At 34.0% G+C, this 71,430-nt stretch overlaps 6 protein-coding genes and 1 long non-coding RNA gene across 12 annotated transcripts; 3 read left to right on the top strand and 4 right to left on the bottom strand.

Moving 5' to 3' along the window:
* Positions 1-12,672: 12,672 nt before the first annotated feature.
* LOC105773327 (uncharacterized) lies at positions 12,673-20,056 on the bottom strand. 4 transcript variants are annotated; one of them, XM_012595103.2, is made up of 7 exons: positions 19,916-20,056; positions 19,445-19,654; positions 17,525-17,611; positions 16,713-16,895; positions 16,535-16,621; positions 16,383-16,454; positions 12,673-15,070 (listed from the first exon to the last, which is right to left on the bottom strand). In XM_012595103.2, the coding sequence occupies exons 2-7, from the start codon at positions 19,631-19,633 to the stop codon at positions 13,121-13,123; spliced, it is 2,568 nt and encodes an 855-aa protein (XP_012450557.1). In that variant the 5' UTR covers positions 19,634-19,654; positions 19,916-20,056; the 3' UTR covers positions 12,673-13,120. The 4 variants fall into 4 exon arrangements, with proteins under 4 accessions (XP_012450557.1, XP_012450556.1, XP_012450558.1 ...); XM_012595102.2 differs by having other exon boundaries at positions 19,445-19,658; positions 19,916-20,054; XM_012595104.2 differs by having other exon boundaries at positions 16,713-16,892; positions 19,445-20,053.
* Positions 20,057-29,468: 9,412 nt separating this feature from the next.
* LOC128041835 (uncharacterized) lies at positions 29,469-32,459 on the bottom strand. 3 transcript variants are annotated; one of them, XR_008196724.1, is made up of 3 exons: positions 32,418-32,459; positions 30,658-30,745; positions 29,469-29,607 (listed from the first exon to the last, which is right to left on the bottom strand). It is a non-coding gene; the product is annotated as an uncharacterized LOC128041835 (long non-coding RNA). The 3 variants fall into 3 exon arrangements; XR_008196725.1 differs by lacking the exon at positions 32,418-32,459 and adding an exon at positions 31,538-31,579; XR_008196726.1 differs by lacking the exon at positions 32,418-32,459 and adding an exon at positions 31,010-31,051.
* A 3,626-nt stretch (positions 32,460-36,085) lies between these two features.
* On the top strand, positions 36,086-40,648 carry LOC128031939 (uncharacterized). The gene is made up of 4 exons (XM_052631962.1): positions 36,086-38,152; positions 38,237-39,469; positions 39,554-39,715; positions 39,794-40,648. Exons 2-4 carry the CDS (start codon positions 38,630-38,632, stop codon positions 40,646-40,648), a joined length of 1,857 nt encoding a protein of 618 aa, XP_052487922.1. The 5' UTR covers positions 36,086-38,152; positions 38,237-38,629.
* LOC105771720 (uncharacterized) lies at positions 36,302-38,553 on the top strand. The gene is made up of 3 exons (XM_012593123.2): positions 36,302-37,475; positions 37,700-38,152; positions 38,237-38,553. The coding sequence occupies exons 1-3, from the start codon at positions 36,302-36,304 to the stop codon at positions 38,551-38,553; spliced, it is 1,944 nt and encodes a 647-aa protein (XP_012448577.2).
* Positions 40,649-40,682: 34 nt separating the features above from the next.
* On the top strand, positions 40,683-42,943 carry LOC105773554 (uncharacterized). The gene is made up of 5 exons (XM_012595549.2): positions 40,683-40,799; positions 40,888-41,139; positions 41,365-41,616; positions 41,839-42,075; positions 42,649-42,943. The coding sequence occupies exons 1-5, from the start codon at positions 40,689-40,691 to the stop codon at positions 42,823-42,825; spliced, it is 1,029 nt and encodes a 342-aa protein (XP_012451003.1). The 5' UTR covers positions 40,683-40,688; the 3' UTR covers positions 42,826-42,943.
* Positions 42,930-46,372, bottom strand: LOC105773552 (uncharacterized). The gene is made up of 3 exons (XM_012595548.2): positions 45,559-46,372; positions 44,726-44,910; positions 42,930-43,693 (listed from the first exon to the last, which is right to left on the bottom strand). The coding sequence occupies exons 1-3, from the start codon at positions 46,079-46,081 to the stop codon at positions 43,160-43,162; spliced, it is 1,242 nt and encodes a 413-aa protein (XP_012451002.1). The 5' UTR covers positions 46,082-46,372; the 3' UTR covers positions 42,930-43,159.
* Positions 46,373-56,414: 10,042 nt separating this feature from the next.
* LOC105773555 (putative clathrin assembly protein At5g35200) lies at positions 56,415-62,339 on the bottom strand. Its single transcript, XM_012595550.2, has 16 exons — positions 62,177-62,339; positions 61,471-61,595; positions 61,319-61,388; positions 61,073-61,170; positions 60,084-60,225; positions 59,891-59,991; positions 59,363-59,446; positions 59,175-59,225; positions 59,012-59,077; positions 58,867-58,932; positions 58,693-58,773; positions 58,509-58,586; positions 57,867-58,010; positions 57,588-57,663; positions 57,231-57,346; positions 56,415-57,056 (listed from the first exon to the last, which is right to left on the bottom strand). Exons 2-16 carry the CDS (start codon positions 61,567-61,569, stop codon positions 56,685-56,687), a joined length of 1,644 nt encoding a protein of 547 aa, XP_012451004.1. The 5' UTR covers positions 61,570-61,595; positions 62,177-62,339; the 3' UTR covers positions 56,415-56,684.
* Positions 62,340-71,430: the final 9,091 nt, after the last annotated feature.

Here is a 71,430-nt window from a genome sequence, read left to right as displayed (position 1 = left end):
GGTTGTGTTTCCATTTATGCATTACATGAATCATAGGCTTGCTTGATATATGTTGAACACTTAAAATGACACATATTTGTCCCACATGCCCTAGCACATAGGCGTGTGCCTCACAAGAGTTGACCACACGCCCATATGGATACTAAAAGTTTTGTAATATTTGGATCACACAATCACAATTAGTTACATGACCTGGACACACGGTCGTTTGACATATGCACACACGGGCACGACTTAGCCACACAACCGTGTAACCCCTATTTTTATGTTTGCCATAATTTGTTACAAAAGTTTTAATTTGGTTCTCATTTAATCCCGAACTTATTTTAAGAGCTTTCGTAAACTCAATTAGGACTCGAATTAGTTTGTTAATAATGTTTAGCATAGATTATGAAATGATAAATTAATTTTTAAGTCAGAATTGCATGTGATGATCTCTATTTTCTGTGGTAGCATCCCGTAACTCGGGTTCAATGACCGGATCGAGTATGGCATGTTACACGATTACCTTACCACACTTCAAGCGAGACTTACTTTTATTTTCATTAGAATATTGTCCTACAGAGATATCAATTCTTATTGGAGTATTTTCAGCTCGTATATGAGATTTAGTAACTTTTTTTAGGTCAATAAATCATATGATAGTTGATCTGCAATATTTTGCAAATGTATTATCTTTAGAACTTTTAGTTCATATTGATTTGTTTGAGGATCTATACGAGATAATGACGATGCATTCCATTTAATTTCATTTATCAGCTTTTTATTTTCTCCCCCTAATGTTGGGAACATTGTTTCATCAACTGACAATCAAAAAATCATGTCGTAAATAGATTTCCTGTCATTTGTTCAAGACATTTAATTAAGGGTGAGCAAAACTCGATTTGACTCGAAAAAATCGAAAAAAATTTGAATTTCGAGTTAAACGAATCGAGTTATTCGAGTTAATCGAGTTATTCGAATCAACTCGAATTTTTTTTTCGAATTTCGAGTTCGAATCGATTTGAGTTTTCGAATTCGAATAACTCGAATAATTCGAATATCAAACTATAATATTTTACATTTTTACCCTAAACTCCCAAACCTTTTTACTTTTCCCTCAAAACTTTTACTCCTTCCCACTTTCCCCCAAAACTTTTACTCCTCCTCCCAACCCCAATCTACCCAAAATCCATTTCCACCAAAATTTTACTCTCCCAATTATTTTTTCTCAACATTTTACTCCCCAAAACCCTCAAAACCTTTTATTTTCCCCCAAAATTTTTACTCCCTCCCACTTTTTCCCTTCCCATCCCACCTCCCATTTATCCCAAACCCTCCCCCCTCCAATTTTTTTTTAATATTTTCCCTCAAAATTTTACTCCCCTATTTACTTTCCTCAAACTTTTATTCCCCAAAACTTTTATTTTTCCCTAAACTTTTACTTCTCACCCTTTACTCTCAAATAAAAATCAAAATTATCCAAAAAATCACTAAACATAAATAGTAATAATTTTATTTATATCTACTATTTATATTATTAAATTAAATTTCACATTTTATATTATTTATATTATTGAATTGTTTAGTCATATTGAATATTTATATTAAAATTGAATTATTAATTATGCCATAAAATATTCATGTTAAAATTTTATATTGGTATTAATTTCGCATTTTATTTTTAAAATAACTTTTATTAAAAATTCATATTTTTACATTTAATATATTTTTAATTCTAAAATACATAGTGACAAGAATCAAGATAATTGAAACAACTAAGCAAGCAAAGAAGCTAACCAATATATAAAAATTAATAAATAAATTATGAAGTGATGAAAGTTAATAAAAAATTTGATTAATGTGGACAAATTTTATTACGATGGGTGACAATGATTACAAGGACCCAAAATTATTTTTTTAAATTTAACTCGAACAAATATATTCGATTCGATTCGATTCGAATTCCATCTCACTCAACTCGATTCGAAAAAACTTCAAATAAAGTTAGGATGATAAAATGAGATTCGAAAACTCGATTAACTCGAAAATTTTTTATTCGATTCGATCGAATGCTCACCCCTACATTTAATTATAGAAGGGGATTTATAACCAATACATATTCCTAATCTTTGAAGGCCCATCTTTGTGCACTGTGGTTGAGCAATTGAGATATATAGCGCACATCCAAATATCCTAAGATGGGAAATGTTCGGCTCCTGACCAAAAACCAATTGCAATAGGGAGAATGAATGATAACTTGTTGGTCTGATACGTTCAAGTGTTGTAGCATGTAAAACAACATATCCACATGCTGAAACAAAAATTTTTATTCTCATAAGTAACGATCTAGCAATTAATTGGAGGCGCTTAATAAATGATTCTGCTAAACCATTTTGTGTATGAACATGAGCAACAGGACTTTCAATTATTATTCCAATTGACATACAATAGTTATTGAAAGCCTGAAAGGTAAACTCACCAACATTATCAAGATGAATTGTCTATATTGGATAATTTGGAAATTGTGCTCTTAATTTAATTACTTGCGCAAGTGATCTCGCAAACGTCAGGTTATGAGCTGATAATAAACACACATGTGACGATCTTATAGATGCATCTATCAAAACTATGAAATACTTAAATGACTCATATGGTGGGTGAATAGGCCCACATATATCTCCTTGAATGCATTCTAGAAATGTAGGTGATTCTAACCCAATTTTAACCGATGATGGTCTAGTAATTAATTTACCTTGAAAACAAGCAACACATGGGAATTCTTTAGGTTGGGGAATCTTTTGGTTTTTCAATGGATGACCATGTCAGTTCTAAATGATTTTTTTTATCATCAATAATCTAGGATGACCTAACCGGTCATGCCAAATAGTAAATGAACTTGGATCTATAAACTTTTGGTTTATTGTAACATGTGTTTCAATTGTCCTAATAGTTGTATAGTACAAACCAAAAGACAAGGCATGTAATTTTTCCAATATATATTTCTTTCCAAATACAATTATAATGATTTGCAAATACTTAATATTTTTCTCCCTTGTAGTCTCAATATGATATTCATTTCGACAAATATCTTTAAAGCTTAATACTTTTTTGAGACTTAAATGAAAACAATGCATTATGTATAACAAAATTTGTCCCTCGGGTAATAATATTGTAGCTCTTTTGACGCCTTCAATTAGATTGGCACTACTAGATATGATATTAACATTTGCGTCACTTTCTATTAATTGAGAAAAATATTTCCTATTTTTAAGTCTTGTATGTATTGTACTAGAGTCTGTAAGACATATATCTTCATTTTTATCTTGGGACCAACCAAAGAAATGGGGAAATTTATTTTCTTCATAGAAAATACACCATAAGTGATGTTCAAGAAAAAATACTTTATTCAAAAGAAAATATTAAAATGGAATAAAATGAAAATATATTTTTTCCTAAAACAATAAATCAAATGTTCTAGAATTGAATAACATGGAAATATAAATTTTCCTAAAAAATAATAAATCAAATGTTTAAATAGAAAATAATAATTCAAATGTTCTTTTCATCCCCAACTTTTTCACCGTTGTTCTCAAAAAATCTTCCCTATCCAAGTGGGTAAAATCGACAAGGCCTTTGAAATCATCATCATTATAAGCATATTTTGCTTTAGTATTATAATCGAGATTATCATCTTTGTGCGTAAAATGGGCCTCTAAATCATCAGTTTGATTTGTCAAACTTGTTTTAATATTCTTTCCATTCTTTTTTACGGAGGCTTGATATAAATTTGTAAGATGTTCAAGTGTACAACAAGTATGCAACCAATGTCCTTTATACCACATCAATAGCACAAAATTTTTGTACTTTTTGAAGGACTGATTAGACCACCTTTTTCTTTCTTTTTAATATTATTCTTCTTTTGATGGTCAATCTACCACCATGATCACGATAATTATTATGTCATCGACCACCTCCATAATTATGGCCACAACCGCGACCATGATCATAATTTCTTTCACTTTTAGAATTACTATGTAATGTCACATTTACTTCTAGGATGGAGCAAAACCAGTTGGACAACTTTCATGGTTTTTAATTAATAGTTCATTATTTTTCTCAGCCACCTAAAGGCATGAGATTAAGTCAGAGTAATTTTCAAAACCCTTTTTACGATATTACTGCTGCAGGAGAATATTAGATATGTGAAAGATTGAAAAAGTTTTCTCTAATAAGTGTGCATCAGTAATTTTCTCTCCACACAATTTTAGTTGAGAGTTTATCTTGAATAATGCAAAGTTATACTCACTTACTGATTTGAAACCTTACAACCTGAGGTGCATCTAATCATAACGAGCTTTAGGAAGGATTACTTTTTTTTATGGTCAAATATTTTTTTCAGATTATTCCACAATTCAAGCAGATCATTTACGGTCAAATATCTTTCTTTCAACCCTTCATGAAAATAATGACGGAGGAAAATTATAGCTTTGACTTTGTCTTGGTTAAATTCCTTATTGCCTTGCATAATTGTATTTTCAAGACTTTTAGCTAGTAGATTGATTTCAGCATCAAGTATCCATGACAAATAGTTTTTCTAGTTATATCAAGAACCACAAACTCGAGTTTTGTAACATTTGACATAATTATCACTAAAACAAAACAAAACAAAAATTAAAAGAATCTTTATAAGATAAAAAATGATAGCAATGAACCAATATATTTGATAATAGAAAGTTAAAAGAAACCTTAAAAAGATAGGTGACAATACATACCAAATACAAAAAACTAGTTATATATTTTTTGGCATATTTACTTAAGAACTCTTAAGTAGCCAAGTGGTAAGAAGGCAACAAAAGCTAAGAAAACGTGTGGGTTCAAATATTTATTTTGTTGAATTTTTGGCTTTCTTTTCTTCTTCAACAATAATGAGTTTTATAAATTTCCTAAGAGAATTTGAATTATGTTGGACAAATGGCTAAGGTTAGAAACAAGAGGTTCTGAGGGGTGTGTAGGTTTAAGACTTGACAAAAGTAAAAAATAAGAGAATTATTTTCGTGGAAGAAAAATCGTGAAAAAAATGGGAAGAGAATAACAAGGATTTTTTTTTTGAGCATTTTGAGAGTTATTTCACTTGAGTTATAAGAGTACGAATATTTTTTTCTTCTTTTTTTTTTTTGAAAAAAGATGGGGTTAAATGTCTAATTGATTTGTTGGTTTATGGATCTTTTTGACATTTTAATTCCATGCATTATAATTCCATACATAGACATAACTTTTAATCAATAATTCTTTTTTCTAGAGCCATACGAGGAGAAAACTTCTTATAAATTTCTAGGGAGTATTATTTAATTAAATTTATCCCAATGAGCTATTTATCGCATCGTTGTAATTGATACTCGATCCTGAAAAGAGGGAAGAGATCTTCAATAGTTGTTAACGGTCAAGTCAATCGAAAATGATTTTCATTTACGAAAGAGATCAATTGAATTTTTTTATTACTGAGGCCATTTTTTTTATCCTTTAGGTTTTTTTCCCATTTATTGGTTTCTACACAAAGGTTTAAACTTATAGTATTTTATTTACATGTCTCTCTAACAAACTATTTCATATCTCATTTCTCAAATAAATAAAATGAAATTGGGGGAAAAAACAACTAGAACTTCTCTTTTAATCAAAGTGATGGGGAAAGAAAGAAGTTTTTTTTTGTTAAAACATGTTATTTGTTATAGTATAAGGGTAAATTTGACCAAAATGATAAGAAGAAAAGAATGGTAAAATTGTTATGAAAGTAATATTCCAAAGATAGGTATATAGTTGAAATGTTACTTGAGGAATATATTAAAGAATTTGATAACTTATTTTATTAGTTTTCATTAGGGATAATGTAACTGTTGGCCCTTGAACTTGGCAAGTAGGTCCACATTGGTCCTTGAACTTTTTTTTATCCACTTAGACCTCTGAACTTAAAAATCGTTATTCATTTAAACCTATTCAATTAATGATTGTGAAAAAAGGGGATAATGTAACTTTTGACCCATGAACTTGACAACTAGGTTCACTTTGATACCTATATTTTTTTTTGGTCCATTTTGAACTTGACAACTAGGTCTATTTTTATCCCTAAACTTGAAAAATCTAAAAGTTTGGTGATATGAAACTCTAAGTTTGAAAAATAATTTTTTTAAATGATGATGTGGTGTAATCTCAGAGTGTCATATTCAGTGTTTTAATAATTGAACACACGGGTGAACAAGTTAGACCACCAGTTCAATTAGTTCGATCGTCAAACCAATAATAAATAAATCAAAATTAAATATAAAACCAGTTTTATTTGGTTTTTAAATTTTTATAAATTTTTAATTATTGTTGGTCTAACGGTCAAATTCGTTGAATCGAGAACTGGTGGTCTAACTTGTTCAACCATAGGTTCGGTTATTAGAACATTAAATATGACACTCTATGTCACACCTAGATTTCCTTTAAACCTGGAAACTAGGGACAATTTAGGGGTTAAATTGAAAGAAACAGTGAGTTGGCGGCTTCTATTGGAAAATCAAGAAAATTTAGTAACTGAAATTGGACAAGGTTGATATCCAAGTCTGGTTTGGTTGGATTAGAACCAGTAGATCCCTTAGCGGGGGAAAAAGTGATTTCAAATAGAATGTTTCTAAACGGTTGAAGACCGTGCGTGAGGGGCTATATAAGGGTTGAGAGGTGAATCCTCAGGTGGGTTCTTCTCAGTTCTGTTTCATTCTCTTTTTTTTCATCTTCATCATTGGTTTCTTAGAAGAAGAGAAGGTTAAAGGAAGCTCTACATGGAGTGGTAATCGTGAGGTTTAAATCAGAGAAGTAGAAAATCTAGTAAACTGGTAAGGTTCTTAGTCTCTCTAAAGCAATTAGATTAAGAAAACGAAGATAAGGATTTCTAAAAACCTTTTAAGGGATTTTGCATGATTTTGGAAAATCGAGTTTTTAAGCTGTGAATATTGATTTTTATTCATGACATTGGTTGTCATACTTAGCTGCTAGGAGGATGGAAGCTCCAACACTCGGAACAGCTAAGCTGATGAGACAAGGAAGTCTTAGATGAGTTTATGCACTCTAACTCTGAAATGCTAAGTATGTTGAAAATCTTCATGGGTCTATAAGTATTCATCATGCTAGTTCAGTAAGCATGAATTAACATGATTTCATGTTAGTTTATCTAAGAAATGCATATATTGCATGACTATCATAGCACCACATGGATGAGAATTATTGACGGGTTAGATAAAGTTAGGAATGGGAAAAAATGTGATTTTGTTAGATACCGCTATACGGAGTTGTTGAGTGCACCCATGATGAGCGAAGCTCTGGGCCTTGCAGAGGGAAAACTATGATGTTCGATCATCAAAGTTAGGAACAGTGAAATAGAGGAATGGAAGGAATGCAATGGGAGGGGTATATAAGAAAGATCATAGGTAAGCCATGGGTTTGGTCGGAGGTTATACGCCAAAATGAGTAAGACCATAACTGAAAGATGTTTATGAAATCATGATAAAGATGAGTAAGACCATAGCTAAAAGATGTTATGACATTGTAACACCCCTTACCCAAGACCATCGCCGGAATCGAGTACGAGATGTTATCCAACTTAACTTACCAATTCGGAGCAAAAAAATTTGCTTTTAAAATTAAATTCACTGTTCACAATAAAACTGTCCACCTGCGCGACTGTCACTAATTTAATTATATATTGAGTAAAAAAACTCAAAATTTAAATCCGTAAATTTTCTATGAAACTAGACACATATAGATTCATACCATAAAATTTTTAGAATTTTTGGTTTATCCAATTAGTACAGTTTATTCATTAAAGTCTCCCCTATTTCACTACTTGACAGTTCTGACCTCTTGGCACTAAAAATAAATTATCTCATTTTACAGAATTCATATAAGGTTATAATTTATTTATTTTGAAAATATACTCACTAAGGAATCTATACATATAAATTATGACCCATAATTATTTCTGTACAATTTATAATGATTTTCTAAAGTCAAAACAGTGGACTTCAAAAACCATTCTGACCTTGTCACACTAAAATTCAATTATCTCAAAATATAAAATTTCTTTGCCTACACCGTTTATTTTATGTAAAATAGACTTGATAAGATTTAATTCTATATATCATTAACTCTCTAATTCCATTTATACTATTTATGGTGATTTTCACATTCACATCACTGCTGCTGTTAAAGAAACTGCTTCTTTGTATTAACTACCATTTACACATATATAACACCAAAACATAATCTTTACTAACCATTTCAATAGCTAATCTTAGCCATATCATATGAACATACTCAAAATGATTAAGACTCTATACATGCCATAGTTTTAAACATTCTGAAAAACACATAATACCGAGATGGTTATGATAGTGTGATACGAGCTCCGATGATCCCCAATTCGAGCAAGCTTAAATCACTATAAAACGAAAGAAATGAGAAAATGTGTAAGCTACAAATAGCTTAGTAAGTTACATGTAAACAATAATTACTCATTTAATAATTAACACTTTTAACATATAACTAATCAAAACATTTCTTAGCAATTTCAATCACTTACACATGCACAATCTTACCAATTCACTTGCATATACATTTTCACACTTAACATTTATCACATATACTCAATTCTTTCAATTGTACCTGCACACACACACTTCATTTCATATTCACTTTAACTCATTATTAATCCCGTTGAACACTCGGAATATACACAGATACGTAGAGATTTAGCACATAAGTGCCACACTAATATGTAGCCGAAGCTACCACTGATCAATAACACTGGAAATGTCCACGGGCCTGCTCACACAAGCTGTCAGGTGTCTGCAACACATGCTAGATCACCTAGCACCCGGGACTCACTGTAACACTGTAACACTGATCTCTAGTGACATGTCACTTGTATCCACTTCTATTCCTAAGTTCAACCGGGGATTTACACTTAACACTTTATTTTCAACACTTTATCACTTGAATAATTCATGAACAATTTTCCTTCCAAATTCAATATTAATTCACATATCAAATATAATTCACAATTTATAAAAATATAACTATTATTTACACGTAACTTACCTCGGATGCAAAACGACTATTTTTGTAAATTAGTCGATAACCTTCTCTTTTCCCCGATCACTTCCACTATTTCTTCTTTCTTGATCTATATTAACACAATTTAATGCATTTTATCAATATTCCATTCAAATACAACTCATACACAATATTTTGACGAACTTACATTTTTTTCTCATAACTTTTCAAAAATTCCACTTTTGTCCCAAAGCTCGTAAAAATAAAATTCACTAAATTCTTAAATTTCAAACTTTACTAAATCATATTTCATGCTCATAACAGCCCCCAATTTCACAAAATCACAACTTCATGCGCACTTTACCATCTTTCACAATTTAGTCCTTTTTCAACATTTTCATTGAAATTCATCTAGTAAAACTTGTGATTAACACTTCAAACATTCATTATCTAACATCACTAATCAGTTTACAATTATATCATGAATGGGTCAATTTTTAAACTTTAATTTCATTTAAATTAAATGGTAGAAACATGAAATTCAAGCTTCAATAAGCATAAAAATACGAAAATAATTAAAAACGGGGCAAGAAATCACTTACAATTGAGCTTAGAAAAATCAAGAACCCTAGCTATGGTGACATGAATTTTTTTGGCAGCAATCGTCTGATTTTGAAGAAGATGGACACTTATTTTCACTTTATTTTGTCTTTTTCTCAATTTGGACAAAAATGCCCTTGACCCATTACTTAGATAGTTTTCTAGAATTACCCTTTTGTGTCCATATCACTAATTTATGGTCTAATTCCACATAAACACTTCCAATTTCATGCAATAATTCAATTAAGTCATTTAATCACTAATTAGACACACTTTGTATTTTTCTCAATTTAGTCCTAAAAATTCAATTAGGCACTAAATCATTAAAATTTCCTATCCATATTTTCACACAATATTTCAATCAATTGGAAATTAATAAAACTTTATAAAATTAAACTATTTCACTTCGGATTTGTGGTTACGAAACCACTATTCCGATTAGGCCCTATTTCGGGCTATCACAGACATCATGATAAAAGTTAGTAAGACCATAGCTGAAAGACACTATGACATCTTTCGATAGTCCACCGGGACAGTAAACACAAAATAGTCCACTAAGACAGTAAAAACAGGATAGTCCGCTGAGACACTAAACACGAGGATCCCAAGGTGTAAGGTCATAGTTAGACTATGGCAACTAGTGGAGTCCGCCAGGACATTAAACATGGGGGTGTACTGTGTAAGATCATGGCTCGACTATGGCAGTATAGAGAGTCCACTAGGACAATAAACATGGGTGGAAAATCAAGACAAAAATTGTGGGAAAATCCCACCACTAAGGAAAAAGGGTTGGAAAAATGGTAAGTAACGAAGACGATAGTGAGCCAGCAGACTATTGGAAAATCAGTTGAATAAGAAAATAGAAAAGTAGAAAGGGAAGCAGCCCGCTAAAACAATAGTCATAGAAGCTAGAAAGGCATAAGGAAGGTAACCGATGGGAACCAAACATGTGAATTTTTGAGACCATAGTGCTTGTTGTATAAGTAAGAGAAAGAGAAAGTAAATAGGGGATTGCAGTAAGGACCCGCCGTTAAGAACCGCTGAGAGATGCTCAGTGAAATTGGTGGGTTAGAGTCAATATCGTAAGCACCCCAGGTAAAAGGGTCATGGAACAAGAGGGCTTGGTTGGAGACCCAGGATAGAAGAGTACAATGAAGGATAACACTAGTGACAGGTATGACTGTTAAGACTATTCTTCTTTAAGGGGGAACCGTTAAAGAAGTGTCAGCCAAAAGGCTAGTTACATGGGGATGCTGTATGAAAAAGGAATCGTGAAACCAGATGGCCACTCCATGATAGTTGGTTGAGTACGATAGGTCATAGCGACTCATAACATGAGGGCGTGTTATGTTTCAAGGTAATTTAATACAACTAAAGCGAATTACAAAATACTAGTTTGACCAAGTTGGAAACTAAGCTGACCTTGATTCGCCAGAGTGGCGAGGGATTGCAATAAGTTATCTTGACAGTTGGGATGCCAGTAAGTCCTTCGAATTAAGGTAAGAGGAGGAGTCGCCTTGGGCTAAACAAGATTGAAATGGTCGCCCACGGGGGATATTTAAGGATTAGTAGAAGGATAGGCCAAAAAATAACCTTATAAGAATAAGGTGAAAGGAAGAACCCACAATAAGAATAAGTTGAAGAAAGAATTTAAGTAAAAGAAAGGATAGAGTCCGCAGAAACGACGAGACATTCAGAGGATTTATCAAGGTTGATCGAAGGTTGGTAGAATGGTCAGAAGGAAATCACTCAACAATCTATCCGTGAAAGGATAGGATCGGGAATAGTAAAAAATTCACTATGACAGTTTAAGAGAAATATCCCAAACGAGCAGGGAGTTGTATTAGTATTTAATTAAACCCCGACAAGGTAGGGTACATTTTGTGCAATGAAGAAACTCACTAAGTTCATTTGAACTTACAAGGGTTGACTTGTGATTGCAGGATTCGCTGACTAAGGAACTCAAGAAGGGACCAATCCAGATCGTGTGGAATCAAGGAAGGGGGGCACCTTTAGGAACTTCGCCATGGGGACAGATATAATGTAATCAAGCGGTTCCCTTAGAGTTTGAAATTAGAGATAGTAAGTCATATTTTCATTTAAGGTTTCAGTTGTAAGAATAATTATTGATGAGTAATGAAATTTGTTCTCCAAAAATAGTTAAGTAGGAAATTTGTAGTTAGGACCAGTCCAGTTCAATTGTGACACTCCATACCCGGATTCGGCGATCGAGTCAGGTGAGGGTGTTACTCTTTGAGATTGTATCATATCATCCTCTAAAAAAAAGTTATTTTTCAAACTCAGAGTGCTACATCATCAAACTTTTAGATTTTTCAAGTTCAGGGATCAAAATGGACCTAGTTGTCAAGTTTAAAATGGACAAAAAAAAAGCACATATACTAAAGTGAACCTAATTATCAAGTTCAGGGGCAATATGGACTTGCTTGCCAAGTTCAAGGGCCAAAAGTTATATTATCCTCTATTTTTCACTTCCATTAATAGGATGGACTTAAATACATTATTTTCAAGTTCACAGGTGAAAGGGGATAAAAAAAAAATTTAGAGGTCAATGTGGACCTACTTACCAAATTCAGGAGCCAAAAATTATATTACCTCTTATCATTATTGTTTCGTTTTAGTTTAAGTAAAATGAATTAACTTCACTAGAGATGGGATAATATTGAAAAGAAAAAAAAAACATTACCAAGAAAATGTAAGACTGTCGAAATAAATAGTATCGAAATTACCTCTATATTCCAAAATCTTGACGTAGTTAGCAAGATAAAAGTACCGATTCAAAATAATATTTGTCTTCCGCAAAATCTCACATTGTCTTGTAACCAAACCCACCTTAATTATATTCCCCTTTCATAATATAATAAATGGTTACTGCGAAGGATTATAGTTGGAATTTGGAAGATATATGTAAGAGTCGTATCGCAGAACATACCCGTCCACAGATTGAATTAATTGTCAAGTCCAGAAATTAATCCAACATCGCGAGTGTTCAGACATGGAAAATGAGTATTTGAATTCTAAAATGATTACAGGGTATTACATATATGAAGAATTAAGAAAATTGGAAGGCAAAGCAATAACCCGTTTTGAATGAATGACTCAGGATTTCAAATCCAAAATGAACAAAAATCTATGCCGTTTAAATCTCTCTATTCTTCAAATACCAGAGGGGATTAGCCACTAGAACACAATATAAGCCTGAATTGGAACTACTACATAATCTCAAATTCACAGGTGGAAAATCAGCCCCACCACTGAAAAATGAACCCTAGATGTGGAAATTTTAAAAGGGAGAAGAAAAAGCCAAAAAACTTATTATCTGAATTTGAACTATATTATATATGATACAAATCCTCTAAAAGGATTGATGATCTATCTGGCTAACTACCGTGTGGTGGTCCACTCCCGGTCAAATTTGTAACCACCCACACAACAATTAAGAGGATTTATTCAACTGTAGACTGCTGGGAAGGAATCTGACGTGACTACAATGTTTTAACTTGGGCAGAGCTTCTTGTGACTTACCGAGCATGAGATCGACGTAAATTGCAGTCATAGTGGCTTTGCTGCTGTTTGGTACCAGGGACAATGCTTGTGTCACAAAATGGTGGGCCCGCTCAAGTTCACCTTGTATTGCAGACACAGCGGCAAGATTAGTGTAAAGGGTTCCACGTGCCTCTTCTGGCTTCAGAAACATGAATTCCTGCAAGCCCTCATGAGAAGGATTCTTGGCAGCTGCTGCTCCTCCAATTGGTTCTTCGCAATCAACAGGTTTTTCTACTCGCCACTGCTCAAAGTCCTCTTGACTAAACGGCAATTCAATGTTATTGCCCCCAGACAAATAAATGGCCAAATGCTCCGCAGCTTCCTTAGGTTTGTTCAGTAAGCAAAGAGCCTCTGCTGCATAGACGTGACCAAGAAAGATATAAATTCTTGAACAACCTGGTAGTTCTAACAGCAATAGTGCAGCAGAGAGGGCCTTCAAAGGATTATCTAGTTCTAACTCTACATATGCCAGATTAGCAAGAAGAGCTTGCTTAATCATCTGATTTTCTCTTCTGCGAATATCTTCATAATAGGAGATGGAGTTCTGAACAATCTCCTGATTAGCTCCCCCCTTTGACTCTTTCAAATCTCCATTTGAGTTAACTAGACCAACTAACATGGTTGAAGCCCTGGATTCGATGACAGGTAACTTCTTATGGATTAGGTTCTTGGAAGATGCACCATCACTTGATTCACTCTCCTCCACGAATGAATTGGAGGGTAAAACAGATTTAGAATTACTCCACTCAGAACGGTTCAGCAAGTGCAATGCATTATAGAGACACTGCCTAGCAAGGGATAATGAAAGTTTAGGCTGCCCATCACCACCTAAAGCCCAACCATTCTTTTCAACAGAATCTACATGTCCATTTCTTGAAACCCCATATTCTATTAGAAGTTTCCTCCACCTACCCTTGCCAATAACATTGGCTCTAATTTCTGATTTGTCTGATGGAGTTTGATTTCCTTTTACAAGTCCTTTTTCTACAGCCATTAGACAACATTCAGCAAGCCGAAGCCACAGGTGGGGTCTTTTGTAGAAAATTGAACTTGCCTTCTGGAAACAGCGAGCAGCAAGTATCGGTTTCCCACATGCCAAGTACTGCAACCCACAGTTATATGTTATGAGCAGAGATTTGTCCTGTGAGAATGTTAATAGCTTTAGAGGCTTCTCCTTCCGAAGAGATGAACAAATACTGAGTGCCTTGGAAAAGAAAACTGCAGATGTATGATACTTCCCAAGCTTATAGTAAATGCAGCCTAGATTGTTGTTGAACATGCTTGAAGTTGCTGCATCTGTCCGATTACTTGATGCCATCAACAACTTGATGGCTTTTCGATGGTTTCCACGAGCATACTCAAGCTGGGCCTTCAAAAGGAGAGCCATAGATGAATCTCTCCCTCGAGCAATGTTCATAGCATGCTTCACTTCGCGTTTTGCTAGCTTTACATTTCTAGTGAGCAGCAAAAACCGAACCTTGTAAAGTTGCAACATCAGCTTTAAATCAACACCAGAGATTGATCTATCAACCGTGATCCGGGCATGATCATTTGCAGATGTAAGATCAGTAGGCCGTGGTAAGTTCTGTCCACCAATATCCAGGGTCGAAAACATTTCATCCAGTCGGTCTTCTGATAAAGTTCTAGATAGAGGATTCTCAGAGGCATTTACACTAGCAGCTAAGTCTGAACTAGACGCATCTGAGACGAAAGAGCTGCTAGGAACAGAGGAAGATTTTCCAACTAGATTCGTGGATTGCAGGGTAGTGGTCATGTTACCATTTTCCCCTTGGCTCACATTGCCAACACCAAATGCTTTTTCCAAATAATTTAAAACATCCTGCACATAACTAAAGCTGCTTAGTGTCAAGTGTATAAGATACGAACATTAATTTTAAACAAAACATTAACATGGTAAAACCTCCCATAACATCTAGACCAACAGTGGATGCCGTAAACGATAGTTTTCAAAAGATCAGCAAAGATGCTAGAAATTATCTCCTATTTACATCTTCAAACCAAGTATGACCTACAAGATGTTAAACCATCTTGTCACCAATTTATTACAAAGTACTTTCAAACAATAAGCAACATAAGGTGTATTACATAAGAACTGAACAGAGTACAAACCGGGTTTATAATAATCCAAACTCTGAACAGAGTTAGATAGCTATGCTGAAATGGAAACCTAAAATATGAAAGAAATCCAAAAGCCAATACCATATAATAAAAATTTAGCCCCAAACTATCTAAATAACCAATGAAAAGCAGTACAGCTATAGAATCCTAAATTCACAACCAGAAAAGACTAAGCATTTTTCATGGGACAAGGAAGTTTAAGATAAATCACTCCATTTCTCTAGGGACATTTAAGCAGGATTGAGGGAAAGGGAAACGCTGAGCAGAAATAGTTCTTTGCTAAGATATAAATGTGACAATTGCAAGAAGTGAGGGCTAACAGTAGCATCAAAAGTATGCAATAACATAAGAGCGTTCTGTATATTATTTAAGACATGCTAATACAAACATAAAAAAAAATTACAAAAGAAATAATAACAATAATAACAATAAAGGCTTATCTAATTAATTGTTATTTGTGACAAACTGACAATTCAAGCTAGCCTTATCACAGGACACAGACCACTTTGAAATACCATTAATTACAGAGGCATTTGTGGACAGTGTTGGGTGGTCAGAAAGAAAATGCTGACATCCTATACATAAAATGCAAGATGGAAATAGCAATAAGAACAATGAGCACAAAATAGTAAGGACAAGAAACTGAATGAACATTTACTCTAAAAACGTGCTTATCAAATTTGTAAGGCAGACAAACCACAAATCACAGTATGCAAGCTCCTTTTAATCATATTTTTCTTTCCCCAACCTCCAAGCACAAGGCCAGCAATTAGTCATAGCCATCTTACCATGATCATTCTTAACAATAAAGCACTTCGATGTCATCTTAAAATGTGCTTATCAAAATTGTAAGTAGACAAATTTGCACATCACTATACACAAGCTAGTTTTTTATCATCTTTTACTTTCCTCAACCCCCAAGTACAAGGTAAATTGGTCCAATAGATATTAGCAAGGAATTTTCAATTTGGAAGGAATTCCAAGCAACAACACTACAAATATTTAGAACTTACAGCAGCTTTCGAAGCATCACGGCAAGCTAACACAACATCCAGCAGCAATAAGCAGATATGAAGGGCTGTTGTCTGCATATAAATAAAAAGGGAAGCAATTAAAACAAACCAACAAATGTTTAAACAAAATGACAATAAAAAAAAATAAATACCTCATCTATTGGTTCAATGTTTTGATACAGAGGTTCAAGAACTGATAATGCCTTTGAGTATTCATGAAGGTGGAACCAAATGACTGCCTATATTAAATCAATTCACAACAAACATGTTACTGCAAGCCATTGATGAAAAGATATCCTGAGCTCTTGAAAGTACAAAAAGAGGGCATACTATGTTTAGTGCAGCCACAGAGGCATCAGATTCAACTGTGTAAATAACACTGGCGCTATCTGAAGAAGAGAACTGCTGAATAGTTGTACCACTGCCTTTTGAGCCCGAAGTAAATTTATTACCACCATTGCTACCAGACTCCGCCTGTTCCCTAGATGCATGAACAAGCTCCTCACTTCTCTTCTGAATCAGCAGAAATGAGAGAAAGATGTAAAAAAATATTGCAGGAGTAGATTAAATTAAAATAAATTATGGACATAGCAATGCAAATCTCTATCCAACTAGCAATAAATCTCCTACTCAAAATTGTTTTTTCCTATTTAGAGCGACTGGGAGAAATAAAATGAATTCATCACAAGACTCAACTACAGGAGCCTCAGGCCCAAATCAAATGTGATCAAATACATAAATGTCATAGCAAATCTCCTAGTGTAAATACTAACTAGTGGTGATTTCATAATGGTAATCACAGTTCATATTGCTGAAAGTCTAACCCAATTGTGATAGCAATTGAAAAACAACCTATAAACAACTTTCATTTAAGCATAGGAGAATTGCTTCACAAAAAATATTTCAATCAAGTAGAAGATGAAAATAAGTTTTTCATATTTGTTTAAAATTTTGCTATAGTATCTGCAGCAGTAGATGTCCACTCACCTTCCATTTCAACTGGGGAAAACATGACTTCAATGTTATTTAATAGACGGGCCAAGACAATCATTCTTTACAGAAGGTACATAACTTGATTAATAATGAGAAAATTCGTGGGAGAGCACAGCCAAGGAAACCAGGAGGTAAAAAATCATGTGTACCTTGACATCGTTAAGGACTTCAAGCAACTTCTTTGGATCTGAGCAACCATCCCGAAATATTTCCGCAATTGCAATATTATGAAGAACCTGTTGAACAATCGATTGGATCAAAATACTTTTAACGGCACCCACAGAGAGGGAAAACTTAAAAAAGAAGTAAAAAGCTACTCAAGTGAAGTTATTGATTAATGTATTCATGCTTACAAATCCTGCCGCAGCTGAACTTATTCATGCTGACAAATTTGATAAAATAAAAATCCATTCTGATCAAATAAATACTCAATTTTACTACAGCATGTTATAAGTACTAGTTAGCACTACAAAAACTATTTCGACATGCTACCAAAAGTTCCATCCCAGATATATTTAGATAATTTCTTCACTACATTGAGTAGAATCTGAAAGTTGTATAACAATAATTTCAGCCTTGAAGCCGTCAAATCTTGAATGATAGAACCACTAGCACTTTTTTTTTTTTTTTGAATCAATTTATTATCCATTCTTTTACTTGGTTCATTTTTGAATTAAGACACTTTCTTGTTTTGGCTTGGATAAAATTAACATAATCTTTAAAATAGCCTAAAATGGAAAATTAATTTAAAGCTGTTTTAAAATTTTAAAAATTGCATTTTGAAAATCATTAATTTTATTTTAATAGTAATATAGAATTTTTTCTAAATTAATATATAGCCAGCCAGAGTAGCCTAAAAAGTTTTAAAAGAAAAAAGCATCTCAATTTAATATAATATACATTCAGCAAAAACTAGTTGCCAGTTAACATTCTCACACTCATTTCATTGAATTTTTTATTTAGTTGACCCAATACGAGTAACTAAACATTGAAATTTATGATATCAACAATTTAGGAGGTCATGAAACATCATTGTACTCAGAAACTACTTAAAAATTAGAGGAACTGGAAATGCTCTTAGTCGACTCCAGCTCAACATTATTTCTTTTGATGCATTACAAAAAGTATCCGTAACATGCTAGTATTTACTAAAACTCTCTGATAACTTGAGAATAAAATATTAACCATTTCCTTGCTGAAAGAGAGAGCCCATAATATTTTGTAACATATCATAGCACATGACACAAATGTCAGTGTATAGTTCTCCAGCCTAACAATAAAACGATGATAGCACTGTAACCAACTCTGAATTTCATCTTTGATAACTACCCTCTAGTCCAACTTGACATATATTGACTAGGTTTTACTCAATTAAGCACCACAGGATAAATTGCATTTGAAATTCAATTAAACTAAATCATAACTCAAACATCCATATCATTCATTAGCAGGAGCCTAGGAGGAATTGCAATGGAATACACTATTTGGTAGTATGCTTAACATAAAAGAATCTACTGTCTCCATGAAAAAAAAAAGGACTATTCAGTGCACCACTGGGAAGCTAAAATCTCCACATGGGACACTACTAATCTGCTACATGCTTATTAAGTACACGATTACTATCCTATATGAAAGTTCAAAAACGCCCCAAGCAAGTTAACTGACAGCCATGAATGCCTTTAAGTGTAGATAATAAAATCGACAATGGAATTAATGAGTTAAATATATATAGTGAAAACACAATACAGCAATAGTAAGAATAGTTATGGGGTTTCTAAAATCCACGGTAACGTAAATGATGATAATCATTAACTATACAAAAAAGAAGTGAACATTAGAGTATTAAGCTTAATTCGTTTAAGAAATTCAGCAACCGTAATCAGCTGATAATCAAGTTTTAGCGAGTCGGAAAATTACACAACAAAACGCGATAAAATAAAGTTAAAATTCCAACTTAAGGAATAAACAAATAAAAAAAAGATAAGAGATAAGAAATGAATCGGGTCAATCGCATCTACTAACGAAACTAATACGTGCATGTGCGAAATAATTTGAAAAAAGAAAAATACCTTTGGATCGCCTTCCTTTTTCACCTTTAGCTGATCCAACACATCGACGCACTCGGAGAAATTTCTAGACTGGAAGTGAAGAGCGGCTTCTTTAGCGAGTGCAGCAGTAACGGGAAGGACGCCATCGTCTTCGCCGGCGGAACTATCTCGATTTGGAGCCGGCGACGATGATGAATCTCGCGAATCCATGACCAGATCAGACCAATCAAACTGGCTAAGAAAATTGAAATTAAAATTTAATAAAAAAAAAGAATCTCAGGCGTAGCGAATAAAAAAACCCTAGCTAAGAATGTGGTATAGCATTTTTTTTTAAAAAAATCATTTGGGGATTTTTGCTAGTAGAGAGTCCTGAAAAGGTTTAGGAGAAATTGCAAAAGAGGACAATGGGCGAGCGTTATTTTGGGATGGGTGTCTCCTGATTTGCAGAAATGAAGAAATGAGGGATAAATGTAAGAGACGGTAAAAACCTACGCCGACCCAATTCGGGGAGAGATAGACTCCAGGAGGGGGAATGAGAGATTTTGCCTTCCTTTTTTTTTCTTTTCTCTTTTCTCTTTTCCTTTGTTTTTTTTTCTTTGAAGTCCAAAATGAGTTGAAGTATTAAACTACGGAAGGGTATGGAATTCTTTTATCTTATAAAGATTCCAACTTAGAGTCTTTGCGATTAGTGTAATAATAATAAGAATGGCGAAATTAGAGATAAACCACCATCTTGGAGATAAACCTCACTCAAAGAGCCTTAAAATTTTCTTTTCTTTTTTAAATATTTAAAATGAAATTTCGAGATTTACTAATTTTTAAATTATTTAATATTTTAAGAGATAAAAAAATCTATATTACCAGTAAGAAATTTAATGATTTTATAATATTTCTAATTTACGTTGTAAAAGTCCTAATAATTTACTGTATTTTATAATAGTGTAAGAAATTCAATAATTTTGTGAGAAATTTAGTGAATTTGTAAAATAAAAAATAGTAATCCTGTAAGAAATTCAGTAATTCCGTATGATATTTAGTAAATTACAAAATTGTAATAATTTAGGTAAACATTAACATCGTATGAAATTATGTTATTTACTAAAATCATCACAAAGTTGTAAGAAATTCAATAATTTTATAAAAAAAAACACAAAGTTATATAAAATTGGGTATTTACTAAAATCATTACAAATACCACTGAAAATATTACAATTTGGTAAGAAATCCAATTATTTAAAAATAAAATACTTTTTTTTAAAATGAGTGGCCAAAAAGAAAAATTACTAAAGTTGGGGTGCCTAAAATGAGCGTATGTAGAGACAAACTAATGGCGGATGACTAAAATGATAAAATTATGAAATGAAAGTTACTAAAATGATAAAATTATATAATAACAATGGCCATATTGCAAACTTTTTATTTTCGGTGACCAAAGTAAAATTTGAAAATTAGGTGATTTACTTTTAAACTTTTCACCGAAATTAACAATTGGTTTGAGTGTTTAAAGTAAGGTGAAGATTCAAAATAATTTGCCTCACTCAAAATATTCATAAACTTTTGAAAAATTTTATGTATTTTTATTTTTAAAATCAGGATTAAATTAGATAATTTATAACTGTTGAGGGTTAAATTTATTATTATACCAATTTTGAATTGCAACCTCATCCGTTATAAAGTTAATGACGGTAAATAGAGTTATTTTGTAAGTTTTATAGTTAAAAGAAAAAAATTACTCAATATATATATGTAAGGAAGTCAATTAAAATGTCAAAAACAAATATAATTTATTATACAGGATATTCAAAATTTTTAAAATCAAGCATAGCAAATTATGTTTAGGACAAAAATGTTTTTATACTTTTTTGTTAGTGGTTTTAGCTTTAATATATGTATGAGATTTTGAAATTGGTGTAAATTGATATTTGTGTACATCTTTCATTATTTTGAAATTTTTAAAATAAAACAAAATTTCCTATGATTTTTCAATATAAAATCTTGTATTTTAAAATTTTAAATAAGTAAAATATTTAAGAATGTAGGTTTAACGTATGGCCTAAATTTTTTTTCATTTTAGATTTTTTGTCAAAAGTAACACCTAAATTATATTTAATTTAACCATTAATCAAACCGTTAAGTCTATTTTTTTATAGAATAAGTTTAATTCACAAATTGGTATCTAAAGTATGTTATTTTTCCTATTTTGGTACAATCATTTTTTTGCCACAAGGAGTACCTAAATTATTATTTTAATTCAATTATTAGTCATACCGTTAAATTTATTTAAAAATGATAACCATTAAAATTTTCATGTGTAAAAAAAAGACAAAAATCTTATTTTTATATATTTTTACTTAATCAAGGTTTTCGAATTGGACTAATGGTCAAATCGATATCACCAATTTCTTGTTTGATTAATTTGTTCTTTCTGATCAAATAAATTATTTAAAAAAATCATAAAAATAAAAAAATATTTAAAAATAGAGAAAATCAATTCAACAATCTTTTGTAGCTCGAATCATTCGGTCTGTACCAACTCGCAATTCAATTGATTTCAACAACTATCTTTGAACTAACACCCAGTTTAGTTTTCGGTCCAACCGACCCAACCGACCTATCCAGTTGTAAAAGAACTAGTTTTGATTGATGAAAGAACTGTTTTTTTATACTGTTGGTCGAACAAGCAAACGATAAAATTTGAAAATATAATTTGTACGGGCCCATTTTGACCTACCCAACTGACCAAACCCAACACTAGCCCAATCAGCCCAATAACCAACCCAAATCCAACAAACCAAATACAACAGGCCCAAAATCACAAACCTAATAAAAAATTCAGTCCAAATCAGAAAACAAAAAAAAAAAGAGAGAAGGGTAACCCTAACCCTAGGTGCGGCACACCTAGGGTCTTCCTCTACTGCTGCCGCCTCTGTCACCACCAACTCTGCCACCACCGCTCCACTGCTTGCACCAAGACCGCCTCCACTTGCACTGCCATCTACAAGAAGAAAAGACAACAAATAATATAAAAAATGTATTAGGGCTATATAAAGCCATTCAAACCAATGTAAAGGGGGGATTTTTCTGTTTTGAAATCGGTATAAAAAAACCGATTGAAACCATTGTAACGGAGGGCTTCTTTTTAAAAAAAACAGAAAATAAAAAAGGACACCTTCAAGTTTCTATCTCGATTTTTAGGTATTTATCTAGATATTTACTTTTATTTTTATTTTATTATATATATATATACGAAAACAAAAAAAAAAGAGAAAAATAAAAAAAAGACTCACTGGGGAAGGAACTTCGAACGCCTCTCCAGCGCTTCGTCGGCCGTCGGAGGCAGTGGCGGTGTGGCGAGCAAAGCGGCGGCGCAACAGGGGCCTTAGAACCCCAAAGGGCCGGACCTCTTGAGAGGAAAAAAGGGTTTTTTTTATTTTATTTTTTAAGAGAGGTGTTTGAAATGTTTTTGTGAAGCAAAAATGGGTTTAAATACCCTGTAAAACGGCGCCGTTTTTGAATCTAGGGTTCAAAGACCAAAACGGCGTCGTTTTGGTCTCTCGACCATGCATGGTGACCCGACCGTGGGGAAAGATCCGCGCGTTTTGCTTTCAGGGGATATTTGCGCCATAGGTCCCCCCTCCTTTGTGGCGTGTTCGATGCGATCCTTTTATTTTTTTGATTTTGGCCACATAGAATTTTCTTCTGTTTTAATATGGTCCAGAGACCATGCGCACGGGTCTACCAGAACGGTGCCGTTCCATCGACAGGGAATATTGCCTTTCAAGTCCCCTTCCTGTTGCGCGTGTCGCGATTTAATCCGTTTTTTATTTTTGATTTCGCCCCTTAAGATTTTGTTTATTTTCAATTTAATCCTTTTTGTTTTAGCTATTTTACTGTTAAACTAACTATTTTTAATCTTGTTATTACTATTATATTATACCATTAGCCTTATATTATTATTGTTATATTTTTATTTTTCACTTATTTAAATTTAAATAAACTTGTCCTATTATATTACTATTATATAACTATTTATATATCTTTACGCCTTATTTTATATATATGTTTATATTTTCTTATATATCTATACTCTTTTATATATGTATTTATATATATATGTTTTCTATACCTTATATATACATATATATTTATATACATATTCTTAATTTTCATATATATAGACACGTAATTCTATACTTTTTATATACTCTTTAATTTATATATATACATACTTTCATATATACATGTTTTATATATTTCCATTATTTTTATAATTCATATATATATCTTTATTTATTTTCTTCATGTACATATCCGCTATTGTTATTTTATCTTGCTTAGGTTTGTCTGTTTGGTATTTTTATATATTGTTCTCATTATTTATTTATATTTTGTTTTGCTCGTGATTATTTTACATACATTATCATCATTGTTTCATTACACCCATTTTTATTTAGATTTCAAAAAGAACTTTTAAAATATAAGTAATATTCGGTATTTTAGATCTTGAGAGAATCGAGCCCTAACGTATTGGGTTCGATTTTTTCGTTGAATCTAAATAATCGGGATTACTCTTTTAAAAATGATAAAAGCTCGTTATCAAGAATTCAATATGTTGTGTCCTAACGCATTGGATGTGACACGTTGTTTTCTCGAAACGAGGATTTTTCGAAATAAATGTAATATTCAATGTTTAATATTTTGATAAATTGTGCCCTAACGTATTGGGTTGCGATTTCTTCATTTGATTTAAAAAATTGAATATTCTTTTAAACTTTATTACACGATTTTTTTAAACTCAAGTTTTAAACGATATCGGGAATTAAAAAATGATCGTGTCCTAACTTACTGGTCGTGATCCCTTTTTTAAATCCAAGATAATTAAATATCTTTTAAATAAGCTTTTTTATTCGCGTATCGGGAATTCGAGACATTGTGTCCTAACTTACTGGATATGATTCTCTTTCTCGAATAACGTGAAATATCCCCTTTTACTTGAAAATTTTCAACGTTTTAATAAAATGATCGTATTTTTAAAATTCTCCAAAGTTCTCAATTTTCGACATTAAGACATTAAGTAATCAACTAGGTACCAATTTTGGGCGTATCGAGGGTGCTAATCCTTCCTCGTGCGTAACCGACTCCCGAACCCATTTTTCTGAATTTCGTGGACCAAAACTGTTGTTTTAATAAAATCAAATCGTTTATTAAAAACAACCACTTTTCAAGGTGACCCAATCACACCTTATCAAAAAGGATTAGTGGCGACTCCCGTTTTCATTTTCATTTTCAAAACCCAAGTCGACCCCGTTTTCATCCAAAAAAATGGTGTCAACAGCTTGGCGACTCCGCTGGGGACTTTAAATAAGAGAGTCAAGCCACGAGTTGATTATTTCATGTCTTTTTGTCGAAAGTTGAAAATTTGATTTAAATATACGATCCTCTCATTGCATTTCATTTGTTTTGAGTTATAGTTTTCATCATGCTTTGTATTTTAAATTTTTATATCTTTCTGCATTGCATTGCATGACCGTTGGTCACACCTTTTTAAGTGGGAGTGAGAAAGCTAGTCCTTCGTGAGGTTTTCACCTCCATGCAAGATAGTGGATCACTTTCGTGATACATCCGTACCTATGTCTTCGTGAGATTTTCATCTCCGTGCAGCCATAGGGAAATGTATTCCCCTGAACCGAACTCGGTCCATATGAACCTATAGTGGATGAAGATCGAGGAATTTGCTGGTTCGGGTACCATTATTTTAGAAACAAACCACATGTAGTGAACCTTAGGAGCCCACCCTAGATAGAACTACTTCGAACCCCTAGTATTCACCCGAAAAGATATTATATTTATTCATGTTTGCTTCTGTGTTGTACTAACCTATTTTCTTTTATTTTGTTATGGTTGCATTGCATTTTCATCATAAAGAGGTGTTGATTCAGGTTCGGTTGTTAAATAGAGAGCTTGTCATAAGGAAATGTGTCTTTTGATAAAGTGGAAAATAATACGGTGGCCCGAATATGTTCTGAGAAAACACAACAAGAGAAAGATGATAACTTAATAGAGGACAACACAACTATTGCTCTGTTGCCCAAGGATTCAAGGTGACAAAGATTATTCGAGAGCCGCTGAACTTTCTTAAAGAGAAGCCAATGAGCATCATGAGGATGAGCGAGCAACGAGTCAATGCCTGGATCAAGCAAAAAGGAGATAAAAGAGATGTCCCTTTTGAAGAGTTCGTGAGATTCATCTTAACGCACGAGTGAAGAAAAGGATCGTTGTCTTGGAATATAAAGGCAAAGCCGTCTATATATATTCGCTTTATGTAAAGAGATTTGTTTTCTAGTAAAGTTCATCTAATAGAATTGAACCAAGAATCAACGTCTCTTTTTTGCATTCATTTCATGCATTTGCATTACATAACATCATGTGCATTAAAGCCCATTAAAAGCTAATTGAGTAAAATTACTTCAGCTAATTTGGAAAATCAACATTCTTGTGGTACCCGAAGAAAAACATGGACCAAAGATTAAAAAACTTGAACGATTCCAAAGGGGGAGGCAAGACCAACTACAACTGCAAATACAAGAGCAGTAACTTAAGGTCCAGCAAGATAGAGTTTTGTGAAGGGGTCAAAAAATGTTCATATCAATGTCATACATGAAGACAACTGAAAATGGACCTTATTAGATGTTCGCCCTTATAAACTTGGGAGTGTTCTAAAGAAACCCCTGTAGTATTTAGAGCTTACTCAGAGTAATACTCAAAACACACTTGTTGCTTTTAGCCTAGAGGCAACAAGAAGTCTTTTGTGAAATAGGCTCATGTTTGAACATATTTATTTTAATGGAAATGCGTCTTTGCGATCTTTTTTTGAACCAATATTATTTTATTTCTTATGAATGATTATTTTTATTCTTTTATTCTTTCATCCAAATCATTCTTTCATTCATTCATAATCATACTGCGCAGATAATTATTCTTAAATTCATACATTTTTTGTATATTCTCTTGTACCAAAATAGGTCCCTGAATATCAACGACATGAATGACACTACTACAGACTTAGAACCTTCTTTTGAGCGAGACATGTGTTTAGAGGGATCTCACAACTTTGAAGATGACATAGATTGTAGCTTATCTCCGGACTTGTTGAGGATGGTAGAACAAGAGGATAAACAGATCCTACCTCTCAAGGAATCATTAGAAATTGTGAGCTTGGTGAATACTAGAATTGATCTGACCACAGAGACGAAGCAAGACCTTGTTGAGTTACCTCTAGAGTTCAAAGATGTCTTTGTATGATCATACCAGGGTATGTCTCGATTCTTGTCTTTGCCGGGGCAATGCCTTTCTCGTTGAGTCAGCATAGCTTTGCCCATTTGAAGTCGACTTTCCATCCTTTCAAGATGTTGTTGGATTTTATCCTGATTAAAGAGAAAGATCCAAAGTTTTCTGTCGTAGTTGCGTCCCAAAAGGGCTCTATGAAAGAAATCTGGTACCAAAGAAGGTTTTTCACATACAAGATAAAAGTGGAAGATCTTATGTGGAAGACTTTAGAATAACATTGATTCTGGTCGAAAAGCATGACCAGGACTGGCCTGATCTCGTGAGTTCAGACAAAAAAAAACAAAAAAAAACAAAAATCAAAAATAAAAAAATAAAAAAAATCAAAGTCAAAAATTTAAAAAAAAGGAGAGGTCAAGGCGAAAACCTGCAAAGGGCACTTTGACTAAAGGTGGATCTGAGTTGAAAACCCGAAAAAGGGCGACTCAAATTTTGAGCAAAATGGGGCGTGGACATCACCATTATCGAAGACTTCTAATGGGCATTGCTTCATTTTGAGAGGCTACTTCACGGATCAAGGTCATCCTATATCGATACAGAATTTCAGAGAGGATGGTATTGGAAAATGCATTGAACTTAAATGATAGCACGATAACTGAGGTCTGAAATCAATTTAGAAGCAGAGACCACGTTTTGTCACCGAATTACCTAGAGGTGAACAGGGACTGGCATGAGAAATTACCATTTGCCCTCATTGTTTGTCGAACATCTGTACTGGGGCAACACCTCTTTTTTTGGTTTACAGGATTGAGGTAGTTTTACCTATTAAAATCCCCTCACTGATTATTGGAGGGATCCAATCGCGATGTGATCAGTTGGCCTTAGGAAAAGGGTTAAAAGCTGTTCATCAGGGTCGGATGTACCATAAATAAATAATATGAGCCCATAATAAATAGGCTCGTCTTAGAGAATTCTACGAGAGGGCTGGATGTTGAAAAAGATTCTTCCTTAACGAAAGGATTCTAAAGGGAAATGAATGCCAAACCAGGAATGTCCATATGTTGTAAAGAAAACCATTTTCAGAGGAGCATTGATCCTGAGTGAGATTGTCAATCCTATAAAATCGGATCCAATTAAGAAACACTTCGTTTAAAGAAGAAGGAAGGACCAATGTGAAAACCTGCAAAATGCACTTTGAGTCAAACAAAAAATATATATAAAAAAATGAATGAAAGAAAAAATGAAAAATGATAAAAATGAAAAAGTAAAAATGGAGAGGCTAAGGGGAAAACCCATAAAGGGTACCTTAGGCCAAAGGGGATTTAAGTTGAAAACTCGAAGGGCGGCTCAAATATTGATCAGAATGGGGCATGAAGTGATCAAATTGAGGCATGTGGTGATCTTGCTATACCTGAAAGGGTAAGGCGACATCTTGGGGCATCGACAGAGTCCTGTAGATCTCCTAAAACATGTCAAACTCAGGAAAGTCTTCAGAAAGTTTGTACAGAGAAGTTCAAGCTGCGATATCTGGGGCACCTAACCTTCATACTATTTATATATTGAATTTGTTGTTGTTCTTGGAATACTTCATTCTTTTTCAAGATACGTGTTCCAATCAATTCCTCTTTTATTCTTGCTACCCTTGATAATTCATTCATTTCGAGCTTGCTCTCAAATCAATTCTATTTCATCCATCGTTATATTCTTTTTTGCAAACATGTTGCATTGGAATAATGATTAATGGACTAATAAAACTTTCAGAAAGGAAGTTTTGCATATTACTCTAAAAAGTTTCTAAATAATATAGGAACCTGAAACAGGATTATTGTTTAGAAAACACCAAGTTTAAAGGGTGAAATATCAAAGAAGGAAGAGTCTAAGTTAAAGGCTATCTTTTCAGATTTTGTTGTCCAAACATTGATTGAACAAAATAACAAGATGTCGTATTGGTGACAAAGCTTCAATGAACAAACAGGCAATGATCACCGAGTGATAAGAAAAGGTTTTCTCGGAGAAGAAAATTTTACGATTGTGCATGAGCATTTGGTATGACACCTTGGGAATGGGGTAAAAGAACCAAAAAAACTTCACATTTTGTATCCTTGAATTGCGATAGGAGAAGATTGAGAAAAGCCATATCTTTCTACCCTTAGGTTATAGTGAGAGATTGATGGTACAAATTTTATGTCCCAGTGGATTGAACTTTGACGTTCACAGTGGGGGGCAATCAGATTAAGTGTTTCTTTGGATATGCCAGCTGAGTAAGAAGGCGTTGTAGCACGTCAGTGATAAAGCTTTAATAAGCTTTTGCGTGATGATAACCTAAGCATTAAGGAATCATTTTCATAACATTTTGCATTCATTCAAATGTCATTCATACACATCTAATTAGGGGCATTTGATTCATTCAGATCATGTCATCCTAATCACTAAGCATAATTAGGTTCATAAAATAGAACATACAGGTCATGTTCCTCAGAGAACAGATCAATGAAGTTGCAGATCTTGCCTTCCTGCATTGAAAGCGAAGCAGGTCGAAGACACAAACCTTGTCTCTCTCGATTGTGATGGAGCTGGCTGAAGACAAAAGATCTTGCCTTTCTGTATTGACAGCGAAGCAGGTCGAAGACACAAACCTTGCCTCTCTCGATTGTGATGGAGCTGGTTGAAGACAAAAGATCTTGCCTTTCTGTATTGACAGCGAAGCAGGTCGAAGACACAAACCTTGCCTCTCTCGATTGTGATGGAGCTGGCTGAAGACAAAAGATCTTGCCTTTCTGTATTGACAGCGAAGCAAGTCGAAGACACAAACCTTGCCTCTCTCGGTTGTGATGGAGCTGGTTGAAGACAAAAGATCTTGCCTTCCTGTATTGACAGCGAAGCAGGTCGAAGACACAAACCTTGCCTCTCTCGGTTGTGATGGAGCTGGTTGAAGACAAAAGATTTTGCCTTTCTGTATTGACAGCAAATCAGGTCAAACACACAAACCTTGCCTCTCTCGGTTGTGATGGAGCTGGTTGAAGATAAAATATCTTACCTTTCTGTATTGACAGCGAATCAGGTCGAAGACACAAACCTTGCCTCTCTCGGTTATGATGGAGTTGGTTGAAGACAAAAGATCTTGCCTTCCTGCATTGACAGCGAAGCAGGTCGAAGACATAAACCTTGCCTCTCTCGGTTGTGATGGAGCTGGTTGAAAACAAAAGATCTTGCCTTTCTGTATTGACAGCGAAGCAGGTCGAAGACACAAACCTTGCCTCTCTCGATTGTAATGGAGCTGGTTGAAAACAAAAGATCTTGCCTTCCTGTATTGACAGCGAAGCAGGTCGAAGACACAAACCTTGCCTCTCTCGATTGTGATGGAACTGGTTGAAGACAAAAGATCTTACCTTTCTGTATTGACAGCGAAGCAGGTCAAACACACAAACCTTGCCTCTCTCGGTTGTGATGGAGCTGGTTGAAGACAAAAGATCTTACCTTCCTACATTGACAGCGAAGCAGGTCGAAGACACAAACCTTGCCTCTCTCGATTGTGATGGAACTGGTTGAAGACAAAAGATCTTGCCTTTCTGTATTGATAGCGAAGCAGATCGAAGACACAAACCTTACCTCTCTCGATTGTGATGGACCTGGTTGAAGACAAAAGATCTTGTCTTTCTGTATTGACAGCGAAGCAGGTCGAAGACACAAACCTTGCCTCTCTCGATTGTGATGGAGCTGGTTGAAGACAAAAGATCTTGCCTTTCTGTAGCGAAGCAGGTCGAAGACACAAACCTTACCTCTCTCGGTTGTGATGGAGCTGGTTGAAGATAAAAGATCTTGCCTTCTTGCATTGACAGCGAAGCAAGTCGAAGACACAAACCTTGTCTCTCTCGGTTGTGATGGAGCTGGTTGAAGACAAAAGATCTTGCCTTTCTGTATTGACAGCGAAGCAGGTCGAAGACACAAACCTTGCCTCTCTCGGTTGTGATGGAGCTGGTTGAAGACAAAAGATCTTGCCTTCCTGTATTGACAGCGAAGCAGGTCGAAGACACAAACCTTGCCTCTCTCGGCTGTGATGGAGCTGGTTGAAGACAAAAGATCTTACCTTTCTGTATTGACAGCGAATCAGGTCGAAGACACAAACCTTGCCTCTCTCGGTTGTGATGGAGCTGGTTGAAGACAAAAGATCTTGCCTTCCTGCATTGACAGCGAAGCAGATCGAAGACACAAACCTTGCCTCCCTCGGTTGTGGTGGAGTTGGTTGAAGACAATAGATCTTGCCTTTCTGTATTGACAGCGAAGCAGGTCGAAGACACAAACCTTGCCTCTCTCGGTTGTGATGGAGCTGGTTGAAGACAAAAGATTTTGCCTTTCTGTATTGACAGCAAATCAGGTCAAACACACAAACCTTGCCTCTCTCGGTTGTGATGGAGCTGGTTGAAGATAAAATATCTTACCTTTCTGTATTGACAGCGAATCAGGTCGAAGACACAAACCTTGCCTCTCTCGGTTATGATGGAGTTGGTTGAAGAGAAAAGATCTTGCCTTCCTGCATTGACAGCGAAGCAGGTCGAAGACATAAACCTTGCCTCTCTCGGTTGTGATGGAGCTGGTTGAAAACAAAAGATCTTGCCTTTCTGTATTGACAGCGAAGCAGGTCGAAGACACAAACCTTGCCTCTTTCGATTGCGATGGAGCTGGTTGAAGACAAAAGATCTTGCCTTCCTGTATTGACAGCGAAGCAGGTCGAAGACACAAACCTTGCCTCTCTCGATTGTGATGGAACTGGTTGAAGACAAAAGATCTTGCCTTTCTGTATTGACAGCGAAGCAGGTCGAAGACACAAACCTTGCCTCTCTCGGTTGTGATGGAGCTGGTTGAAGACAAAAGATCTTGCCTTCCTACATTGACAGCGAAGCAGGTCGAAGACACAAACCTTGCCTCTCTCGATTGTGATGGAGCTGGTTGAAGACAAAAGATCTTGCCTTTCTGTATTGACAGCGAAGCAGGTCGAAGACACAAACCTTGCCTCTCTCGATTGTGATGGAGCTGGTTGAAGACAAAAGATCTTGTCTTTCTGTATTGACAGCGAAGCAGGTCGAAGACACAAACCTTGCCTCTCTCGATTGTGATGGAGCTGGTTGAAGACAAAAGATCTTGCCTTTCTGTATTGACAGCGAAGCAGGTCGAAGACACAAACCTTACCTCTCTCGGTTGTGATGGAGCTGGTTGAAGACAAAAGATCTTGCCTTCCTGCATTGATAGCGAAGCAGGTCGAAGACACAAACCTTGTCTCTCTCGGTTGTGATGGAGCTGGTTGAAGACAAAAGATCTTGCCTTCCTGTACTGACAGCGAAGCAGGTCGAAGACACAAACCTTGCCTCTCTCGGTTGTGATGGAGCTGGTTGAAGACAAAAGATCTTGCCTTCCTGTATTGACAGCGAAGCAGGTCAAAGACACAAACCTTGCCTCTCTCGGCTGTGATGGAGCTGGTTGAAGACAAAAGATCTTGCCTTTCTGTATTGACAGCGAATCAGGTCGAAGACACAAACCTTGCCTCTCTCGGTTGTGATGGAGCTGGTTGAAGACAAAAGATCTTGCCTTCCTGCATTGACAGCGAAGCAGATCGAAGACACAAACCTTGCCTCCCTCGGTTGTGGTGGAGTTGGTTGAAGACAATAGATCTTGCCTTTCTGTATTGACAGCGAAGCAGGTCGAAGACACAAACCTTGCCTCTCTCGGTTGTGATGGAGCTGGTTGAAGACAAAAGATCTTGCCTTCCTGTAATGACAGCGAAACAGATCGAGGAAACCATAGATTGCAATTTAAAAGATTGAAGCCACAATGGCGAATCTTACTTTTCTAGCGTTGCAGTGGAACAGATTGAAGCTACAACAGCGGATCTTGCTTCCCCGGCAGTTAAAAAGATTGAAGCTACAACAGCGAATCTTGCTTCCCTGGCAGTTAAAAAGATTGAAGCTACAACAGCGGATCTTATATTCCTAGTGTTGCAGTGGAACAGATTGAAGCTACAACAGCGGATCTTGCTTCCCCGGCAGTTAAAAAGATTGAAGCTACAACAGCGGATCTTACTTTCCTAGCGTTGTAGTGGAACAGATTGAAGCTACAACAGCGGATCTTACTTCCCTGACATTGCAATTAAAAAGATTGAAGCTACAACAGCAGATCTCACCCCCTAAAGTTACAACAGAGTGGATTGAAGCTACAAGTCTCATCTTTTTGAAGTTACAGCGGACTGGAGTGAAGCTACTTGAAGAAAGAAAAGCACCAGAACAAGTCAAGAATCGGCGAGGCCGGGCAAAATGGGCCTTTCTTAGTCTTTGCTCTGTTATCATTACACGACAACGACCAAAGAGGGGCAGCTGTACGGGCCCATTTTGACCTACCCAACTGACCAAACCCAACACTAGCCCAATCAACCCAATAACCAACCTAAACCCAACAAACCAAATACAACAGGCCCAAAATCACAAACCCAATAAAAAATTCAGCCCAAATAAGAAAACAAAAAAAAAGAGAGAAGGGTAACCCTAACCCTAGGTGCGGCGTACCTAGGGTTTTCTTTTACTGCTGCCGCCTCTGTCACCACCAACTCTGCCACCACCGCTCCACATTGCTGCCAGCCAAGACCCCTCCACTTGCACTGCCATCTACAAGAAGAAAAGACAACAAATAATATAAAAAATGTATTAGGGCTATATAAAGCCATTCAAACCAATGTAAAGGGGGATTTTTCTGTTTTGAAATCGGTATAAAAAAACCGATTGAAACCATTGTAACGGAGGGCTTCTTTTTAAAAACAGAAAATAAAAAGGACACCTTCAAGTTTCTATCTCGATTTTTAGGTATTTATCTAGATATTTACTCTTATTTTTATTTTATTTTATATATATACGAAAACAAAAAAAAAGAGAAAAATAAAAAAAAGACTCACTGGGGAAGGAACTTCGAACGCCTCTCTAGCGCTTCATCGGCCGTCGGAGGCGGTGGCAGTGTGGCGAGCAGAGCGGCGGCGTAACAGGGGCCTTAGAACCCCAAAGGGCAGGACCTCTTGAGAGGAAAAAAGGGTTTTTTTTATTTTATTTTTTAAGAGAGGTGTCTGAAATGTTTTTGTGAAGCAAAATGGGTTTAAATACCTCAGTAAACGCAGCGCTGTTTTTGAATCTAGGGTTCAAAGACCAAAACGGCGTCGTTTTGGTCTCTGACTCGCGCGGTGACCCGACCTAGGGGGAAGGATCCGCGCGTTTTGCTTTCAGGGGATATTTGCGCCATAGGTCCCCCCTCCTTTGTGGCGTGTTCGATGCGATCCTTTTATTTTTTTTATTTTGGCCACATAGAATTTTCTTCTGTTTTAATATGGTCCAGAGACCATGCGCACGGGTCTACCAGAACGGTGTCGTTCCATCGACAGAGAATATTGCCTTTCAAGTCCCCTTCCTGTTACGCGCGTCGCGATTTAATCCGTTTTTTATTTTTGATTTCGCCCCTTAAGATTTTGTTTATTTTCAATTTAATCCTTTTTGTTTTAGCTATTTTACTGTTAAACTAACTATTTTTAATCTTGTTATTACTATTATATTATACCATTAGCCTTATATTATTATTGTTATATTTTTATTTCTCACTTATTTAAATTTAAATAAACTTGTCCTATTATATTACTATTATATAACTATTTATATATCTTTACGCCTTATTTTATATATATGTTTATATTTTCTTATATATCTATACTCCTTTATATATGTATTTTTATATATATGTTTTCTATACCTTATATATACATATATATTTATATACATATTCTTAATTTTCATATATATAGACACGTAATTCTATACTTTTTATATACTCTTTAATTTATATATATACATACTTTCATATATACATGTTTTATATATTTCCATTATTTTTATAATTCATATATATATCTTTATTTATTTTCTTCATGTACATATCCGCTATTGTTATTTTATCTTGCTTAGGTTTGTCTGTTTGGTATTTTTATATATTGTTCTCATTATTTATTTATATTTTATTTTGCTCGTGATTATTTTACATACATTATCATCATTGTTTCATTACACCCATTTTTATTTAGATTTCAAAAAGAACTTTTAAAATATAAGTAATATTCGTATTTTAGATCTTCGAGAGAATCGAGCCCTAACGTATTGGGTTCCGATTTTTTTCGTTGAATCTAAATAATCGGGATTACTCTTTTAAAAATGATAAAAAGCTCGTTATCAAGAATTCAATATGTTGTGTCCTAACGCATTGGATGTGACACGTTGTTTTCTCGAAACGAGGATTTTTCGAAATAAATGTAATATTCAATGTTTAATATTTTGATAAATTGTGCCCTAACGTATTGGGTTGCGATTTCTTCATTTGATTTAAACAATTGAATATTCTTTTAAACTTTATTACACGATTTTTTTAACTCAAGTTTTAAACGATATCGGGAATTAAAAAAGGATCGTGTCCTAACTTACTGGTCGTGATCCCTTTTTTAAATCCAAGATAATTAAATATCTTTTAAATAAGCTTTTTTTTATTCGCGTATCGGGAATTCGAGACATTGTGTCCTAACTTACTGGATATGAGTCTCTTTCTCGAATAACGTGAAATATCCCATTTTACTTGAAAATTTTCAACGTTTTAATAAAATGGTCGTATTTTTAAAATTCTCCAAAGTTCTCAATTTTCGACATTAAGACATTAAGTAATCAACTAGGTACCAATTTTGGGCGTATCGAGGGTGCTAATCCTTCCTCGTGCATAACCGACTCCCGAACCCATTTTTCTGAATTTCGTGGACCAAAACTGTTGTTTTAATAAAATCAAATCGTTTATTAAAAATAACCACTTTTCAAGGTGACCCAATCACACCTTATCAAAAAGGATTGGTGGCGACTCCCGTTTTCATTTTCATTTTCAAAACCCAAGTCGACCCCGTTTTCATCCAAAAAAATAGTGTCAACATAATTAAACACTAGCATCTGAACCTCGAGAGGAAGGGAGAATTTTAAATATTGCTAGTATTGTCAAACCCTATAAAGAAAAAGAAAGGAAAAAATATGATTTTAAAAAAAAGTTTTATATGATATGATTGTCTATTATTAGCTCGAATTTTTAAATAAAATGCACGATTAAATTAACAGATATATCAACTTAAGTAAAATATAAAATAGTTAATACTACACCGATAAACGCACTGTACTTCTAATTGAAATCAGTATGTATTATTTTGAATTTCCCACTATTTTTAAAAGTATTTAATATACTAAATAAATTTCAAATATAAATTATAAGATTAGATTTAAAGCCGAAGCTTTCCCTCCTATTTTCTCACCAAACAAACAGATTCTGAAAGGAAACGGATAGCTACAACCAATTAAAAGAACCCCAAAAAGAAAAACCCTGCATGAACCCCATTTTCTTGTCAAGTTAAAGCTTCTTTTTTCTTTACATATCCCAAGAAACAGTCCTTCTACAAATGTTAACTTAAATACGTCAACGTAAAACCTCGCCAAAACCCAAAACGAAGGAACAAGAACCCACCACGTCATCGTCTTCTTCAACCCATCGATGGCGGAACCTGGGATCACCCTAGAGCACCGCGGTAAACATTCATGTCTTGCCAAATGGACAGTCCCTTACAACCCAGAACTTCAGCCCGAGAAAATGATTTGCAGTCCTTGGTTTGAAATGGGTGACTTTGAATTCCGCTCCGTGATAGTCCCAGGAAGCGATGCCCTTGCCCTTGCCCTTGCCCTAGGCCCTGACGCTTTCTTTTCACTTCAAGTTAGAATCAACTCTCCAAGTTACTCTTTCAGATTCGGTCCCTTGGCGTCTTATAAACTAAGCATTTTGAACCATGAAGATGAGTCAAAGTCTTTGACCAAAGCGTTTAAGTTTACTTTGTTTACCAGGAATACAAATATTCCTACCGGCGGTAGCTTACAACTTGCTAGTTCTGTTTTTGGTCCAAGATCAGGGTTTTTCAAGAACGGTTCTTTGCATTGTTCTATTGAAATTTCCATTTTGGATGAGTCATTTTCATTTTCATTTTCAAGGGACGGTAACAATGACACTGAGATGGTCGACTATTCAGCGCATTCTTTAAGTTGTGACACTATTGTTTTGGCCGGGAAATTTAAATGGAAGATTAAAAATTTTAGTTTCTTTAAGGAAATGATCGAGACCCGCCAGCAGATGAGTAGCGCTGTTTTTCTTCTTGGGCGAGGTTTTGCTCATATTAGTGCCTCTACAACCAAGGTTAATGGAGTTGAGTGTCTGTCTTTGTTTTTGGAAGCTAATGAGATGCACACATGTCCTAAATGCATGGGTCATAATAAGCCTTCTTGGTGCTTGTTTCGTATATCTGTTTTGAGTCAAAAGGCATGGCGGAGTCATATGCATAAGGACTCGTATGGGAGATTAAATAAAACAACTCCAGCTCTAGGTTGGACTGATTATATGAAGATATCCGATTTGATTGGACCCAATAATGGATTTGTTATGAACAATACGGTGGAGTTCACGGTATCTTTCAAAGCAATCAAAGATTCTGCTGCTGTCCTTACATCTGGCTTTAAAAAATTTGGTGCCTTCAACAAAAGTGGCAGTTGTACCTGGAAGATTGAAAATTTTACAAGGTTGAAGGATATTCTGAAGAATGAAAAGATGATAGGAGTGTCTGTTGAGAGCAGTAAGTTTCAGGTTGAGGATCACGAATTTCGCTTGATTGTTTTTCCCAGAGGTAACCAATGTGAAGCATTACTTTGAAGTTTTCTTTCTTACATTCATGTCTACATTTTTGCTTTCTGAGTTGTTAATGGAAAAAGATGATGGTCATGCAAGTTTGAAGAATAAATGAGAAAGTAGCTAAACAACGCTTAATCCATATACATGTACAGTTGTACTATTCATACTTACACCTGTTGGAGAATGAAGGACAGAACTGATAGAATTGTTTGACACCAGGGCAATATCAAAAACCGATCTACCTTTCGATGATTATTGAAGCTTCGGGTCCTCAAGATGCCACCCAGGATTGGAGTTGTTTTGCCCGTTGTCGGCTATCCGTTGTGAATAAGAAGAATAAAGACAATTCTATTTTTACGGAAACACAGGGGCGTTTCTCAGAAGCTGCAAAAAGATGGGGGTGGCCTGAATTTTTGACTCTTGCAACTCTCTTTAATAAGGGTTCAGGGTATTTGGTTGAGGATACTGTTATGTTTAATGCAGATATTCTTATATTGAAGGAGAGTTTAGAAATTCAGGATGTCCTAGAGTCGAGCAATAAAGATGGAGAAAAGGGAAGGTGCACAATCACTTGGGAAATGAAAAATTTCGTAGCCTTCCAGCAAACATCATCGATGATTAACGATATATGCAGCAAATATTTCCAGGTTGATAAACTAAAGCTCCGAATAGGTAAGACAGTATGTAACTTTTTGTTGTTTTTCTGTTCCTTTTGCCAGTAGATAGTTTGGTAATTTTCTAATTTATAATATGCAGGGGTATGTGTATTATCTGACAACCTATGTGCATACCTGGAGTGTGATCCATCAGATTTGGTTGAGAATCTTTATGTTAGATACAAGATGACTGTGGTTAATAAAAAGCACCCTGCCAAAAGTATCTCCAAGGGGTCCTGTCTACGTACAGACACTAGTGATAGTCATGGGCGACTGCTGTTCATGGAACTATCTGATATGCTGAAATCCAGTGCTGGGTTTGTTACCGGTGAGATGGCTACTTTTGTTTGCGAGATCCTTGATTACTGTCCGTTGTTGGATCTTTCAAAAGTAAGGGTTAACAAGCTTTTGATTTGAGTTTGTTTGGATCTTCGTTCTGTAACTTTTACCTGTTATTTGATGCTATGTTTGTCCAATTATAGCTGAATGTTTCATGCAGGTTCCAAGTGATGTTAAATCACATGAGCTTCAAGAAAATGGAGATAATGAGGACAAGACCGGGAAGATTCTTGCAATGGAAGGAGATCACTTTATTATTCTGAAAAAAGAATTTAGAAATGATCTTTTCATAATGGCTGGAATTTTGATTGGAATGCGGCTTTACCACAACCCTGTAAAACCAAATAATATTTTTCGCAGAATATTTGGATGCATTGATACAGGGCAGATAGATGTTGGTCCAGATAAATTCATGTCCAAGTTAGTTGCTTCAACCACCGGTGTTGAGTCCCTACATCAGCAAATTGAGAATGCACTTTTAGATGTGATGGTTGACTGTTGCCAGCGATTACAAGGAACATCCGGTGAGGATGCAACTGATACAAATGCAGAATCATGTCAAGATACCAATGAAGTTAGCTCTCAAACTAAATTAAATAGGCAAAGTAGTTTAGCAAATACTGTTCGATCATTAATACGTGAGACATTCTTTGGTACTGGAAAGTGTATGGACAATTGTAGTAATACTTCGGGGGAAGCTATTCTTGGACAGCATGATTCTACTTCTGAGTCAGCTGAGGAGACCTTAAGGCTTATTGTAAAGTCATTAAAGGCTCTAAATGATGAAGTTACACAAGTTACCTTAGAGCAAAGCCAAGAGTGTCACTTTGTGCAGAAAGTTTTAGCAGTACTACGAGAAGCTCCCAAGCATCTGCTACCAGATCTTGTTTCTTTATTGCCAAAATTAGCATGTCAGTTTGATCATAATGTTGTTGGTTCTGCTATTTTATGTCAGCTAAAAGAGACAGACGCAGACTCTTCAATGCGACTACTTGTGAGACCTCTTCATCTGTTTTCACCTGATGATCTTATAATACTTAGTTTGCTGGAGTTTAGAATCAAACATTTTGTTTTTCAGGTTCTTGAGGCCATGTGTCAATTGAAGTTGGCTATGGATGTTTGGAAAAGTGTATTTCTTCAAGCCTCTAATGTTGTGGATGATTTAAACGGTGAAGCACTTGGAGCTGCAATCGCCTTATTATTTAAAGCTGCATCTCAGTGTCAGGATATCCCTTTAGCAGTGAGAATTAGAACATAGTTTTTATTTATTTCCCTTAGAAACCCCTCTTTGAATGTGTTTATCTTTTCTTCTTTGTAGGTAAGTATTGTCCGTCAAAAGTTACAGCATTTAGGAGCTGATGTTTCACCTTTTGTGCTGGATCGCCTTGCAAAATCTTTGAATAGTTCTGATGACCTTGCAGTAACCATGTTACAAAAAATTGATTCCGTCTTTTCAGTTGACCAAGAACGCCTGTCATCTGGTGAACATGGGCCGGCAACTGAGAGTTTGAATGCAGGAGGTCACCATTTTTCTGATATCTTTATGTTGTTAAAGATGCTGGCCATACCCTCTATTGCTAATCAAACTATGCGGGCTTTTGAGAAAGGTATTGCAAATGGATTCATCACACATCATTTGGCAGAGATGGAAAAATGGGGTTCTTCATATACTGAAAGAGCTTTTATTTTGGTTTTTGGTATTGCTGATAAGTTGCTCCAATCTAGACGTCCTCCAGTGCTTGAGTTTCTGAGAAAGTTTTATTCAATATTGTTTAAACTGTCTAATGATGAGAATTATCAGAAGAAGATGCTGAGAAAATTGGTTGACCATGCAATGAGTGCGGCTAATAATTGCTTCGAAACTAGTCTGGATGTGTTGGTTTTCTTGGTGCACAAGGAATGTAAAGTTGCTGAACTAGTTGTAAGCATGGCCAGAGATGATTTTCAACTAGCTAATTCTAACCTCTCAGCCCTTCAGAGCAAGTTAGATACTAGAAATGATGAATATAGGCGTGTTGAGGAAGACCTCAAAACTGACCTTGAAAGAAGGAAGATAGAGGAATCAATTTTCTTACAATGTCTTCGTGAGGCTGAAGTTACTTCTCTTCACCATATGGTACTTAAATATAATTTCTTACCAATTCGAATAGTGAAAAACAAACTTGCTTTTTAACTAATTTTTTCTTTGACGACAGACTGAAATGAGCCTTGAAATGGATAGATCTACTCTGGAAAACAAGAAACTTTCTGAAAAGCTTCAAGTAATTCAAGATACTTTGTCTAAACAGAAAGATAAGTTCGTGAAGCTCTCCAATGAGAAAAAGGTTTTTTTGAACAAAGCCTTTAATTTCTGTAAAAATGTTTGCATTGGCCCTTTGTTTAGCGTACTGAGGAAAAACTTAAATGATGCAGGAAGTAATTCAAGAGAAGAATGATCTTGCTAAAAAGCTGAGGACCACCGAAGCTGATAAGAACAGCCTCGTTGAAGAATTGAGAACAGAAGTTGAAGCTCAAAACGCAGAACAACAGTCACTTTCAAATGAAGTCCAGATGTTGAAGCAAGAACTTAAGCAGATCAAAAGAGAGAAACAGGAGAAGGAAGAGGAAATTGGACGCTGTAAGAACTATAATGATGAGCTGGAAGTGAAGTTAAATAGTTTGCAGGTTTGTTTCTTCTTACTTTCTCTGGGTCCTAGTTATGTTAATGGTTCTTTCTACCGTAAATCTAAAACTTCACATTCAGTTCAATTTTGTTTTGCATCTGACCTGGTTGTCCTTGCTAGATTATCCTCGCAGAAGGACAAAAGCCTCTATTGGCTGTAAAATGTTTCCAAGTGCCCTTTGCCTTTGAGGAGTCATCTTACTGTGGTGAAAACTTAAATGATGCAGGAAGTAGCTCAAGAGAAGAATGATCTTGCTAAAAAGCTGAGGAAGACTGAAGCTGATAAGAACAGATTCGTTGAAGAATTGAGAACAGAAGTTGGAGCTCAAAAAGCAGAACAACAGTCACTTTCAAATGAAGTCCAGACGTTGAAGCAAGAACTTAGGCAGATCAAAAGAGAGAAACAGGAGAAGGAAGAGGAAATTGGACGCTGTAAGAACTATAATAATGAGCTGGAAGTGAAGTTGAATAGTTTGCAGGTTTGTCTCTTACTTTCTCTGGGTCTCAGTTATGATAATGGTTCTTTCTACCATAAATCTAAAACTTCACATTCAGTTCAATTTTGTTTTGCATCTGACCTGGTTGTCCTTGCTAGAGTATCTTCGCAGAAGGACAAAAGCCTCTATTGGCTGTAAAATGTTTCCAAGTGCCCTTTGCCTTTGAGGAGTCATCTTACTGTGGTGAAAACTTAAATGATGCAGGCAGTAGCTCAAGAGAAGAATGATCTTGCTGAAAAGCTGAGGACTGCAGAAGCTGAGAAGAAAAACTTGGCCAAACAATCAAGAAGATTGACTTCACAGAATGAAGCTAAAGAAGCAGCACGACGGCCACTTTTAGATGAATTCCATAGGTTGAGACAGGAGAAACAAAAGGAAGAAGAAATTGAATACTACAAGACCCATAATTATGAGCTGAAACAGCGGTTGGATATATCGATGGTTTGTTTCTTCTTACTTTCTCTTCATGAAACCTTTCTGGTTTGGATAATCTATATGTAAACTGGCTTCTCCGCTCTTCCTTCTTCCCCAATCACAACCTATGTTGTCCCACTACAACCTATGTTGCTCCGACCTTTTATTTTTTTGAAGCACCTATGCCTGGCACCTATGTTTTAACACATTCCTGGGCATGGTTAGAGGGATATAATCCGCATATACTCGTGCTAGATACATCCATATCTACCAATCAAAGATTACAATGGTGCCAAATTCATGCCAATGTGATGGAATGTCTCTTCCTCTACGACATTCGCACTTGGTTTTCTTTGCCCTACATTTGCCTGTGTCCGGTCCATCACTTGTTTTTGCTATTACATTCTAGTACACATGCTTTAGGACCCACAAATTCTTGATTAGGTTCCATGCTTAAATTTAATGATGATTTAAGGGTACATTGGAAAGTAACAGACTAACCTCTCCAACATGGTGATTTAGTTGTATGCCTTGCTGTATTTTGAATTTCTTTATATGGAGATCAAATCCTAAAAATTGGTGTCTAAAAATTTTGTGCAGGGGAAGATCCAATCCCTTGAGAATTCACTGCATGAAGAAAGGCAAAAAATTACCAGCCTCATGGGATTTGTCCAGGAAAATCTGCCAATGGAGCAACTGCAAGCACTGCTAAACATCCATGAAAATTGCTTACGAATATTCCAAGCTACCCAACAACTTCGGAGAAACTTTCTGTGATGAAACCGCAATGAGATTACTCAGTCATGTACACCTGTCTTCCTAATGTAAAGCTGTAACTGAAACAATCACTTAAGAAAATTATACATAATCAACCATCACAATGAGGGAAAAACAATATGAACCAATAAATAAAACAACCAACGCAATGAGTTGGCAGCTGCAATTTACAAACCAATGTATCAAATATTATATACAAATTTTACCAGTAACAGGATTAAAGTTGACCGCTTTTACTTTATTAAAACACAATTATGTGATGGTCTGATTCCCACAAGTACAGAAGTTCTACAGGTAGAAAAGGGTTTGTGAAACTTTAGAGTGAATCAGAAATTCATTTCCCTCTTACCACGTCGACGAAATCATCATCAGTGAGCCAGTCATTTGACTCCTCACCTTCAGAATCTTTATCTCGACAACTTGTTTGGCCTGCTTTCTGCAAAGCACCACGAGTTTCTAGTCTCTTGTTCAGCTGAACCCAGTCATTGGATCCACTGGATGGAAGAGCTTTGTCATGCTGTGTTGACTTACGCACTGATGCTCTATTAGAAGTATCGGTATCATCGTCTTCCAGATCACTGAATGAAACATCTTCTTCATGTTCCAGGTTTTTCTTGATGCTCAGGGAACTTCCACTGGAAAATTCTGCTTCTTCTAACCATTGCTCAGTGTTGTCCTCGCTGGAGGTAATCTCTAATCCTTCTGCCACATTTACGATTTCACTGACCTTTTCCTCAGATACAAAAGTTTCTCGTTTTGTCTCACTAAAATTGCCACTCTGTTGAGATGCATCTGGACTACTATTTTCAACCTGTACATTCTTATTCTTTTGCAGCTTCTGCAAAAGTGCGTCTCTAGTTTCAATAACCTGCAACATAAGTACAACCTTCATTAAAATGGTTTTGATTGCTTAAAACATCCATATAAAGTAGTTAAAATGGAGTGCACAAGAAAAAACACATGCATATCATTGGAGATAAAAGAGAATATACTGAAGGAGAAAATGTTAATTATATATTTTCTAAACGCCCATAGTGGATTTGATTAAATTCCTTTCTCTAGATTTTGGTGGATTTGCTACTGGTAAGTCCCTACCAACTTAGTGAACCAACTTAGTCATTGCTTTGCAGATTAAAGATAGTAAACATGTTCTCGGGATTCACAACATTTCTATACCAGAAAAGAAGGGAACTCCATACAAAATTTAAAATCCTAACCTCAATGCTCTCCCCCATTTGAAAATATTCAGTATGTCTAGACCATTGCTTGTTTCACCACTAAGGTCCAGCCAAGAATGCTTATTCCTTTGTTTGCAATCTTTCAACCAAATCCAAAATCAGCTCCAGTAGCTGATGCCTCAAATATTATAAATTTTCCACTCCAAAATGGAGAGCAACATAAAGGAGAAGCATTTCTTAGGGAAATGAAGAATAGAATGAAGTTGAGGGTGTGATTTTTTGCTCCATAAGTTGCAGATCATGGATTCAGAAGATAGTGGGCCCATTTCATGGAGTTTTCAGCAGGGCACTCTAGTAGTTGCAAAGATGACCACAAAACTTTCAAAAGTAGTAGCAAGTATATGTATACTATAGACATTATTTACATAAATACAAATTGAGCATAATTACTACACAACGACTGCAGTGTTCATGCACCGACAATGTATACAGGAATATGTAATTGAACAAACAGCATCAGGCTATTAGCTCTTCCAGAAACAAGAACATGTTTCTCAAACAAAGCATAATGTTGGATGAACTAAGTTGAAAAGCAATATAACATGCGTCTATATTAGTCCTACATCTCCCATACCAGAGGTGTGTGTTTTGTGGCAGAAAGGATGATAAACGGAAAACAAGTACAATTGAACAAAACAATATAAATATATTAGATCTCTTACCTCAGGGCTTGATAGAACCTCAAAATCATGCTCATTCAGTCTTGGAAGCAACAATATGAAATATATCATCCAAAACCTTTCGTCTCCCAAGTTATGCTGAAGGCCAACTCTAAGTGCTTCAAAACTTGGGACTAGGTGTTCGACATTTTCAGCATGTTCTATCTGATCCTCAGACATTTTGAAATCTGCAGTAATAAGCCAATACCTTGTTACCCATAAATTTCCATTAGCTTTCGTGGAAGAACTGGAAAAGAGAAAAGAAGCTAAAGGGTAAGTTCTCCCCAAATACCCTTATATAATATGCTCCTATGACGTGAAGACTATGGTCCAAAGTAGTGGAGCCTTAATCTCATCACAGCGCACAAATCAGAACTTCCCACTTGAATGCCAGCCATAAGCAAGCCAATTCAACCAAACAAGACTAACAACGCCCCCTTGATAATATTGCATTCAATGCATAAGTCACGCTGGCCTTATGCACATTTTACTCTAATGGCGAATTAAGCAACACCAGAAACAGTGCATAGGAAATCCCTTCTAATGATGAAAATAACTAATCTAATGTTCCACAATTGTAGAAAAGGTCAAGTACTGCAAATAATGGAGGAAGCTGCCTCAAATAACAAAACAAATAAGCCTAGTCTATTCTGCATTTGACCTTCCTTGCTACTACAACAGATTATAGATGTGATTTTGAAAACTTAATACTTTGGAGAACCAATTAAAGTCCCTAGCTTAAAATCTAACTAGGTGTTAACAATAATTAAGTAAAACAAATGCAATATACAGAAAATTTAGTTTTGAAGAGATTAAAAGGTTTTAAAAGAAAATACCGTTATGTAAAGAGAGAGGAAAATCAGTCCAGAGCTCTGGTCGGTTGGAAATTTCTTTAACAAATTTAATCACCTCATCGGTAATTCCCGGCACTCCGTCATCGTAATCTTCATCGTCATCATCCTCATCATGACCACCATGATCATCTTGATCCGGGAACTGTAATAAACTCGAAGCGAATCTAGAGATCTCCGTCACCGCTCTGTTACTTGATAATAACGAAAGCCCGCTCTTGAAGCTGCCACCGATCTCCGCCAAATCGTTGCGGATCCCCAGGAGCTTATCTGACTGCGGCTCTTGTACTTGTTCCTGTTCTAGTCCTCCCTCGGAGGCGGTGACGGAAGGCGGCGAAGGAGGCGGTGCTAAGAACGCAGCGACTCCACGTAGTTGGCGGCCTATGGTTTCCCCGATGAGAGAAAGATCGTCCTTGACGCCGCCGTTTAGCTTGGTGGGACTGTGATCTGGTGAAGACGTGGGCGAACGAGGAACTTCGGATTGGAGAGACTTCAACAGCCAAGACATTATGGAATATTAGTATTATAATTATTACTTTTTACAGTTAGCTGAAATTTGAGAAAGAAAAAGAGCATAAAGTTCAGCTTTGCTCCCTCTTTCTAGAAATTTATTTTTTCTTTTGTTTATAATAAATAAAATTGAATTAAAAATGAAAAAGAGTTGAAGTTGAAGAAGTGAGTGGCGGTGGCGGTGGCGTTGTTTTAGCGTTAGTTGGCGGAGAGGAGAGGCTTTAATTTATCTATCCATTGCTTCGTTTGTTAGTTTTTTGCCTTTTTCTGGACACTCTTCTATTTAATTTTCCCTTCATCGCTTTCCCTATTTTCTTTTATATTTATTGGATTTAACATAACATTACCATATCGCCACACGTCACTGTTTCTTGCCGTTTTAGCTCTTCTCTCATCAAGTTAATCAAAATCGTATTGGTATGCATATACCTTCTTTTACTAAAATAGGTATTTACTTTTTTAATACATGTGTTTTTATTTTCAAATATATAATTCATGAATAAACTTTTATCCCAATGGTAAGACTATTATGTTGTAGGTATGAATGCTTGAGTAAAACTTATTTAGAAGACCTTTAAGAAGTTTGGATGTGATTCACACCGTAGTAATGAGAGCTGCTAGGAGATTTTCATGTGTTTGGTAAGATACACTTTGAGTTCTTGAAAATAATAAAGCCTTGGCCTTCACTGGTGGAGAGGAGAGAGTTTGAGGCTTATTGTGGGTTGGTTTTATTGAGCAAATGTCCTATCACTGAGGTCCTATTGATAGGGTGGTAGTTGATCAGATTAAAGGAGTGTTCAAATTAAATTGATGTGACCATTAAGATCAGAGCTTTGTTTTTTAGAGTTGCCACCGAAAAGTGATGGAGGGACTAGTGTTGGTCTTCCTAATGGATTCTTTAAGATTCGATAGGTCCTTTCTCGTTGAGACATTTCATTTTGGCAAAATGGGAATGCAAATGAAGGTCACTTAGCAAGATTTTCGAGTTTAGATGTCAAATGGGGAGAACAAAATAGAAATCTTCTTCCAGTTGAGGGAACTAAAAAGATTGCTATTGGTTGTTTGCTCTTTGACTTATGACAAATTTACCTGGTGCAAATGCTTTCACGTGGTAAAAAAAAGGTAAGGGAACCTCATTAGGGAGAACTAATGGAGTTGAGCAATATCAAAGAGATCATTTTCCTTTTCTGCCTTTTGCTTTTCATCCTTTATTAGACTTCCCTATTTCTCACTAGGATAGTTTTTTCACTTTATTTGCGAGGCCATCAACCATAACGATGTGGAGGAACATATTAGCTCGCTATTCTTGAGGATGATCTCTATATGAATCCCATCTTCTCTCCTAAATGGTGTTAGTTCAAATTTTCGGTGAATAAAATCTCGAACACACGAACGGAACTCGAACAGAAAAAGAAGAAATAGGACAAGGCTCCAAGGCATGTATTAAGCCACTATCTTTAAGGTTATATTCGTCCCCACCTATCTTCGGTGTGAAAATAAGTTCCAAGCAAATTAACCTCAAGGATACAATGAAGCCAATGACTATTTGCGTTTTGCACTGACGAGAATAGTCCACTATGCATTGAGCAATGTATAACTAAAACTCAATTTCTACAAAGGATCTCTGCAGCAATACTTTATAGAATAATCTAATAATATTAGAAAATGAAGGAAGGAATGAAAGAATATTAGAATTTGTTGGTGTGTTTTTCAAATGAAATCCCATTCCTATTTATAGGAATTTTTATGTCTCTTCATAGAGATATCTTTCATCAATAGTTGTCTTTCTGAATAATAATGTCTTTAAAATAAATACATAATTATTCATTTAATATTATAACTATTCAAATAATATTATTTAAATAGTTATAATACTTTTCAAAAATCAAATAATACAATCTTTTGGTTAATTACACCCATTCGTTTATAGTTATTGGAACACTATAAATATTTGAAAATGTTCCAACAATCTCCCCCCATTTTCAAAATATTTTAGATTTTGATATTCTTGTGCTTTGACCGATGTTGAAATCATTGTGTGAGATGTGTTCGGTTAACATATTTATGTTAAAGTTAATCGAAATTGCATGGTAGACTAAGCTTTGAACCAACTATTCCATTTGATTAACCGAACACATCTCACACAATGATTTCAACATCGGTCAAAGCATAGTATCTAGGGACACTATTATGGTCATGTGTCTGTGTCCTCTTTTCATGAGTGCTGTCAGAGCCAAGCCCTTGAGCTCCTAGAAGCGGCCACACTTCCACTCACATAGGTAGATCCCATCAATAGTGTTCTCGTAATTATAACACTCTAACATATTTATGTTATGAGTCCATTAATAGTACATTACTCGTCCTTCCCTTATCATTATGGGCAACTAGCACTTTAATCTTAGGATGGATTTATTTATAGTGCTAACAGTCGCATACTAATGATGTACTTTGTCTCATTAAACTCAAGACTTGATGTTATACCAAGCGTTGAGTCGAGTTTCCATCATGGGTAACTCTAATTAATGGGCTTGAGTCTCATCCCTTTTGAGGTCCTTTTTACTGCATCTCTAGCAAGACTTTTTGTTAAAGGATCTGCCAAATTTTCACTTGACCTCACATAATTAATAGTGATCACTCCATCAGAGATTAATTGTCGGACATAACTATGTCTTAATCCAATGTGTCTAGATTTTCCATTATATACTTGGTTATATGCCTTTGCTAGAGTAGCCTCACTATCACAACAGATAGAAATAGGTGAAATTGGCTTAGGCCATAAAGGTATATCATAAAGCAAATTTCTTAACCATTCTGCTTCTTTAGATGCCACGGCTAATGCAAAAAATTCTGCTGCCATGGTGGAATCAGTAATACATGTTTGTTTCTTGGAACCCCAAGAAATAGCTCCTCCACCAAAAATAAAGATCCATCCACTAGTAGATGCATGATCTTCTAAACTTGTAATCCAACTAGCATCTGAATACCCTTCTAAAACTGGAGGATATCCATTATAGCACAATCCATAGTTAATAGTTTTCTTTAAGTACCTAAGTACTCTATTCAAAGCTTGCCAATGCAAACTACTTAGATTACTTGTGTACTGTAACACCCCAAACCCGACCTAAACATTAGGGCCGAATCTGGTGATGTCACATTGTAACACCTCTTACCTATATTCAACGCTGGAATAGGGTACGAGGCATTACCAGAATAAATACACTTATAGACATATTAAACCCAGTTATAAAATTTCATCCAAATTAAAAAATTTCAAATTATTATCTTCGAGTCGCTAATTAGGGTATACGAGGCCCAATACATACCCATTCATATGCTCAATATATTCGTTAAATCAATCCAATATTGAAGAATCCACTTTATGTCAGAATCAATATTAATAACAATCATAAATCTTTTCATGTTAATTTCATATATCACTTACCGAACTTCGAATGTTAATTTACAAATATGCAATTCACTAACACATTCTGGTATACACAATGTTTAATTGATGAAATCATTTAATTGAGCTAATTTCATGTTCATTCCAAATTTCTTCTAAATCCATAAATGCTTCCACTTACCATTTACCTAATCAATTTCTCGAACCAAGCTATCACACAACAATAATACATCACATGTGCTTCATGAATTCAATATTCGATTCTTTTCACCATCAAATCCATGTCATTCGAATACTTAAAGTTTATTCAAGCATATATTATTACGTTTCATATACCAAGCATATGTCAAAATTACAAATACGCAATCAATTCATTTGTCATTTATTTGACTATCAAATTAACCTCAGAATTTATAACATTCCATTACTTAATATATGCCATAAAACACTCCTTTAACATAAACTAGCACCATGGCCGAATTTTCATTATGCTATTTATTACCCTTTTTCCGAATCACATAGCAAAATACTACAAATATGTTTATATTTGAATACTATAATTATGCATCAACTTACCAACATTGTCAAACTTTTGGTGCCATTGTTTTGGTGCTTGTTTAAGTCCATATAAAGATTTAACAAGCTTACATACCTTATGCTATTGTCTTGGAACAACAAAACCTTCCGGTTGTTCCATGTACACTTCTTCTTCCAATTCACCATTTAAAAATACAGTTTTAACATCCATTTGGTGAACAACTAAATTATATATAGAGAGGTAAGTGATATTAAGAGTCTAATTGTAGCAATTCTTGCTACTAGAGCATAGGTATCAAAGTAATCAATACCTTGTTTTTATGTAAAACCTTTGGCTACCAACCTTGCTTTAAATTTATCAATGGTTCCATTGACCTTTATTTTCTTTTTGAAGATCCATTTACAACCTATTGGTTTGGAACCTGGTGGAAGATCAACTAAGATCCAAGTTTGATTTGTCATTATTGAATCCATCTCATCATTTATTGCTTTTTTCCTAAAAGCAGAGTCTTGAGATTTCATTGACTCTTCAAATGTAATAGGATTAGATTCTGTATTATAACAATGAGGTATATTATTGCATATACTTTCACCCTTTCCTTCTACAAGAAGCATAATGAAATCTGGTCCAAAATCTTTGACCTTTTTAATCCTCTTACTTCTCCTTAATTCTTGACAAGATTCATCATTATTATCAATTTGTTCCAATGGAATCTCTTTCTCATTTGAAGAATAAATCAATTGTTGTGGTTATAATTGTCTTGATATAGAATTAAATCCATTTTCATAAAAAATAACATCTCTTGATTCAATAACAGTATTAATTGAAATTGAATCATTTGGTTCAATTACCATAAACCTATATGCCTTGTTATTATGTGCATATCCTATAAATATGCATTCAATTCCTCTTTCACCAAACTTTTTACGTTTAGGTGTTGGAACTTTGACAATAGCTCTACAACCCCAAACCTTCAAATAATTAAGGTTTGGTTTCCTTTTCTTCCATTGTTCATAGGGGGTTATTTTAGTTTCCTTATTAGGAACTTTATTCAATATATGACGAGCTATTAGAATAGCTTCTCCCTAAAAACCTTGTCCAAGACCTGAATATGATAACATTGAATTTACTATTTCAGTCAAGACTATTTTTCCTTTCAGCTACACCATTTTGTTGTGGTGTGTAAGGGGTTAAAACTTGATGGACAATTCCAGTGGATGCAAAATAACTTGGATTATAGTATTCTCCACCTCTATCCGATCTTAAGCACTTGATAAATGATTCTCACTAAAGTTCAACTTCAGATTTATAAACTTTAAATTTATCAAGTGATTCGTCTTTTGAATGAAATAAATATACATAACAATATCTAGAACAATCATCAATAAAAGTAACAAAATATTTCTTTCCACTTAATGTAGGAGTATTATGCATGTCACATAAATCACTATGTATCAAATCAAGCAATTTTGTTTTCCTTTTAACCTTAGGGAAAAGGTTTCTTGTAATTTTAGTCAACATACGTGTATTGCATTTTTAATATTATTATTAAAAACAGAATTAAATCTAACTTATAAATGTCATTCAATTTTCTATAATTCAAATGACCTAATCTATAATGCCATAGATAAAAGATTCAACCATATAAGCGAAATAATACTTTTATACTTATTAATAATATTGAGTTTGAACATATTCTCATACATATATCCTTTCCCTACAAAAAATCTTCCCTTAGACAAAATAAACTTATTTGCCTCAAAAATAAGTTTGAAACCAAACTTATTCAACAGAATTCTAGACACTAAATTCCTCCTAACTTCTAGTACATAATATACATCATTTAAGGTTAAAACATTTCCAAAAGTGAATTGTAGTTCAACATACCCTTTGCCTTCGATTGTTGCGGTGGAAGAATTTCCCATGTACAAGACATTGTCATTTTCACATTGTGTGAACTTTGTGAACATGCTTTTGTCTTTGCACACATGTTTGGTTTCTCCGGTATCAATCCACCATGTATTATCATCTTGTGCCATATTAATTTCAGATATCATTGCAACGAACTTTTTGTTATTATCAGCTTTAGAAGATGATTTCTTCTTTAAAAATTGACATTCATTCTTGAAATGTCTCGGCTTACCACAACGATAGCATGAGCCCTTTTGTTTCTTTTTGAACTTAGTGCTCTATCAGTCTGTTTGAACTTTCTCTTGAATGATTTAGTAGTTTGTACTTCCTCCGTAACATGCACTTTGGCATTTTCAAAATTTAGGTTCTAATCTTGCTTTTGATATTTTTCTTCAATACGAAGATGATTTGCCAAAGCCTCAAGAGATATTCCCTCTTTCTTATGTTTTAGACTTCTTTTAAAGTCTTTCCAAGATGGAGGAAGTTTGTCTATTATGGAGGATACAACAATCATTTCATCCATTTTTATATCATATTACTTGAATTGATTCAACATCTTTTCAATGTCACGGAATTTTTCCATAACAGAACGACCATCAACCATTTGATAATTATTGAAATGACTGACAAGAAATTTCTTAATTGTAACATCTTTGGTCATGTATCTTGTCTCCAATTTGTCCCATAATTCTTTAGTAGTGACCTCATTTTGGTAGGTGTCGAACAAACCATCAGATAAACCATTCAATATGTGGCTCATGCACATGTAATCAACATTGTCCCATTTTTGTCTTTCTCGGGTTGCAGCAACAAATTCATTTTCATTCTCTTCAGGTCATGGAATATCCAAAACATAAGCAATCTTCAAAGTTGATAATAAGAAGTGTATCTTTTTCTGCTATCGTCGAAAATTGCCACCATCAAACCGATCAAGTTTGACAAAGTTGGAAGCCAACTCCCTTAGTGTTCCACTTTCATGTGTTGTGATAGTCATCATGAAATATAACCTTAAAATTGTTAGTTCAAGATTCCGGTGAGGAAAATCTCGAATACACGAACGAAACTCGAACAAAAAAAGAAGAAATAGGACAAGGTTCTAAGGTGTGTATCAAGCCACTATCTTTAAGGTTATATTCGCCCCCACCTATCTTCGGTGTGCAAATAAGTTCCAAACAAATTAACCTCGAGGATACAATGAAGCCAGTGACTATTTGCATTTTGCACTGACGAGAATAGTCCACTCCACATTGAGCAATGTATAACTAAAACTCAATTTCTACAATGGATTGTTGCAGTAATACTTTATAGAATAATCTAATAATATTAGAAAATGAAAGAAGGAATGAAAGAATATTAGAATTTGTTGGTGTGTTTTCCAAATGAAATCTCATTCCTATTTATAGGAATTTTCATGTCTCTTCATAGAGACATCTTTCATCAATAGGTGTCTTTCGAATAATAATATCTTTAAAATAAACACATAATTATTCATTTAATATTATAACTATTCAAATAATATTATTTAAATAGTTATAATTCTTTTTCAAAAAATCAAATAATATAATCTTTTGATTAATTACACCCATTCATTTATAGTTATTGGAACACTTAAAAATGTTCCAACAAATGGAACATTCAACTTTACTTAGTGTCCATGAAATGCTTCTTAAGAGATTCGTTGTCATGCAGCAATAATTCAATACTTCAAACCCTTTAGGTTTTTATCTAATGGTCTTCATGCCATTGTCTTCCTGGTGACAAGTGGGTTGCTTTATGAAACTTCTCTAGTGTCCTTTTTCAAATGACCATTTCGATAGCATTTTTAGATGAAAGCAAGTTTCTTGCCTTGCTCTTTATCTTTGTGAAATAGGGTCTTCGCCTTAGTCTCCCCTTTCCATGGATTTGGTAGCATAGGATCCCTTCCTTCTTAATTTCTCGTAAGATTTGTTTTAGTGATGTGTTGAGTGGGGTGTAGCTAAAGATAGAATCAAAGATCTCTTTTCAAGTTTTTGGGTCAGTGTCCTTGGTGGAGGGATCTACAATATTGTCGACCCCTCGAATCCAAACCAAAAATTTTGATCTTAATGTAAGAGGGTCCTTGTTATTCTTAACCCCATGGCTTTTCATCTCAAGCATGTTTAAATTGCCTTGATGAGATGGTCGTGGATTGATATTCTTCATGCTGAGGATGCAAGTGGGCTTAAAGGCATTCATTATAGGCTTGCAGCTCCTACTATTATCAAACAGTAGGTATAAAGAGAATTTCCACCAAGGGGTTTTGGCGATAATACTCCTATGGGTGATTTTCCAGAACTTGTAAAGAATCATATCTACAACTTTGGTGAGCTAATTGATAAAAACATGGATTGTATAGTTCATCATAATCAAGACAACCTTGGCCATTCCAACCACTAGGGCTCTACTATTGGGGGAACAAAGTTGTCTAATATTGCTCTCGAGTGTATGCTAGGTTTTGGAAGATATCATTCTTAGGAGTAGAGACATGATTTTTTGCTCTTTTCTCATAGAAAATGTCACTTGTTAATGTAAGATTTATCAGCAAAAGTTTTCATGAGGTTTTAATTGGGGTGAGTATTTCATTGAATCGAGTGAAAAAAATTCGAGTTAATTAAGTTGACGAATCATATTTTATTATCCTAACTCGATTTGAAATTTTTTTGAGTCGAGTTGAGTGAAATGAAATTCGAGTCAAGTCGAATAGAGTGAAATTAAAAAAATTAAACATGTCAAATTAAAATCTTATTACAGTATAACTAATTCCATGATAGAGCACATACATTTGAAATCATATATATTTGAAAACATTTTCAAAACAAAATAATAATAATAAAATACATAAACTTGAATCATTAATTAACTTATTTAGCTCCTAAAATTATTATTCTAGAAAATTATTATTTTTTAACTTTTTATATATATTTTAGATTTTTTGAAATTTTATAATTTTTAAAAATATAAATTTTGAATTTTAAAATTATTTTGATTTTTTTTGTAATTTGTGTTGAGAGAGAAACCAATTTACTCATTTTCAAACTTGATAGGGACCAAAAAGGTATTTACACCAATATGTTATTCGAGTTATTCAAATTGTAAAATTCAACTTGATTCGAACTTGAAACTCGAATTACATATTTGAGTTGACTTAAATAATTCGAATAAATCGAATATCTCGATTCGATTAACTCGAAATTTAAATTTTTTCAATTTTTTCGAATCAAATCGAGTTTTGCTCACCCCTAAGTTTCAATATAGTTCGCATCATTGTGCTGAGAGCTATTAGGAGTTTTCTAGGTGCTTAATGAAGTCTGCTTAGAGTTTTTGGTTAATAAATTCTTGGTCTTATTTAGTGAAGAGGAGAGACTTGTATAGAGAGTTTGAGACTTCATAATAACCCTATGGTTTAGGTCCTATTGGTAATGTGGTATTAATCAAATCAAGGAGTGTCCAAGTTGACTTAGTGTGACCAATCAAGGCAGAGCTCAATTCTAGAGAATTGGTATTGAGAAGTAATAAAGAGATAATTATCAATCTTCATAACTCATTAAATCTTTACTTTTTAGTTGAGTCAATATATGAAAGAAGTCGCGATTTTATAAAGATATTATAAGATTTTTTTTCTCGTTCTTTCAATTAAAAACTTCAACATCTCTATCCAACCACTCATTCAACCTTATGAGCTAAAGCGAATCAATGAAGAAGACGGTGATGTGTACACAAATGAATATAGGAGAAGAAAAGGATTGCAATAAAATTTGAATAAATAATTGCAAACACACATGTAATTGTTGATGGAATGTCCATTTCATTTCTACAATGATTAGTAGCCTAACAATAATAATATAATAAGCCTCCGTTCCTTTCCATCAAACTTTTCTTTTTCTTACACATTCAGTTCTATACGTATATATTACGCTAGATTTGTCAGTTTCCTTGCCTCATAAGTTACAACAACCCGTACTTAATACCAGAAATTTACCTATACCATATTTCTTAAAATTACTTAAAATTTACTGTCCAACATATATTTAAATACAGTATCAACTTGTTAAAACTTTAAGATATTTGTGTTCAAAAGTGAATGATGCATATGTTTAAATTATTTCATCAATGATTAGTAGCCTGATGTAAATTACCATAATTATTGTAATAAGCCTCTGTTCCTTTCAATCAAACTTCAATCTTTTTCTTGCATGTTAAGTTACATGCTCTGCCTTCTGGTCCCCTTCATATTTCCTCTCTTTTTCTTTTTAAATAATAATAGTAGTAATGATGATGATGATTTTCAGTTCCAATACTCATGCATGCCTCCTCATCATGCAAAGTTCAAAATGTTATAAATAATTTCTATCATCTACAACCTTAAAAGAACCAAAAGGGGACAATTCTGAAGGAAACAAACAGGTTAAAGCTCCGGATTCAGCATCAACAATTGATAGGTTTTAGAGAAACAAAAAATAATAATGATAAAAAAGTTACCAAGTCTATTAGCATTATTACCAACCTTGATCAATGAAAACAATCAATAACAAAATGCTCTCTCCCTCTCTCTCTCACTAATTATTTAACAAAGAATCTTAATCTAGCTAACTACAACACATTCACAACATATGGTACACAATTTCCTTTTCTTCAAGCATTTCCCAAGCTCAAAATTCACAACTGACAAAGTTTCACAGTTTCTTTTTTCCTTTGCTTCAAGATATAAAACGTGTTCTTCGTGCAACGCATCTACATAAGGCCACCTGTATATGGATTGTATGTTTGAACCGGCATACCTGAGCTGTAAGGGTGTACAGGGGCTCCGTAATTGCCGAATGGATTTGAAGGCTGCTGTTGTGGGGCGGCCGCCATCATCATCTGCTGCTGCTGTTGCTGCTGCTGGAACATAAAAGCCTGCTGCTGATTGGCCATTGCTGCTATCTGGACTGAATGTGGAGCAGCAACCATGTTGGAGGCATAAAAGGGGTCATGCATTGGTTGTTGCATCATAGCACCAGACATGGGAGCTGGTTCCCATGGATTATAGCTAACGTTCTGGTTGCTTCTTCTGATCGCATCGTCGTATAGGCTGTCCAGGGTAAGCTTATCGAGTCCTCCAGCCTTTTAATTAATACAATTAAAATAGTATCAGTGAGATGTACATGCATACCATGTTATGTATTGTTACCAATGAATGAAGCAGACATGTTTATAATCCTGGACAAAACATTATGCGATAGCCTTCTAATATAGCACACAATTTGAGAGGTTCATATGAGTAGATAATCAAAGTACCAGTTTGCTAGCGGCAGTGGCGTTTTCATTTGAGCTTGGAGCAGTGACAAGTGCTAATTCCCAGCCTGTAGTACCATTTGCTGGAATAGGAGCGGCAGCAGCAGTTGTTTGCTCGGCTGGAATACCATGGGTAACATAAGCACATTTCCCAACAAGAAATAAACCATTGAAGCACAATTGATTCAACTTAAAACAATATAAGAGAAATCGCTTGGGAGCTTATAAATTAAAAGATGTAATAAAAATTTGAAACCATTCATATGAGTGTTATGTGGTTAAAACCAGTAGAAAAGCAAGTTAATAAAGTTTTATGCTGTCTGTAATTGAATTATCAAAAAGGAACGAATTGACACTTACCAACAGGAACAATAGCCAATGCCAAGGCATTCTTCTCGTCTAATTCTGAAGCAACTGGGACAGGATCATTTAAACCCTAGCCAAAAAAACAAGAGCACCCAAATGAAACTGGTTAGAGAAAAAAGCATATGAACTGCCAATTTCTCTTATAAAACTATAGTAGGTAGCAAGAACAAAAAGAGACTACAAAGTTCATCATTAAACTAGAAAAAATGATGTGCCAAGTTCTCATATAACAATATAGTCGGTAACAACAAAAGAAAAAAGACTGGAAGTTACCAACAAATCAGGAGGTTCAACAATAGGCTCTTCCACTTTCTCCACTTTTTCTGGTTCAGGAGGAGGAGGTGATGGTGAACGTTTCTCCTGCTCCTCTGGGGTTTTCTTGTACTCAATGGCCAACACTTCCTTGGGTTTGTCAGCCTGCTAGTTCAAAAATAAAAAGTATTAACAGCAATACTTGCAAACTTTAGTAAAACAAACAGAAAGTAGTAAAACTTCAAGCAGGACTTTTATGTAAATAATCACAACGTATATCATAGAGATGGTAATAGACTACTATATATGAGAAATAACTCAATGGATGGAAGAATGAACATTGGTTGATCCTCATATTTTAATTTTTTTTAAAATGTAATTGTTTAGATCTGCACAAATGGGTGAATCATCATTCATTCAAGGAAATGGGCAAACATCATTCTCTTGGCTTACTTTTCATAACAAACTAAAAATCAGATTGCTTTACTTTCCACAAATCAATCAAATAAAACAATTTTTATAAATTCATAAGGTATTCAGGATGATGTTTACAAATACATACAGATCTTATATCACAAAGGCATAGAAATATATAAAATGAAATAAAATAAAATAAATTATCTTCTTGTTCAAACAAAAACCAATTCCACAGAATTTCAAGACCTGATCTTTGCGAACTGCTGAAGACCGTGGAGCTTCTCTTACATACTCTTCCATGGCTTGTAGAAACGATGCAGGAGGCTTCAGCATAGACACCAAAAGAAAATCAGTTTTATGATGACATGTGACTAGAATTCAAGGACAAGTAAATCAGTTTCAGAAGGCACCAAAGGTGAAGGATCCTAACCTGCTCTATCTTAATAAACCTTTCTCCACGCCCTACATCCAGACTTTTACATACTTCGTAAAATTCTGAAAGCCTCTCTGCCTGAAAACAGAAAGTGTTAAATTCCTCCAGAGTTGAAATCCACCTCATTCACAAAAGGAGATGACTTTAGCAAATATTGGCACAGCAATTTACCTGTTGCCCAGATCTCCGGTATATGTCCAAAGCCTTCAAAGCATCAGGACGTTGCATCTCAAAGAACTGTCATTGTTCAGATCATCAAATACACATGGTTCACTAAATAGAAAAGCAGCTTATTTAGATTAAGACCACAGCTTACCTTGTCTACAAGATTGACTGTACCATCACTTATAGCTTGATAAATTTTGATACTTTCGGAAGCAACCTGTTTGAAATGACAAAAGGACAAAAAGAAGAAAATGTCATCTCCAAATTCACTCTACAAATATGGAGAGTGGTAGTATGTTTAAAAAGTAACATACCATTGAAAGTGCAAACCGGATAACAAAATTATGAACAGCTGCACCTTGTGGCTGCACAAAAATTCAGTTAATTCTCCCACTAAATAAAGCGAACAAGAAATAGGAGGTACAACGAGATATGCAATTAACACAAGAAGACACCATTTCCCAAGCGATATCCATGTATACAAGAGGCATTAAATACTCACCAGACAGCCAAGAACACGAAAAAGAAGTTGTTGCAAAGCTGGCAGCTGTTCAAGCAACTCAGCAGTGTCTAAATCTTTGGTTCTCTGCGAGAAGATTTAATCTATGAATATGCCATACAGTTCAGTTTCTATAAAATTAAAGAGCCTACCAGATACATAGTTACAATTCTAACAAGATAATGACAAAAATAAGGTGTTCACAGGGTAGTTTCAGTTAGTCAAACTTTAAGCCCAGTTACAGATGTGCAATCGAGCTTTTTGGCACTAAAAGGTAGAGTATATTACAAAGGGATGCAGGACGGAAGTTTTGAAACTTAATGCAATTTTTTATATGATAGGTTAAAAAACCATACGTGGTGTCATGGAATGAAGCATGAAAAAAGTACAAGTGCCATACCAAATACTACCTATGATGTTGCAGAAAGCCATTACAAAAATGGTAACAAAATGCCTCTCAAATGAAAATTGTAAGAGATAAAATTGAAAGGAAGTAGAATAAAGAACAAAGATTATGCATAAGCTTCTTACAGGGCGGTCCATCTCAATATCATACTTCAAGACACGGAAACATTCCAGCCTCTCCTCCAAGAATAAGGCATAAGTGCGAACCCAGGCAGAGTAATCCCAGGCTGTGCAGCAGATGGTTAAGGATTTCATAAACAAGGAACTACAAATTTATCAAAATTAAGAACATGGATTCTCAGAAGGGAAGTTAAGGTACCGTTTGGGCTGGAATCATCCTTGAAATGAGACATGTTAAGCATATGGTTTCTACTTCTGCCGTAATTAATGAGTTCTTCATGAAATGTGGGATCCACCTCCCTCAGAGCACGATGAATGACTATTAGAGTTTTCAATGCAACCTAAATGCCAAACAAAATTCAGTCAACCAAATTTCACCAACACCCATGAATTAAAATATAATCGTTAATGATTGCAGAGATCGGGCTCCCGATCAAATTAACCAAAGTTCATTGAAGCTCAACAACATTCTTCATATTCCAATCACCATCTAGTTAACAAAGAATCCATAAATAGATCATCTCTCTTATGTTTTCATATTCAAAATGGTAACCTAAGACCCAAGTTTTGAACGTACAACTCCCTTGATAAAAGATGTAAGAGAAACTTGCAATTCCAGCAAGTTTCTGGCATATGATGCAACCAAAATTTTACTAGTCAGAATTTTCTTCTTTAGAACAATGAAGGCATAGAGCATGAAAATTATATAAATCGCATCAAAGACCATGAACCATTCAAAGTTAAATTTACCTTAATAAAGATTCTATCCTAATTAGGCTCTTTAGTCTAAGTGCTAGGAAAATGCAGCAGATCATATATTTCTATCAAGCACAAAATTGATGCTCAGCTTCTTCAGAACTGAAACCTTTGCTTGTCTTCAGTTTCTTTTCAGTACAAGAAACATCCCGAAATTTTAAATGTGAAATGTAACATGATGGAAGAGATGGGATTGTTGATGAATCAGATGGTCTCTTGGTACATATTACAAGTTCAATACTGATGGTCGTAGATAACTTGAAATACTATTTAAAGCTTATAGAAAGCATTAATATACACGTTTGGTCGCACACACACACACACATAACAGATATCTTAGTAGTTAATTAATACTTCCTCTCCAACGGTATAGCCAGAATTTTATTTTTGCAGTAACTCATGTTATAACTCATATTGGCAATATAAACATACCGCCCAATTATGTGTCCTTGATAACCGCCTTGCAAGAGCATGGATGCAGTAGGCAACATCAGCCCGAGGCCTAGTAGCTGAAATGGCGGCGAAAATTGCTGCGCAAAGGGAAGAGACAAATCTTATATATATAAGTCATCTATAAAGTGCTCTTTCTATGAGCAGATCAAAACTTGAATTAAATAATGTCATCACCATCCACCTTAGAAAGGATAAAAAAATGCAAAACAAAAACCCAGTACACACCTCTAATGTTTTTCTCCCTTGCTGGGCGTTCATAATGATTGGTGGCCTTTACTATAGCAATATCCAATTCCTGCAAAATGCAAAAATCCATAATCAAAGGATCACCCATAGTTGAAATAACCATCTTGATGGTTATTGTTACTAAAATCCACCTTATAATCACTATTGACTTTAGCCAATGAAACGGTGGTGGTATCTTTGATGGCTCCGAGTGCTTTCCTCAAGCTATTTTGTGTGCCTCCGCCAGACATTCTATCTTCCTCTCAATCAAAAAATTCTAACCAAAAGATGTATATTTAAACAACATTACTCCCCTTCATAGAACATAAATTTTACTTGAACATGCAATAAAGTTCATCTTAGAACATCAAATATAAATATTACTTCCTAGATCATTAAAAACATAGACTTTACCCTCCACTCTTGACATTTGCAAAACACCAATTAAGATCTAATCATACCAATAAGCACAATTTGAGAAATTCCCATCACAAACAAAAGTATAAACTCAAATATGGAAATTAAGAAATTCAAACAAATCCCCAGAAAAAGCTCACTTCTGATGCCATAAAAAGAACTATACCACACAATAAAAAAAAAAAAACCAATCAAAACGAAACCCAGAAAGCAAAAGAAGAAAAAAAATACATCAAAACGAAAATGAAGCTGAAAAGCTTCAAAATTCAATCAAACGAAAAGTACCCACCTTTGACTTACTACCAAAAAAAAATCTAACCAAAGAAAAATGAAAAAGAAAAAGAGAGAAGACAATCGATCAACAAGTCTAGAGTTATCATAATCTAAAGCAGAATATATTGAAGAAAAAAAGAGATCAAGGAGCTTAATAAAAAGTTTTACCAGATGCTGAAACAGAGAAAAATTAGTGGGTGGAATTTTGGTCTTCTAGAGACAGCAAAGAAAAGTCGAACAAATAATGAGCTGAGTTTCTGCTGTATTTGGTTGGGTCGTCGGCGTCGCTATTTTTTTATTCTTTTTAATTTTCTTTTTAAATTTTGGAATTTGTTAATATTTAATTTTTTTCTTTTTTTTTTTCTAGATTTTTGGTTTTTTTTTCTATGATCTGTCAGAAAATACGGCATTGTAAGAAATTGTACTGCCGAATTGGTTAGTAAATATTATGCGGGGTTTTCTTACTCTACATTCGCTCCTATTACCATGTGCTGCGCCCACTTCCCAATTTTCTTTTCCTTGCGATTGCAAATGTGTTGGATTTAATTAATTTAAGGGTAAAAAATCAAAATAGTGACCTTTTTTTACTTCATATTATATTTTAGTTATTTATATTAAAATATTATATTTTAGTTATTTACGTTAATATATTGTAACATTTTAGTAACTGAACCGTTAATTGTCGTTAATGGTGTAATGATAAGCTGACATGATACGTTAAATTATCATTTCAAATAAAAAATTTAGATTAAATTATATAATAGGTCCTCATATTTTTTCGTTTGGAGCAATTTAATTTTTTTCTTTTATGTTCTTTTAACTTTCTTTTTTTCCTCCATTCTCTTCTGTTTCTCTCTCTATTTTTCTCCTTTCCCCATCTTTTTTAACGTAGTTTTTCTATATTTTTCATTTGTTAAAACTTTTTTATGTTTATGAAAAAAGGAACGGCGAAAGCAAAAACCAAAATAAAACTTGCTTTGCATATTCTCACCCCATAATTACAAACCTTCATCGTTTATCATTGCTTTAACAAACCAATTTGGATTTCTCAATAACTAAGTCCACAAGCTCGCCTCATTCAAAAACCTCGTCAATCGTAACTTATGACAGTCCACCTTTAATAAAGTTTCCCGAGCTCGTTCCCTTAAACTCCTAACCAGCCCCCCGACCACCTTATCTATCTTACCTACAACATTCTCGTCCTCTCGGAACTACATTGTTTTACGAATTCTTCAAACAAGCTTTACACTCTCAATGACTAAAACAACAAAAACACAAAATTGACCTTCAACTTTACCCAAACCAATTTGGTTCCATGCTCTCTTTCTCTCTTTGGTTCATCCATGCTCGGCTTCAATCAAGCTTGCTTGGGGATCTCCAAGAAGGTTTAGATCAATTTTATCATTTGCTTGATTTTATTCGTTAGAAAATAAAAGAAAAAGAAATGATTAATCTACTCGATTCTGTAAAAGTTTGGAAACAAAAAAAAATATTTTGAATATAAAGAATTCAATTTATGTTTAGATTTGATTAAGAATATGGTTTTTATATCGATTAGTTAGATCCAATTTTAGTTTCAAAATTAGGTTTTATTTAAATTGAGATTTGATTAAGAATCATTGATATTTGGTTTTGAGTGAAATTCAATTTAGGAATCATGTGAAAAAATAAGACTTGGTTTATTTGGTGGGCAAAGATAATGTTTCTGCAGTGAAAAATATGAGAAGAGAGAAAATAAAGGGAAAAAGAAAGGAAAATAAAGAAATAAAAAATTAAATTGTTCAAAAAATAAAAGTATAGGGACTAGTTTTAATAAAAGGAAAACATAGAAAAACTACACTAAAAAGAAAAGGAGAAGAAAATGAAAAAAAAGAAGGAAAGTTCAAAGAACATAAAAGAAAAAAATTAAATTGCTCAAAATGAAAAAAAAGGACTAATTGTATAATTTGACCAAAAAATTTCATTTGAAATGATTATTTAACGTGCCACGTCAGCTTACCATTACACCGTTAATGACAACTAACTCTCAGTGACTAAAATGTTACAACACGGTAATGTAAGTGATTAAAACATAATATTTCAAAAATAAGTGACTTAAATGTAACTTGAGACAAACAAAAGTGGCTATTTTGATAATTTACCCTTAATTTTAAATAATTAAATTATGGTACATTGGTGAAAAATTTTCATGTAAATATTATTTTTAAATTTTAAATTTCATTAAGTATTGGTGTTTTATGAGTTGAAATAAATTTTATAAATTTTATTTAAAAATATAAAACGATAAAAATCATCATAGTATTTATTATTTTATAAAAAATTAAATCAATTATCAATTAAATTAATATCCATTTTAATTGTGACACTTATATATTTAAAAATTTTATCATCTGAAATTATTATTTTTATCATTTGAGTTAAATTTATTTTAAAAATTTTATATACATGTTTTATATGCCCACAATATATTTGTTTAAAAATATATATGCTTTAATTTTAATTTTATTCTATTTTATAAATTTTATAATATATATGAAATAAGTTTAATTGATGTATTTTTATATTGTAAAAAATATTTAATATGAAAAATATCAAAAGGCTTATGTGGTAAAAGAATTAGAGTAATTAAGTATGTATGATTTTTAAATATAACTAATTATATGTTATTTTATCAATCTGTTTAAATAATTAGGAGAACTTACTTGTTAGAATTGTAAAATAAATCTAAAATAAATCTTAATAAACCAGGATCTATTATGTCAAATCATTAAGAATAAATCAAGAATAAAACTAGATACGGAAGCGTACTTGAATCCATGAATTCCTTGAAGTTTTTTCGGATCTTAGGATTTGAGCTTCCAAATTATGACACAAGAAATTCAGAGAATATTTGCTATTTCCTAATGATGGGATATTAGAAAAGATATATTGTTGTGTAATTTGGGACCATAACCCTAATATTTATAACCTTGGCATATTAGTTCTAATTCCTAATTAACCCATCATTAATTAGAATTTGATTAGAACTCAATTACTAGAGTATCTACACATATTTGACTCATACTTTATTTAATAATTAAAGCTCAAGAAAACTTTAACCAAATTAGATCACTTTTAATTTGGGCTAACCTATTTTGATAGTAAATAATAACATGTAATTACCTTTATCATATATATTGTGTCCATATTTTCCAACACTTACAAATGATAATAATGATTATATGTTTAATGTTAGAGATTAAATAGTTAAAAATATGTAATGCTAGAATAATTAAATAAAACTGTATAAAATGTTTTTTTTTCTTGTTAATCCCCATCTGTTCACAGTTTGAGTGCAATATTATTCACGTCGGGTGATATTTATAATTCAGAGTTAGTCTAAATGCTTAGAAAGAAATCTACTTCCACTTCTTTTTCTTCTCACCGTGGATTACATAAGATATTTATTAACATATTACATACTATAATTTTATTTTAAATTTTATTATATGTTTTATTCTCAAATATTATAGATATTTTTTATGACAAAGAGTATAAAACAACATATCAATAAGAATAAACAATCAAATACAAGAAACACTAATTACATTTACATCATAATCAAAACATGATAAAATCAACATTAGGAGAATAGGAGACCAAATTAATCGAAAAAATATTTTGGTTCGATTAATAGTTACAATTTTTACATGTCGAATAATTGATTTAATAGTAATTCAGTTCAGATATTAATCGAACTGACCATTAAACACTCCTACCATGTATAAAAAATAACCGGATTAATCGAAATTTATATGTCTTTGTATTTTGGCTAAAATAAGTAAAAACATATAAAAATACATTGGTAATGTTCATTTTCTTTTTTAATAGTTCTAGAAAGTTTAAATGGAGGTGAAAACAACAAAAAAGACATTAGAACCAAACACTATATAATATATAACATATATTATTTATTTCAATTAATTCGGTTAATTATTAGGTTTCGAACCGAATTACTCGATAACTGAAATTTGAAAAAGTCATTAAGTGACCTCTGACCAAACTAAATTTAACCACCGATCGATTAATTCTATTTTAACCAAAGTGGGAATACTTGTACTAATTGCAAATATATATATGTAAAGAAAACATGGAAAGAGATGATGGTATGAATAATTGTAGAATCCAAAAAAAAAGAAGAAGCAATATAACAAATATTTTATTTGTATTTAAAAATCAGTAAAATTGAAGAAATTATTAAAGCCTAAGGTCGAGGATAGTATGTTTTGGGAATGTAGTGGATATCTTTTTCTCTTGATTTGATATTTTTGTTCTAAATTAGTTTTGAAAGCATTGCTTTCGAAAATTGGAAGCTTTTCTTTTTTAAAGTTAATAGAAGAGTGAGGTGAACCATAATTGTCTTTTACAACAAGAAGTCGCTTAGAAACGAGAAAATCTAATGCTGCCAGCTAAGCCTAGTTGAACGACAACGCACCGGCTTTTTTTTTATTCTTTTAAATCTTATTTTACCATTTTTATTTCCTTCTTTTTTGCATTATTTTAAGGTTGGAAGATGATTTTGTATTTGTTTTTATCAAATTTCTTTTCCACTATGCTTATATTTTTTTTTACTTTTACAATTTAATCCATTTACTTTTATTTTTAAGAGTTTAGTCTTTTTATTTTTCAAATTTTAAAAATTAAGTCTATTTGCTAGTTCTGTTAAAATTCTTTTCTTAATTTTTTTGTCTAATATTTTAAAATAAAAAATACTCACTTAATGGTGACGTAATAAAAATGATGTTTGTAATGAAATTGAATTTAACCAAAAAATATTTATTATTGTACTTGCAATTTTAAATCGAAAAAAGAAATAACTAAATTCCTTTTCTTAAAGAAAAAAGTGACTAAATTCCTTGAAACAAAAGTAGAGGTTTAAAATCCAAATATACAAATAGAACATGAACTTGGAGCATATTTTGACCAATTCTTGTTTTATACAATGCCTCCTCTCTAAACTTTTAAATCAGAGGAAAATACGTGCTTAAGCACACTCAAACCTATATCCTCCTAATTGTTGTATGAAATTTGATAATCTAGTTAGAAATTGTTATACCTCTACCTTAAACCTCCTTGCCAGAACAATCAACCACTCTAAGGACCTAGCAACACAACCTTGCTATTACTTTGCCAGACGAACTCAGCTTCACACCTTCGCTTAAACATCATACTTAGTAGGCCCACACAATCTATGAAAGATATATTGGGAATAACCCCTAACAACATCCATCAATCTATCATATCTGATAGGTCCCTTATCTAGTCCTTTCAAGTCAACTCCAACAATGCTATAGGTTAACATCTACCATCTTATCACAACGCTTATACTCGAAGGCTAGGGCAAATGAGGATAAGAACACAAACAACCTTATTCTATACCAAAACTTCTCCCAATAACCTCTTTAAAATTCTTAAGTATAGCGGCTTTTTGCTCCTTCATGATGTGAACTACCCCCGTCTTGGTAACTTTCGACACTTTTGTTGTGCGAATTGCCATAATAAGCCACCTTATATTTTATGTTGTAACAAAAATAATCATTTTTTCCCTTTTAATAACTAATAGTATTTCTTTGCAGATATCCCTTCACACTTGGGTAAGCAGATATCCCTCCAACTAAACCTTGTACCAATAGCTTTAATGTTGCTACCCTTCTAGAAGAACCTAGCACACAATTGATTAACCTGCTTCAACAAAGACCGGGGCAACAGAAGCTGCCTACTCCAAAATGCCTAGATTCCAAAGAAAACAGTTTTGATCAATTGAATTCTGCCTGCAAAACTTAGATGTCGAGCAGACCATTGATGAAGTTTATTAGAAATTTTTTCAATAATGAGCTTGCAGTCAATAATAGAGAGCTACTTAGTAAGTAAAGGGACTCCTAAATAGTGAATATGAAGTTGCCTAACCTTAAACCCAGTAACCTGTAACATGTAAGCAACTTTAGTAGTTGGAAACCCTTCCATGAAGACTTCAGTCTTGGAAGCATTGAATTGGAGGCTTGATAGAGCATAGAATTCATCAAAAATTCACCAAACACCCAAGACTGAATCTGCAGACCCTTTCACAAAAATTAGAAGGTTATTTGCAAAAGACAAGTGAATAAGATTCACTCTTTTACACTTTGGATGAAAATTGATAGCTCCATGGCTGACATAAATATCCAAAATTCTAGAAAGAACTTTCATAGTTAGTTAAATTACTTTTATTCCATTTGTAACTAAGATTTCAATAGGGAAGATTTAGTGGAAGAGTGGATCTAGTTAAATGTATAAGATTGGGTTGCAACTTAGTGAATGTGTTGAACTTGAATAATATATTGTACTATTGATTCATAGTTGATCACTCTTTGAATAAGGCCCCCCAAACATGGTAAAAAGTTTTGAACTTAACCAATTCTTGCATGCACCATTATTACTTTTTAGTTTCATTTCTTTTCAATTGTAACTTAAAATACAATTGACAAACAACCCAATACTATATTTTATTATGGTTAATTAAAAGGATGTTAAGAAGGGCGTTTTCATAGACATGGTTATATTTATTGTTTCTTGAAATGAGATTTTTGTCTCAAAATAAGAGCCATTCTTCTATTGCTGAGTGAGTTGATTGAGTCTAATCTCAGATACATTTTCTTATTTTGATTTTTCATTTCGCCTCTTTAGGTATTCTTGATTTGGGTATTTTGTTTTCTTTTGAATCTCTAGTATATTGAGTCTTGAATTTTGTGAGTCTACTTTTGTTACCTAGGTTTTGATCCATATTTCTTGACTGATTTCCATTTATTTGCAAAAGGTAAGAAATCCCTTATTCGACATTAACTTTCAATTTTTGTTAAAGAAAATCTTAGTTTTTTGGTTCGGGTTGTTCTAGTATGGATGATTTAGAGATTTGTTTAGAGGAATGTGATGATTAGAGTCTTACTTTGACAAGATTCATGGTGGTAGGGAAGATTAAGTCGATAGGGTGCTTAATCACAAAGGGTTTTAGGTATTCTTTAAGGGATCTAAGGTGTTGTCTAGGGAGGTTGGTATCAATATATTTGTTGTTTCTTTTGCTATGGAGAGAAGGATGAATCGAGCTGTGATGGATAGTCCATAGTCGATGATGGGATTCCCTATTCAATTTCAGTAATAGAATAGGGATGTAGCAATTTCAGAGTTGGAGTTCTCTACCATGCAATTTTGGGTTCAAGTCCACCATCTTTCTTTGGATGGGTTATCGAGGAAAAACATTGAGATCATTGGAGCCAAATTGGGTATGTTGATTGTTGTTGATGATTTCTTCATGCAAAATGGAATTGGTAGAAGCTTTTCTACGTTTAAAAATTGAATTGAATGTGGATAATCCATTGCTTGTGGATTTTTGGGTTCCTAGATTTAATAAAAATAGAATTTAGGCACAAATTAGATATGAAAAACTTTTTTTTATTTTTGTTATAATTACGGATGTATTAGAAATACTTTCAGACAATATACAAATGAGATTTTGATGGGTAAGGACGAATCGACTAAAATAAAATTTGGGGATTATATGAGGGCCTAGGTGATGAGAAGGGGAATTGAAATAGATAAGGGTACCGATGTTGGTAGCAGGTTTGGAAAAAGGTTGGTTGAGAACATAAATTTTTTGGGTTCTAATGATTGAATGAGGGTTAAATGGGTGAATGGTACTATTGAATTTAGTCAAGTGGAGAGTGTGGGACTAAAACAGAAGGGTTATCAAGATGGGGATGAGGAAATAGTTAGAAGGTTGATCAAGAGAACGGGAAAAATAGGGTAAACATCGATGGGTTTGAAGAGTCTAAAGTTGGAAGTGACGAGTGTTTGAAATTCAATAATAAAGATCATATTCTTCAATCTCAACCTGCTCCACTGAAGAAGTTGGAAAGATGTAAGAAGTATTTAAATGAGCAGCGCAGGAAAAATGCTTAGAGTAGTCAAGTTCAAATTGATGAATTAAAAACGAAATCGATCTGTTAATGGAAAATTTTGCTACTTGTGATGACTTGTGACATGTTAGAGATTTAAAGGAGAAATTGAAACAACTATGGGTAAAAGAGGAGATGTATTGGTGTAACACCCATACCTAGTCCAGTCGTCAGACTCGAGCTATAGGATGCTACTATAAAATCAAGACAATTGCATACAATTTATATAAATATCATTCACATATAGATTGCAATGTAATAATTTGAAGACTACAAGGACTAAATTATGAAATTTAGGCATGAAATATGATTGATTTGTAAAATTTCAAAGTTTTAGAGTTTTAAAGTTGTTATTGATATTTAATTGCTAGGTATCGATCGTATCAATACTGTATTTAAATAACAATACCAAATCACGATTCATTTGTTATGCAAAAAAATGTATCAATATTTATTTTCTAGTATCGATATTTTGAGAAAAGTATTAATACTCACATAAAAATCGATATCCTTTTGGCATTCTTTTGTTTTAAAACTATTCATATGGCCAAGTATCGATACCAAATGCCAAAATATCGATACTTAAGCTCAGAAATGGTAAAATCCTATCTTTAAAATGTTTATTTCATGCCAAAATTCACTTGAACTTAAATGGTATAACTTAAATACAATGATATACATGAAAATCATCAACTAAGTGCATACTTATTCATATCCAACATGCCAAAAACATCACTTTAACAATCAACCTAATTGCCTAACCAATATGCCACATTGACACCATAATTCAATCATGAAACAAAAACCATTCCTTACCAATCATGCTAAGTTATTCATTCCTAAACATACATGTGCAACCTTCATTTCTATAACTAAAATATCAATAGGAAAAGTTCATCAGATGGTCTAAAACATAAGTATCTATTTCATCAAGCAAAACATACCATTTTTACCAATGCTTTTAACCATTTCAAATCACAATTCAATCACACCAAATACAACATTTACCTAACACAACCAGAGTCCTTTTCCATTATCATCACAAGGTTACATATATAAGTTTATACACAACCAAAATGCCAAAAACATGTTCACTATTTGCAAAGACCATCCATCCTCCATACATGCCACAAGTAACAACTCAAAACATCAAAAGTCTACCAAAATGAGAGACGGTAGGTATGAGCTTCTCGCTGATTCGATTGACACGATCCAGACATCCAAAATTTATAAGGGACTAAAAAATGAGTAAGTATATAAAATACTTAGTAAGCTCATACATTATAACAATTTCTTACCTCAAATCTATATTACATACAATATCATTTTGAATAATTACACTTATCAATGTTCAACAACACCATTAAACATGTAAGTTTATAAGGTCAAACACAAATATAACAAAAAATTGTTCATATTTTCACTTCAAGCCAACTTATGCTTGTACCCCAAAAC

This window comes from Gossypium raimondii, chromosome 6 (assembly GCF_025698545.1).
Source record: "Gossypium raimondii isolate GPD5lz chromosome 6, ASM2569854v1, whole genome shotgun sequence".
Taxonomy (NCBI): domain Eukaryota; kingdom Viridiplantae; phylum Streptophyta; class Magnoliopsida; order Malvales; family Malvaceae; genus Gossypium; species Gossypium raimondii.
This window is presented reverse-complemented; position numbering and strand designations above follow the sequence as displayed.

Coding starts and splice junctions, on each gene's coding strand:
- LOC105773554 (XM_012595549.2), top strand. CDS start 40,689: ATGGATAGATCTACTCTGGAAAACAAGAAACTTTCTGAAAAGCTTCAA. Junction 41,617..41,838: donor TGAAGTTGAATAGTTTGCAG/GTTTGTCTCTTA, acceptor TAAATGATGCAG/GCAGTAGCTCAAGAGAAGAA. Junction 42,076..42,648: donor AGCGGTTGGATATATCGATG/GTTTGTTTCTTC, acceptor AATTTTGTGCAG/GGGAAGATCCAATCCCTTGA.
- LOC105773555 (XM_012595550.2), bottom strand. CDS start 61,569: ATGTCTGGCGGAGGCACACAAAATAGCTTGAGGAAAGCACTCGGAGCC. Junction 59,447..59,890: donor ATATTGAGATGGACCGCCCT/GTAAGAAGCTTA, acceptor ATCTTCTCGCAG/AGAACCAAAGATTTAGACAC. Junction 57,347..57,587: donor ATTGGCTATTGTTCCTGTTG/GTAAGTGTCAAT, acceptor ATGGTATTCCAG/CCGAGCAAACAACTGCTGCT.
- LOC105773327 (XM_012595103.2), bottom strand. CDS start 19,633: ATGGATTCGCGAGATTCATCATCGTCGCCGGCTCCAAATCGAGATAGT. Junction 17,612..19,444: donor AAAAGGAAGGCGATCCAAAG/GTATTTTTCTTT, acceptor ATTGTTCAACAG/GTTCTTCATAATATTGCAAT. Junction 15,071..16,382: donor GTGATGCTTCGAAAGCTGCT/GTAAGTTCTAAA, acceptor AGTTATGTGCAG/GATGTTTTAAATTATTTGGA.
- LOC105773552 (XM_012595548.2), bottom strand. CDS start 46,081: ATGTCTTGGCTGTTGAAGTCTCTCCAATCCGAAGTTCCTCGTTCGCCC. Junction 44,911..45,558: donor TCCTCTCTCTTTACATAACG/GTATTTTCTTTT, acceptor TTATTACTGCAG/ATTTCAAAATGTCTGAGGAT. Junction 43,694..44,725: donor AGGTTCTATCAAGCCCTGAG/GTAAGAGATCTA, acceptor CTTATGTTGCAG/GTTATTGAAACTAGAGACGC.
- LOC128031939 (XM_052631962.1), top strand. CDS start 38,630: ATGCAGGTTCCAAGTGATGTTAAATCACATGAGCTTCAAGAAAATGGA. Junction 39,470..39,553: donor ACTCTTCAATGCGACTACTT/GTGAGACCTCTT, acceptor TTTGTTTTTCAG/GTTCTTGAGGCCATGTGTCA. Junction 39,716..39,793: donor GTCAGGATATCCCTTTAGCA/GTGAGAATTAGA, acceptor TCTTCTTTGTAG/GTAAGTATTGTCCGTCAAAA.
- LOC105771720 (XM_012593123.2), top strand. CDS start 36,302: ATGGCGGAACCTGGGATCACCCTAGAGCACCGCGGTAAACATTCATGT. Junction 37,476..37,699: donor CTTGATTGTTTTTCCCAGAG/GTAACCAATGTG, acceptor GTTTGACACCAG/GGCAATATCAAAAACCGATC. Junction 38,153..38,236: donor TAAACTAAAGCTCCGAATAG/GTAAGACAGTAT, acceptor TATAATATGCAG/GGGTATGTGTATTATCTGAC.